Genomic DNA, 72,089 nt, shown 5'->3' on the forward strand with positions numbered 1-72,089 from the left:
AAGTGCATTAACATGTTTTGAGCTAAACAGCAAGTTTAAGTTGCTCTAACATGCATGAAACCAGTACAGATGGATAGATTGGATTTTTCTGATCATTTTTCATATATAACTTGTCTCATTTGGAGTTACGGTTGATTTTATATGATTTTTAGAAGTTTTGGATATTTTCTGAATTAAATATATCATTTCTGATTTATTTAAAATCACAGAAAACAATTACAGCGTCAGCACTACGTCATGCTGACCTCAGCAGGTCAACAACAGCGGTCTAGGTCAAACCTGACCAGTGGGGTCCACTGGTCAATGACACAGTGCTGTTCAGTGTCAATGACAGGTGGGGCCGGGTCAACAGACACGTCAGCAAGTCAATACTGACGTGTGGGGTCGGTCAACGTGTGACGTGGCCAGGTCAAACTGACATGTGGGGCCCGTGGGGGTTACTTTAGTCTAAACGCAAACAAAACCTGGGTTAGTTAGGGCATGGGGCCCAGCTGTCATTGTCATAGGGTTAGACTAATAACATAATTAGTACTAATCTAATCCGCCACGTCAGCGTCACCGGAACCTCGCCGGCGGCGCAGCTCGGAAACATGCTACGGCCGGCGGTTTGGCTCGTTGAGGGTACCAGGGCATAGCCCTTGCGCCCGTGCATCCAGCGGAAGCAGTGGCAGGTCGTGGGGTGGCCGGAGCTCGCCGGAGTGGAGCCCACGGCGGCTGCCGGAGCTTGGGGTTGGTGCAGGTTATCGCTAGAAGCATGGGAGGGGGAGCTACTGGTGGCTACGGGCTCCTGGAGCTGCGTTGAGCATGGCAGTGTGCTCGGCTTCGAGCCATTGTGGCTCTGGCCACGACGGCGACGAGGCACGGCGGCGGCGAGCTTCGGCCGTGGTGGAAGACGGAGCTAGGGGACGGGAACGGAGGGGGCGAGCAAAGGAGAAGTAGCAGGAGCTCACTGCAGATCCGTAGGGATGTTTAGCGGGCTCGGGGACGCTCGGGAGGCGGCGAATCGACGCCAACGATCTTCGGTGGCCGACGAGGGAAACGGCGGCGGTGGCGGCGTTGCGGTGCGTCCGGGGCCTCGTGGGTCATCGAGGAGGTCGGGGACGTCGAGACGGAGCTCGCAGGCACGGCGAGGGGTCGAGGGGGAGGCGGTGGCCGCGGCAGCAGCAAGCGGCGGCGACGGCAGCGTTCGGTGGCGCCGCGGGAAGATGCAGAGGAGGGGGGAGGTCCAGCGAGAGAGGGGAGAGGTGCAGAGGTCCGGGGGTGTCGTGGCGTCTCCAGGCGCACCAGGGAAGCGGCGGGAAGCAGGAGGTGGCGCGCGTGTGCCCGCACGGCGGCCACACGCCCTGCCTACTGGCTCGGGGAGGAAGACGACAGAAGGCGCCAGGTGGGCCAGGTAATTCTTCTCTCTCTCTTATTTCTTGTTTTTCTATTATTCTGTAGACTTTAGGGCTTTATTAAAAATGCCAGGGCATTTCCAAAATCATGAAACTAATCATGGCTACTGTTTAGAATATATCCAACAGTAAACATTTTAGTTTATGATTCTTTGAGCATTTAAAATATTTTATAGCATTTAAATGCCCAAATGCAAATAGCGTATGATTTAATTCAGAGCCCAAATATGTCATGGAAAAATGTGCATCACCTCTAGTTACTGTTTACAGCATTTTGCATAAATGATGAACATTTTTGAAAGCCATTTGGATTTACTGAAAATATTTTAGGTGAACCTAGTGAATTCCTTTGATGCTAAGGGTTTAGGCAATCCCCATTTCAAGTTTCTTTCAAGATTAAACATGATGCACACATGAGGCTAGCCTAGTGCATTACCAGAAGCTAGGGATGTGACAGCCAGAAATCCTTCTTGCTACCTCTTGAGCACTGCGTTGGTTTTCCCTTGAAGAGGAAAGGGTGATGCAGCAAAGTAGCGTAAGTATTTCCCTCAGTTTTTGAGAACCAAGGTATCAATCCAGTAGGAGGCCACACACAAGTCCCTCGCACCTACACAAACAAATAAATCCTCGCAACCAACGCAATAAAGGGGTTGTCAATCCCTTCATGGTCACTTACGAGAGTGAGATCTGATAGATATGATAAGATAATATTTTTGGTATTTTTATGATAAAGATGAAAAGTAAAGAAAGCAAAATAAAGACGACGCTAGAAATAACTTGTTGACGGGAGATTAATATGATGGAAAATAGACCCGGGGGCCATAGGTTTCACTAGTGGCTTCTCTCATGAGCATAAGTATTATGGTGGGTGAACAAATTACTGTTGAGCAATTGATAGAATTGAGCATAATTATGAGAATATCTAGGTATGGTCATGTATATAGGCATCACGTCCGAGACAAGTAGACCGACTCCTGTCTGCATCTACTACTATTACTCCACACATCGACCGCTATCCAGCATGCATCTAGAGTATTAAGTTCAAAAGAACAGAGTAACGGTTTAAGTAAGATGACATGATGTAGAGGGATAAACTCATGCAATATGATATAAACCCCATCTTGTTATCCTCGATGGCAACAATACAATACGTGCCTTGCTGCCCCTACTGTCACTGGGAAAGGACACCGCAAGATTGAACCCAAAGCTAAGCACTTCTCCCATTGCAAGAAAGATCAATCTAGTAGGCCAAACCAAACTGATAATTCGAAGAGACTTGCAAAGATAACCAATCATACATAAAAGAATTCAGAGAAGATTCAAATATTGTTCATAGATAAAGTTGATCATAAACCCACAATTCATCGGTCCCAACAAACACACTGCAAAAGAAGATTACATTGAATAGATCTCCACAAGAGAGGGGGAGAACATTGTATTGAGATCCAAAAAAGAGAGAAGAAGCCATCTAGCTAATAACTATGGACCCGAAGGTCTGAGGTAAACTACTCACACATCATCGGAGAGGCTATGGTGTTGATGTAGAAGCCCACCGTGATCGATGCCCCCTCCGGCGGAGCTCCGGAAAAGGCCCCAAGATGGGATCTCATGGGTACATAAGGTTGCGGCGGTGGAATTAGGTTTTTGGCTCCGTCTCTGGTAGTTTGGGGGTACGTAGGTATATATAGGAGGAAGAAGTATATCGGTGGAGCAACATGGAGCCCATGAGGGTGGAGGGCGCGCCCAGGGGGTAGGCGCGCCCCTACCTCGTGCCCTCCTGGTTGATGTCTTGACGTAGGGTCCAAGTCCTCTGGATCACGTTCGTTCTGAAAATAACGTTCCCGAAGATATCATTCAGTTTGGACTCCGTTTGATATTCTTTTTCTGCGAAACTCTGAAATAGGCAAAAAACAGCAATTCTGGGCTGGGCCTCCGGTTAATAGGTTAGTCCCAAAAATAATATAAAAGTGTATAATAAAGCCCATTAATGACCAAATCAGAATATAATATAGCATGGAACAATAAAAAATTATAGATACATTGGAGACGTATCAGTACCGTGCTGATGAAGTACACCGGGTTCTCAATGAGGGCGGGAGCATCGATGGGGTCCCCAGCTCCCGGAGGTTGTGATGCCCCTAGAGGCGGGGTGACCTCCGGAGCTTGGTTATCCATCGAGGCCTCCGCAGGCACTGGACGCCGTCTTGTGGGGCATGACCGCCAGTGGGCATCGCCTTGGCCTCCACGGCGCCGTCTTGCGACCGCGCCGACCTGGCCAAAGGTGCGGTGTCGTGTAGTGGGCTTTCGGCCGGGCGCTCCTCCCGAACTGCCACTTAGCGCCGCGCTGGCGGAGTGAGGCGTAGCGACTAGATAGAGCACCAGAGGCTCGAGGGGGCGAGGAGCTATCATCACCGGTGGGTTGGTCAGGTATCTCTTGAGGACTTGAAACGCGTGGTCTGCCTCCTGGGTCCATTCGAACAGGCCCTTCTGTCGGCGTTCTGGGAACGGGGGTCCCAAGACTTGCCTGCCAGCGGCCCACGGCGTGGCTATGTTAGCGGGCCTGTACGGCCCATCTTCGTCAACGAGGCATTCAAGACCCTCGCGAGGGGCCAAGCCTCGCGAGGTGGACGACACAAGACCTCCTCAGGAGCGGCCTCACCAGGCTGCCTCACGAGGAGCGGAGAAATCAAGGCGGGGCAAACCTCGCGAGGCTCTCGTGACGTGATCCATGACAATCAAGATCAGGCGGGTGCCAGCGCGCGCAGCGTCCTTGTTTCCTCTTTGGTGCTAAGGAGGCAAGCGCAGGCGCGGAGTACCGAGGCATCAAGCAAAGGTTTCCATATCAGTGCAACGAGACCAAGACCAGCAGGGCGGCAGGACGGAGGTCACCGTGGAGCGCAAGACGGCGTCACCACCAGAGCCTTCCGCAGGCGAAGACCCTTTTTTGTCAGGATAAGCTGTACTAGCTGCCCCCTTTCAAATTGGCCGTTGTTGGCTCCCTTCCCACTCAATATTTGGGAAGAGGACCAGGGCCTATATAAGTAGAGCTAGCCACCACAGTAGGGGGGAAGGAGATTGGATCCTCAGCCAATCCTTAGCCACACACTGAGCCCAAGAACACCTCAACCTCAGGAGGTTGTTCTTCCCTTTGTACTGTTCTTCATCAGCCCTAGAGGCAATCCACCCACCACCACACTGGAGTAGGGTATTACACCAGAACGGTGGCCTGAACCAGTATAAATCTTGTGTCTTTGTGTTGTGAGTTCATCGAGTTCATCCGCGAGATCTTAGAGAGCTAGGGCGTAGATCGGTAGGGAGGAAATCTTCGCGCGCACCCCAGAGATCGAACCTTAAGGATTTTGCCGGAACCCGAGATCCGACATTTCGTGCGCCAGGTAGGGGTGCGCCGGAGTTTCCTTTCCGTCGTTTCGCGTCCAGTTGCTCCGTCATCTCCATGGCGGATGCTCGCCGTGCTCGTGTTGAGCGCCGGGCTGCCCTAGCCACCCGCGTCGCACAAACGGCTCCTGTCAGTGGGCCACCTCGTCGCTCTCCGTCTCCTGCCGCCAACGCCGCCACCGGCCCGGCGGGGAACGAGCAGCAAGCGTCTCGCTGCACCCCTCGGTGTGGCGGGACGGCCGCACCGCCACTCCATCGCTGACTCCGGCCAGCTCATCGTCCCACGCTCGTCGCGCTCCCATGGACGCGCGGGCCGCGCTCCTCATGGCACATGAGCTTCTGTGCTACCGCCCAGTCGATGACCTCTACGAGGACTGGCTCGACCGGATCGCTGAGCTCGTCCGTGCCGCAGGGGGCTCCCCTGCGCCGTCCCTATCTCCGCCTCATCCTCCGCCAGCTACAGGCGACGTAGCTCACGGAGCGCCTCCACCACCTCTGCCTCAAGAAGGCGCCCTGGCGCCAAGGCGCGCGGCCCCATGACGTGACCCACCGCGTCCCGCGCCCGCGCATGAAGAAAGAAGTTGTCAAGAAGTCCCTCCACCGCAAGAGAACGCTCCACCGCTCCTCGCACCGCCGTGCTAGGATCATCCGCCGCGGCATGGCCCCGCGCCGCTTGCCGTGGCAGCACGTGGGCGTCAAGACCAATCTCCACCTCCAAGACGGGCCCCGGCGACCACGGCCGGCTGTCGCGCCTTCACCCCTGAGCTGCGTAGCGTCGCTTTGCCGGGCAAGTTCAAGCCAGATCTGCCTCCTCGCTACGACAGCACCCCCGACCCCGCGGAGTTCCTGCAGCTCTACGAGTTGAGCATCGAGGCGGCCAACGGCGACGAGAAAGTCATGGCGAACTGGTTCCCTATGGCACTCAAGGACGGCGCTCGTTCGTGGCTCCTGAACCTGCCTCCCGGCTCGATCTCCTCCTGGGACGAGATGCACGACCGCTTCGTCGCCAACTTCCAGGGCACTCGTGACCGCCCGCTGGCCGCGGGTGACTTGCGCCGCGTCAAGCAACAACCAGGAGAGACCCTCCAGAAGTACATCTAGCGCTTCAACAACGTTTGTCTCAAGATCCCCAAGGTGACGGACGAGGCCATCATGTCCGCGTTCTCCGACGGCGTCCACGACGTCAAGATGAAGGAGGAGCTCGCCATCCACGAGGAGCTGTGCACAACTCAGGAGCTGTTCAACCTGGCGACCAAGTGCACAAGAGCTGAGGAGGGGCGCCTCTCCGTCCTCGAGCTGCCAGCTGCAGACCTGGAGGAGAAGAAATCCAAGGAAAAGGACGTGAAGCGCAAGGGAGCAGCCGTGCTCGCAGCGGAGTCGGACACCAAGCGAGGCAGAGACCAGCCCGAGTCGTCCGAGAGCAGCCGACCGTTCTGCGCCTTCCACAACCTAAATACCCACAACACCAGCGACTGCCAAGAGCTCAGAGCTATTCGTGAAGGACGCTTCGGTCGACGCCCTGAGCGCAACGATCGGGGCTACGGCCGAGAAGGAGGACGTGGTGGCGGGCGCTAGGACGACCGTGGCCCGCACCAGGAGTGGCGCGACAGGCCTCGTGAGGACCACTGGCAGGATCATCCTCGCGAGGGCACCTGGAAGGACCAGCCTCGTGAGGATCGTCCACAGGGCAACGCCGGTCTTCCCCCGCTGCCGCCACCACCAAGAAGGAATGACGACCACCATCAGGACGAGGGGGCTGGGGCCTTCCAGGAGCCGCGCGCTATCGCCTGCATCTTGGGCGGAGCCCAGGACCCAGCCTCGCAGTGTATCTTCAAATAGTTTGCTCGTGAAGTGAATGCAGTCCTTCCCAAGCTTGAGGCCACGCGCCCGCTCAAGTGGTCCTAGTGCACCATCACCTTCAACTCGACAGACCAGCTCAAGTGCGCGGCCACCGCTGGCACTCTCCCGATGCTTTGTTCACCAGTCATCAGCAACGTGCAAGTTACCAAGACCCTCATCGACAGCGGCGCAGGGCTCAACGTCCTGTCCGTCGATATGTTCGACAACCTCCAAGTGCCATATGACCAGCTTCAGCCTACCAAGCCTTTCTCAGGAGTGACCGACGGTTCCACCACACTGATAGGGCAGGTCCGCCTCCCTGTCACCTTCGGGCAACGCAAGAACTATCGCACCGAGCTCATCGACTTCGACGTCGCGCACATCCGTCTGCCATACAACGCCATCCTTGGGTATCCAGCCCTGGCCAAGTTCTTGGCGGTGACACACCACGGCTACAACATCCTCAATATGCCGGGAAGCGGCGGGATCATCACGGTCCCATGCGAAGAAAGAGACGCGGTGTGCTCCCTCGAGCGTGCCTTTCAAGCTGCGGCAATCAACGACCCCGACAGCAAGGGCGAGGGCCCTCCAGAGGCCATCCCTAAGAAGAAGAAGCAGCTGCGCCGTGCCGGATGTCGGATCACGGGTTCCGGCAAAACCCTCAAGGTTCGAACACTGGGGTGCGCGCGGAGATTTCCTCCCTACCGATCTACGCCCTAGCTCGCTAAGATCTCGCGGACGAACTCGACGAACTCGCAACACAAAGACACAAGATTTATACTAGTTTGGGCCACCATTGTGGTGTAATACCCTACTCCAGTGTGGTGGTGGTGGATTGCCTCTTGGGCTGATGATGAATAGTACAAGGGGAAGAACAGCCTCCTGAGGTTGGGGTGTTCTTGTGTTCGGTGTGTGGCTAAGGATTGGCTCTCGATCAGATGAGATCAAGCTCCCCCTATTGTGGTGGCTAGTTCTACTTATATAGGCCCTGGTCCTCTCCCCAAATATTGAGCGGGAAGGGAGCCAACAATGGCCAATTTTAAAGGGGACAGCTAGTACAACTTATCTTGACAAAAGCGGTCTTCACCTGCGGAAAGCTCTAGTGGTGACGCCAGTCTCGGGCTCCACGGTGACCTCTGTCCTGCCGTCCGGCTGGTCTTGGTCTTGTTGCACTGATATGGAAACCTTTGCCTGATGCCTCGGTACTCCGCACCTGCGCTGGCCTCCTTAGCACCAAAGAGGAAACAAGGACACTGCGCGCGCTGGCGCTCGCCTGATCTTGATAGTCATGGCTCATGTCATGAGAACCTCGCGAGGTTTGCCCTGCCTTGATATCTCCGCTCCTCGCGAGGCAGCCTGGTGAGGCCGCTCCTGAGGAAGTCTCGCGTCGTCCACCTCTCGAGGGTCTTGAAAGCCTTGTTGACGAAGATGGGCCGTACAGGCCTCCAGCACAGCCACGCCGTGGGCCGCAGGCAGGCAAGTCTGGGGACCCCCGTTCCCAGAACGCCGACAGTAGCCCCCGGGCCCAAGATGCGCTCGGGCTTGGCTCTACGGTGAAGCCAAAGGTCAAGCGCGGAGTGCCGCGGGCCCCAAAAGCCCGCGGCCTTGGTCGACGCGTGGCGGTTGATTGGACGTGGGTGTCTCCACTTCCCCACGCTGCCTTGGCAACTGCTCGATTTGACAAGTCCCTGTGACATGCAAGGAAAATCATCATTACCTGTGGTCGTGGGAGGCGCCGGTTGGCCTTCTTCCGCTATAAATGGGGAGGGGGGCGGAGCCCCCGTCGCCCATCTCTTCTTGGTTCACTTGCTTCTTCCTCCTTGCCCCATTGCCAACAGTAATGGCGCCGATTCGAAGGTTTTCTACTGGCGAGAAAGGAAAGGCCCCCCGCGATGATCTGGGGCCGCTTCCGCCGAAGAAGAGGCTGGTTCATCGCCGTGATGAGGTGGTGATGCAGTTGGTGATGAGGCCTTGGTGCGAGCGGCCTCCTCCATCATACCCGCTACCCCTGTATGCTCAAGCCCGGGGCTCAGGAGGAGGAAGCGACGAGCGGCATCGTCCGTGCCGTGCCCGTGGTCGCCATGCGATGGCGACGCATGCCTTAGCCCGTGGAATCCACGCCGCGGATTCCTCGCGCGAGCTTGTGCTATGGGCGCCGATTCCCCCAAGCCCTTGGATCCACTTCCCGTGGTTCTTCTCTTACGTGATGCCGCCGAGGGGGCCCCTCGAGCTCTGGCTGCAGCATGCTGACTGCAACACTCCGGAGACCGGAGCAGAGATCGAAACGGTCCCCACCGGCAAGATCTTCATGACCCGCGGCTGGGGTGAGATCGCGCGGGTTTGCCGTGCGAGAGGCGCCCTCGCGATCCACTTTGTGCATGACGGCGCCTCCACACTTTTCTTCAAGGTCTTCGACACGGAGGGCCGCCACCTGGAGTGTTGCCCTGGAGAGGAGCGCCAGGTTGACGTGCGCTCTGCTCGCGGCTACTCCAGCAGCAGCAGCCCCTGGGAGTCCATCGGTTCTCCCGAGCTCTACGAGACTCCGGAGACGAGCGACGACAGCTACGTCCCCCCGAGCTCTCGTCGCGCCCGGGGCCGGGCTGCGAAATCCAGCCGCCACCGCCGCTGATCTGGATGGGGTTGGCGCCGGCCTCCCATGGCCCACTGTTGATGATGGCGTCCACCACGAGAGGCTGTAGATAGGATTCCTCTAAGTTTTAGTCTTTTGTTCCCTGCGAAGAATCATGGAGTATCCCGTGGGGGCATGTAAAGGGTCTGCAATGTCTTTTGTGTACGTCCTCCTTGTCATGAAAATTTGCGAACGCATGTCCCGTTAAGGCTCGGTCTCCCCTTTCCATCCTCGCGATAGCTTGTTGCTCTACGCTGACAGGTCCCGGTCCCCAGGCAGGCTACAGCCATCGCTGGTATGCCAGGTCGCGTGCCGTGGTCAAGGCCAGGAGGTGTGCGGCCCGAGGTCCAGTAAGAGCCCCTGAGGCGCGATGCTCAGGAGGTCCCCTTTAGTGCTCAAGCAGCCATGGTGAGGCAAGAAAGGGAGGCGACGTGGCCGCAACGGGGCTGCGGCGTGCGTGACCCTTAGGCTTCATCAATCAGTCGATCTGAGCGCGAGACTTATCTTGGCAGTTTGGGGTTGATTCCTTGTGATGCGCTAGGCTGGCGCGCAAGCTTCCGCAGCATAGCTAGGTTGGGCCCATACGAGTCTCCCTTTTCTCGTGCTCTCCTTGGTGCTCTACGTCCTCAGGTCCCGGCCCTCGAGCGAGCTCAGCCGCCGCTGGTATGCCAGGTCGCGATGTCGTGGTCAAGGCGAGGGGGTGAGGGCTGGAGAGCCAGTAAGAGCTCATGAGTCGCGATGCTCAAGAGCCCCCCTTTTAACGTGCAAGCTAATTGCGCGAGAGAATAGGAAGCTTGCGGTGCCGCCTGCCATCACTACAAAAAAAGACACGTCCGTGACATTTTGGGCCGAACAAATTTTTTTCTGTCATACTTATGACACTTCTATGATGATAATTGTGACAAAACATGGTATCATCATAGATGTGGTGGGGTCCTACTTCTATGACAAAAAATCATGACAGAAAATGGGCTTTTCGTTCTGGGCGGGCCGGAGACGCAGCTGCATGACATTATTTGGGCCGTCCATGACGAAAAAAACCGTGGTAGAAGCGAGGGCGCGGAAAATATCGGGGAGTCCCCGATTACGGTGGGTGGTCGGGGGCCGAGAGATGCGCGTTTCTCTCGTATGTACGCGCGTGTGTGCGAGACGTTGGGCTCTAACTGAACTCGAGCGAGGCAGTGGGCTCTAACTAAACCCGAGCGATTGCACTGCAGGCTACGCGTTACTGAACCCGAGCGATCGATCGATGGCTCTTAACTGAACCCGATCGAGCGATTCCTTCGCTACTACTGCTAACTGAAGCTGATCGATGCTGCCTCTGGATGAACAGTGAGCGTTGCTAGGGGGTTTGGATGAACAGTTCCCGGTGGGGGTGGATGAACAGGACCCCGTGGCGTTGCCTCTGGATGAACAGTGAGTGTTGCTGGGGGGTTTGGATGAACAGTTCCCGGTGGGGGTGGATGAATAGGACCCCGATTGTTCGAGCCAGTTGGGGCTGGATGAATAGGACCCCGTGGAGGGCAGGATGAACAGGACCACCCCGTGGAGGGCAGGATGAACAGTAGACGGTGGAGGGCAGGATGAACAGTAGACCGTGGAGGGGTGGTTGAACAGGAGCCCGTGGAGAGTGCTGGTTGAATAGTACCGGTGGAGTAGCGCGCGGTGGAGGCTGGATGAACAGGAGCCCGTGGATGAACAGTCGCAGGTGGAGGCTGGAGGAGGTCGACGGTGGATGAACAGTAGCCCGTGGAGGCTGGAGGGGGTCGACGGTGGAGATGAACAGTATCCCGTGGAGTCCCGTTTTGCGGTACGCCACACCCCTCCCGATGAACAGGACCCCCGTTTCGACCGTAGCGCTCCAACACAAGTCCGTTTCCTCCGTTTTGCGATACGCCACACCCCTCCCGATCAACATGACCCCCGTTTCGACCGTAGGAGGTCGGTTTCCTCCGTTTTGCGGTAAGCCAGACCCCTCCCGATGAACAGGATCCCGTTTCGAACGTGGCCGGTCGAACACAAGGCCGTTTCCTCCGTTCTGTGGTACGCCAGGCCTCGTTTCCATCGGCTGTTTTGTCCAAGCCCTCCCGATGAACACGACGACGCATTTCGTTCCGACCCGGCCGGTTGGCTCCCCATGAACACGACGACGACGTTGTTTCTCCGTTCCGACCCAGCCATGTACACGAGCCCTGGCCGTACGTATGTGCGAGTAGGCGTTCGAGACCCTGCCCGTATGTACGTGCTTGGCTGTATTTTCTTTCTTGCACACTGGCCGCTATACGTACGTGTACATGCTACGTGCGCGCCTCTACTAAGACACGTGCGCGCCTCTACATCGACCAGTATGTACGTACACGTTCGCGACCAGAATGACAACACTACGTACGCTTCGATCAGGTGGGTCCCGACTGTCAGGCACTTCCTTGCCTGCGAAGATGTAGCTGGCGGGTCCCAGCAGTCAGGGGGCGAATCATTTTTTTTGCCCGGACGCACTTCCTTGCGTGCGAAGATGTAGCTGGTGGGTCCCAGCAGTCAGGGGGAAACGTTTTCTTCACAAAATACGGTGGCCCGTCCGATGGGTCCCCGCTGTCAGGTGGAGGAATAATTATTTTGTGCGTAATAAGGAGGCAGTTCCTTGCTGCGGCCATGGACCCAGCTGTCAGCCTCTCCACGTATGGTCGACGTCCGATGGAAGCCGTTCCTTGACCACGTTGACCACGCTGCGCCGAGAGCACCAGGGCAGTGGACGACGGTGAGGCCTAGGAAGGGGACGACGCGGAGCCGGGGAAGACGCGGCAGTGGATGCCCACGCGTAGAGGAGTACGAGGGTTCACTGGTTCGCTGCGGTGTGAGGCTGTCGTCGCCGCAGAATAACATGGGGTGTGGGTGAGTAGAGGGATGGCCTCGCCAGCGGTGGGAATAGTAGGGGGCGGTGAGGCCTCCGCGGCAGCACAGCTGTCCACGGGAGGTAGGAGCATGCGGCACGACCGGCGCTGCTTTGGGCGGCTGGAGCAACAAGACCAGAGGTTGAAGAAGCACTACGGCTATTGGATGGACATCGTACAGTCACTGGAGCTAGAATCATTCATATTGACTAAGTTGACAAAGCCCTCCGTCCCCGTCAACTTAGTAGGCCCACAAGTCAGCCTCCCACTGTGGTGGGTCCCAGCTGGCAGGGGGTATTCATTTTTTGTGCGCAATAAGGAGGCACTTCCTTGCGTGCGAAGATATAGTTGGTGGTCCGACCTGTCAGCGGAGGGAATGTTTTTTTCGCGAAATACAGAGGCCCTTCCGGCGGGTCCCAGATGTCAGGTGGAGGAATCATTATTTTGCACGTAATAAGGAGGCATTTCCTTGTGTGCGGCCGTGGACCCAGCTGTCAGCCTCTCCACGTACAGTCCACTTCCGATGGATGTCGTTCGTTGACCACGTTGACCACGCCGCGCCGAGAGCACCAGGGCGGTGGACGATGGCGAGGCCTACGAAGGGAACGACACGGAGCCGGGGAAGACACGACAGTGGCTGCCCACGCGGTGGAGAGTACGAGAGTTGACTGGTTTGGCTGCCGTCGCCGGAAAATAACAGGAGGTGTGGGTGAGTAGAGGGATAGACAGGCCAGGGATGCGAGTATATGATGGGGCCGTGAGGCCTGCCCGGCAGCACAGCCAGCCACGGGAGGCAGGAGCAGGCGGTTTCGACGGCGCTGGTTTGGGCGGCTGGGGTAGGAAGATCAGAGACTGAAGAAGCACGATTGCCGTTAGATTGACATCTAACGGTCTGACGCTGGTAGAGTCGATTGTTGACTAAGTTTCTTTTTTGATAAACCTTGTGTACGCATGAACTTAGTAGGCCCACAAGTCAGCCTCCAAATCTGTGGCAGACAACATAGAGACCATTTGCTATTTTTTAATAATTTGCAGCCCATTTGCTAATTCTTAAGTAATTTATAACAGCCCATTTTCTGCCCAGAACCATGGTCAAAAAGTTCAACCTTATTTTGCATATTTCGGTGGAGTCCGAACTTTTGTAATCCCGAAATGATAAACATTTTTTAAGAACTTATTGATTTGTCAAAAAATTGTTTTGTTTTTGTAAGGAAATAAGACGTGGGACAATTGAGTTGGTTTAAGGGAAAACCAGTGGTAAAAAAATCAGCGCTAGGAGGGAAAACAACAACAAAAATAAGGATGTAAATATGAAAAGTGAATTTTATGTATTTTCAATATAATGATACGTGTATATGAACTAGTAAAACTATAGGTAGAGATTAGAAAACGGATGTAGGACATGCGTTTCAAGAGGAAAATAGAACTGGGCTATGTGTTTGATTCAGTAAAAAAAGTGCATGCGGATGTTGTAAGACAAAATATAACTAACGTTGGCGGGCCAGATGCCAGTAGATACTTGCTGGATCTTTGTGCCCCGTTGTCGCCATGGGCTGGGTCTGTTAAAAAACAAAACCAAGCTTGGGTAGTCTACAGCCTAGTTGAAACTTGCTCGACCTGAAAAAACAATATACGTGCTCAATAAACGAGAGAATTCTGCAAGTACAGACTGATAACTTATAATCTTTAACTGAATCAAATGCCTATTTCATACCAAAAGATCGTTAACAACAATACCAACTTGCGGACGACAAGGTAGTTCAAGTACCAATACCAAACTAATAATCTTTTTACTCCTTGCCCTAGTGTTCGTCTGGTAGAAAATCTTGCAGAGGACCAGCTCCCGCTCCTTCTCTTGCTCCAGGTCCCCGAGGTGGTACTGGTGCATCACCCAGTTGGTCCTTTGCTGGTCGAAGTTCTTGTTGGTGTGCAGCACCAGAACCTTTTTGCTGCCCGTCTGCCGGCCGTTGGCCATCACCGGCAAGGTATTGCCAGTGTTGTGCCACATCGCGTGCATGCCGCACTCCGACTGTATCTTGCGATGCGTCCACGTGCCCCTTTTGAACGCCCTGGAATTGCGCTGGAAGAAATGCTTGCTTAGGCCACTCAGTGTGATACCTGCAGTATTGTCGAATACAGGTTTTAGTGTACGTAGTTGGCATTTTCATAACATCTTTGGCATGTTGCAGTCACTTGTTTCACTTTTTATTAACTGTAAAATTGTAATTGCTTCACCAGGTCTGCGTCTAAAAAGAAAAATAGAGCTATAAACAAAGGAATATGTTTGTGCAAGTAGATGGCCGATCGGTGTCTTACCTGGAAATTTCTCAGGATGGGTGTAGCATATGCCGTGCTCGCTGTCGATGGTTGGTATGAACAAATCGATGAGAGGGTGAGATCTCGCGCTGTCAGCACTCACTTTGGCCTCAAGGTGCTCGATCAGCTCCTGATCCATGGGATCGAACTTGATGCCAGCCGGGAGCACCGGCCAATCCTTCTTCGACTTGCATGGGTTAATTCCAGTTATATGGTACTCAATGTATGATCAATCGACTGTTTTAAGTGAATGATGAAAGATTTCGACAGATAAGTGGTACTCCAAATCTGAAGTCCAGAATACCCGAACACGCCGCCGGGATTCTTGTGTCACCTCACGCGCAGCGCGTTGTCACGTCAATTCAATGTGTGGACATGATGAATAATTTGACCGACGTATACTAGTACTGCTACTGTACTACTTACTAGTCGTATTTAGTGTCACATTTTAACCATAGGTTTAACTAACAAGTACGCACTTGAAGCCTAAGTGATATATATATATATATATATATATATATACTGCACATCATCTCCATCATCATTATCAGTACAGCCTGCGCAGGTGAGTTAGGATGCACTTGATCCCAAAAAGGTATATATCCTTCAAACCAGAGGAGTGCTTCAAACTAACAATAGTCCAACAAAAGAGGGTCGTGCTACAGCAGCAGAATACATGGCTCAGTCTACATATCAGTACGAATCAAGTTGTGCATATTTGTTGTTGGCATGAACCACATCGTCGCATGTCGGGTTTGCAAAAGCCATCCATCGCATGGAAGCTTGATGCCTTTCACACACTGAAGATTATCTCGCAACAAGCTGTGTCGACGAATCTCTGGATATGGTGATTCATGAAACCCATGGTATGATGTGTAAACACAGCCCCCCCCCTGGCGAATGGAAGTTGCATAGCACGGTAATCATCGCCGGTGATATGATCAATGATTGGTTGGATGATCGGATAATTGAGCCCGAGGAACATGGAGTGGTTGCCGAGGCTGTAAACCCGCCTCCAGTTGAATACGCCTGGCCCAACAGAGCTGGGATCTTTCTCGAACACGAAGCAGCCATAGCCATCAATGTCACGAACGCCCCAGGCATTGTACTGCATGTGGTTTGATGAAATGGTTTGGTCAATTTGGTACGTGAAAATGAGCATCAAATGACCACCGTCAGCTGAACGAGCGATAAACCACCACCCATCGGCTGGTATGATTCCAGGTCCTGGAATCATGAAGGCCAGCGCATTTGCGTCTGCTGCAACAATTCAAATTGGAGACCAAAAGGACAAAAATAAACAATCATGTTCAGAGTATGTGTGGAATTAAGATTATTATAACAGTGACACATATCATAGACAGAGAATTGCAATGCCGTGGTCATAATCATACCCCCAAGTTAAAAAAATAAGCCAATGGCTTTCATATTCTAGCAATATATCATGGTTCAAACATCATGTAACAATGAGAGGAAAACAGATATGACAGGGCCTACTCATATTCTACCATAGCACTTACTACAGTTATCATATCAACTCTAAGCAATAACATGCATTGTTATAAAAATCCTGGAAATGAGAGTAATGTTGGGGACATAGTAATTTCAAAAAAATTCCTACGCACACACAGGATCATGGTGATGCATAGCAACGAGAGGGGAGAGTGTTGTCCACGTACCCTTGTAGACTGAAAGCGAAAGCGTTAGCACAACGCGGTTGATGTAGTCGTACGTCTTCACGATCCGACCGATCAAGTACCGAACGCGCGACACCTCCGAGTTCAGCACACGTTCAGCTCGATGACGTCCCTCGAACTCCGATCCAGCCGAGCTTTGAGAGAGAGTTCCGTCAGCACAACGGTGTGGTGACGGTGATGATGTTCTACCGACGCAGGGCTTCTCCTAAGCACCGCTATGATATTATCGAGGTGGATTATGGTGGAGGGGGGCACCGCACACGGCTAAGAGATCAATGATCAATTGTTGTGTCTCTGGGGTGCCCCCTGCCCCCGTATATAAAGGAGCAAGGGGAGGAGGCGGCTGGCCAGGGAGAGGCGCGCCAAGGGGTAGTCCTACTCCCACCGGGAGTAGGATTCCCCCCATTCCAAGTAGTAGGAGTAGGAGTCAAGGAAAGGGGAGAGAAGAGAAGGAAGGAGGGGGCGCAGCCCCTCCCCTAGTCCAATTCGGACTAGGCCTTGGGGGGCGTGTAACCTCTCCTCTCTCTTTCCCCTAAAGCCCAATAAGGCCATATACTCCCCGGCGAATTCGCGTAACTCTCCGGTACTCCGAAAAATACCCGAATCACTCGGAACCTTTCCGATGTCCGAATATAGTCGTCCAATATATCAATCTTTACGTCTCAACCATTTCGAGACTCATCGTCATGTCCCCGATCTCATCCGGGACTCCGAACTACCTTCGGTACATCAAAACACATAAACTCATAATATAACCGTCATCGAACTTTAAGCGTGCGGACCCTACGGGTTCGAGAACAATGTAGACATGACCGAGACACGTCTCTGGTCAATAACCAATAGCGGAACCTGGATGCTCATATTGGCTCCCACACATTTTATGAAGATCTTTATCGGTCAAACCGCATAACAACATACGTTGTTCCCTTTGTCATCGGTATGTTACTTGCCCGAGATTCGATCGTCGGTATCTCAATACCTAGTTCAATCTCGTTACCGACAAGTCTCTTTACTCGTTCCGTAATACATCATCCCGCAACTAACTCATTAGTTACAATGCTTGCAAGGCTTATAGTGATGTGCATTACCGAGTGGGCCCAGAGATACCTCTCCGACAATCGGAGTGACAAATCCTAATCTCGAAATACGCCAACCCAACAAGTACCTTCGGAGACACCTGTAGAGCACCTTTATAATCACCCAGTTACGTTGTGACGTTTGGTAGCACACAAAGTGTTCCTCCGGTAAACGGGAGTTGCATAATCTCATAGTCATAGGAACATGTATAAGTCATGAAGAAAGCAATAGCAGAATACTAAATGACCGTGTGCTAAGCTAAGGGAATGGGTCAAGTCAATCAAATCATTCTCCTAATGATGTGATCCCGTAAATCAAATGACAACTCATGTCTATGGCTAGGAAACATAACCATCTTTGATCAACGAGCTAGTCAAGTAGAGGCATACTAGTGACACTTTGTTTGTCTATGTATTCACACAAGTATTATGTTTCCGGTTAATACAATTCTAGCATGAATAATAAACATTTATCATGAAATAAGGAAATAAATAGTAACTTTATTATTGCCTCTAGGGCATATTTCCTTCAGTCTCCCACTTGCACTAGAGTCAATAATCTAGATCACATCGACATGTGATTTACCATCAATAGTTAACATCACCATGTGATTAACACCCATAGTTCACACTTTCATGTGACCAACACCCAAAGGGTTTACTAGAATCAATAATCTAGTTCACATCGCTATGTGATTAACACCCAAAGAGTACTATGGTGTGATCATGTTTTGCTTGTGAGAGAAGTTTAGTCAACGGGTCTGCCATATTCAGATCCGTATGTATTTTGCAAATTTCTATGTCTACAATACTCTGCACGGAGCTACTTTAGCTAATTGCTCCCACTTTCAATATGTATCCAAATGAAGACTTAGAGTCATCTAGATCAGTGTCAAAACTTGCATCGACGTAACCCTTTACGATGAACCTTTTTGTCACCTCCATAATCGAGAAATATATCCTTATTCCACTAAGGATAATTTTGACCGCTGTCTAGTGATCTACTTCTAGATCACTATTGTACTCCCTTGCAAAAATCAGTTTAGGGTATACAATAGATCTGGTACACAGCATGGCATACTTTATAGAACCTATGGCCAAGGCATAGGGAATGACTTTCATTCTCTTTCTATCTTCTGCCGTGGTCGGGCTTTGAGTCTTACTCAATTTCACACCTTGTAACACAGGCAAGAACTCTTTCTTTGAATGTTCCATTTTGAACTACTTCAAAAACTTGTCAAGGTATGTACTCATTGAAAAACTTAACAAGCGTCTTGATCTATCTCTATAGATCTTGATGCTCAATATGTAAGCAGCTTCACCGAGGTCTTTCTTTGAAAAACTCCTTTCAAACACTCCTTTATGCTTTGCAGAATAATTCTACATTATTTCCGATCAACAATATGTCATTCACATATACTTATCAGAAATGCTGTAGTGCTCCCACTCACTTTCTTGTAAATATAGGCTTCACTGCAAGTCTATATAAAACTATATCCTTTGATCAACTTATCAAAGCGTATATTCCAACTCCGAGATGCTTGCACCAGTCCATAGATGGATCGCTGGAGCTTGCATATTTTGTTAGCACCTTTAGGATGGACAAAACCTTTTGGTTGCATCATATACAACTCTTCTTTAATAAATCCATTAAGGAATGCAGTTTTGTTTATCCATTTGCCAGATTTCATAAAATGCGGCAATTGCTAACATGATTCGGACAGACTTAAGCATAGGTATGAGTGAGAAACTCTCATCGTAGTCAACACCTTGAACTTGTCGAAAAAACCTTTTGCGACAATTCTAGCTTTGTAGATAGTAACACTACTACCAGCGTCCGTATTCCTCTTGAAGATCCATTTATTCTTGATGGCCTGCCGATCATCGGGCAAGTCAACCAAAGTCCACACTTTGTTCTCATACATGGATCCCATCTCAGATTTCATGGCCTCAAGCCATTTTGCGGAATCTGGGCTCACCATCGCTTCCTCATAGTTCGTAGGTTCATCATGGTCCAGTAACATGACCTCCAGAACAGGATTACCGTACCACTCTGGTGCGGATCTTACTCTGGTTGACCTACGAGGTTCGATAGTAACTTGATCTGAAGTTTCATGATCATCATCATTAGCTTCCTCACTAATTGGTGTAGGAGTCACAGGAACAGATTTCTGTGATGAACTACTTTCCAATAAGGGAGCAGGTACAGTTACCTCATCAAGTTCTACTTTCCTCCCACTCACTTCTTTCGAGAGAAACTCCTTCTCTAGAAAGGATCCATTCTTAGCAACGAATGTCTTGCCTTCGGATCTCTGATAGAAGGTGTACCCAACTGTCTCCTTTGGGTATCCTATGAAGACACATTTCTCCGATTTGGGTTTGAGATTATCAGGATGAAACTTTTTCACATAAGCATCGCAATCCCAAACATTAAGAAACGACAACTTTGGTTTCTTGCCAAACCATAGTTCATACGGTGTCGTCTCAACAGATTTAGATGGTGCCCTTTTTAACGTGAATGCATCTGTCTCTAATGGATAACCCCAAAACGATAGTGGTAAATCGGTAAGAAACATCATAGATTGCGTTATATCCAATAAAGTATGGTTATGATGTTCGGACACACCATTATGCTGTGGTGTTCCAGGTGGCATGAGTTTGTGAAACTATTCCACATTGTTTTAATTGAAGGCCAAACTCGTAACTCAAATATTTTCCTCCACAATCAGATCGTAGAAACTTTATTTTCTTGTTACGATGATTTTCTACTTCACTCTGAAATTCTTTGAACTTTTCAAATGTTTCAGACTTATGTTTCATCAAGTAGATATACCCACATCTGCTCAAATTATCTGTGAAGGTCAGAAAATAATGATACTTGCCGCGAGCCACAATACTCATCGGACCGCATACATCAGTATGTATTATTTCCAATAAGTCAGTTGCTCACTCCATTGTTCCGGAGAACGAAGTTTTAGTCATCTTGCCCAAGAGGCATGGTTCGCAAGCATCAAGTGATTCATAATCAAGTGATTCCAAAATCCCATCAGCATGGAGTTTCTTCATGCGCTTTACACCAATATGACCTAAACGGCAGTGCCACAAATAAGTTGCACTATCATTATTAAGTTTGCATCTTTTGGCTTCAATATTATGAATATGTGTATCACTACGATCGAGATCCAACAAACCATTTTCATTGGGTGTATGACCATAGAAGGTTTTATTCATGTAACAGAACAACAATTATTCTCTAACTTAAATGAATAACCGTATTGCAATAAACATGATCAAATCATATTCATGCTTAACGCAAACACCAAATAACACTTATTTAGGTTCAAAACTAATCCGAAAGTATAGGGAGTGTGCGATGATGATCATATCAATCTTGGAACTACTTCCAACACACATCGTTACTTCACCCTTAACTAGTTTCTGTTCATCTTGCAACTCCTGTTTCGAGTTACTAATCTTAGCAACTGAACTAGTATCAAATACTGAGGGGTTGCTATAAACACTAGTAAAGTACACATCAATAACATGTATATCAAATACACCTTTGTTCACTTTGACATCCTTCTTATCCGCCAGATACTTGGGATAGTTCCGCTTCCAGTGACCAGTCCCTTTGCAGTAAAAGCACTCAGTCTCAGGCTTAGGTCCAAACTTGGGTTTCTTCACTTGAGTGGCGACTTGCTTGCCGTTCTTCTTGAAGTTCCCCTTCTTCCCTTTGCCCTTTTCTTGAAACTAGTGGTCTTTTCAACCATCAACACTTGATGTTTTTCTAGATTTCTACCTTCGTCAATTCAGCATCACGAAGAGCTTGGGAATCGTTTCCGTTATCCCTTGCATATTATAGTTCATCACGAAGTTCTACTAACTTGGTGATGGTGACTAGAGAATTCTTGTCAATCACTATCTTATCTGGAAGATTAACTCCCACTTGATTCAAGCGATTGTAGTACCCAGACAATCTGAGCACATGCTCACTGCTTGAGCTATTCTCCTCCATTTTTAGCTATAGAACTTGTTAGAGACTTCATATCTCTCAACTCGCGTATTTGCTTGAAATATTAACTTCAACTCCTGGAACATCTCATATGGTCCATGATGTTCAAAAGGTCTTTGAAGTCCCGATTCTAAGCCGTTAAGCATGGTGCACTAAACTATCAAGTAGTCATCATATTGAGCTAGCCAAACGTTCATAACGTCTGCATATGCTCCTGCAATAGGTCCGTCACCTAGCGGTGCATCAAGGACATAATTCTTCTGTGCAGCAATGAGGATAATCCTCAGATCACGGACCAAGTCCGCATCATTGCTACTAACATCTTTCAACTTAGTTTTCTCTAGGAACATATCAAAAATAAAACAGGGGAGCTAAACGCGAGCTATTGATCTACATCATAGATATGCTAATACTACCAGGACTAAGTTCATGATAAATTAAAGTTCAATTAATCATATTACTTAAGAACTCCCCCTTAGATAGACATCCCTCTAATCATCTAAGTGATCACGTGATCCAAATCAACTAAACCAGAACCGATCATCACGTGAAATGGAGTATTTTTCAATGGTGAACATCACTATGTTGATCATATCTACTATATGATTCACGCTCGACCTTTCGGTCTCAGTGTTCCGAGGCCATATCTGCATATGCTAGGCTCATCAAGTTTAACCTGAGTATTCTGAGTGTGCAAAACTGGCTTGCACCCGTTGTAGATGGACGTAGAGCTTATCACACCCGATCATCACGTGGTGTCTGGGCACGACGAACTTTGGCAACGGTGCATTCTTAGGGAGAACACTTTTATCTTGAAATTTAGTGAGAGATCATCTTATAATGCTACCATCAATCAAAGCAAGATACGATGCATAAAAGGTAAACATCACATGCAATCAATATAAGTGATATGAGATGGCCATCATCATCTTGTGCTTGTGATCTCCATCTCCGAAGCACCGTCATGATCGCCACCGTCACCGGCGCGACACCTTGATCTCCATCATAGCATCGTTGTCGTCTCGCCAATCTTATGCTTCTACGACTATCGCTACCGCTTAGTGATAAAGTAAAGCATTACAGGGCGATTGCATTGCATACAATAAAGTGACAACCATATGGCTCCTGCCAGTTGCCGATAACTCGGTTACAAAACATGATCATCTCATACAATAAAATTTAGCATCATGCTTTGACCATATCACATCACAACATGCCCTGCAAAAACAAGTTAGACGTCCTCTACTTTGTTGTTGCAAGTTTTACGTGGCTGCTACGGGCTGAGCAAGAACCGTTCTTACCTACGCATCAAAACCACAACGATAGTTTGTCAAGTTGGTGCTGTTTTAACCTTCGCAAGGACCGGGCATAGCCACACTCGGTTCAACTAAAGTTGGAGAAACTGACACCCGCCAGCCACCTGTGTGCAAAGCACGTCGGCAGAACCAGTCTTGCGTAAGCGTACGCGTAATGTCGGTCCGGGCCGCTTCATCCAACAGTACCGCCGAACCAAAGTATGACATGCTGGTAAGCAGTATGACTTATATTGCCCACAACTCACTTGTGTTCTACTCGTGCATATGACATCTATGCATAAAACCTAGCTCGGATGCCACTGTTGGGGAACGTAGTAATTTCAAAATTTTCCTACGCACACACAGGATCATGGTGATGCATAGCAACGAGAGGGGAGAGTTTTGTCCACGTACCCTCGTAGTCCGAAAGCGGAAGCGTTAGCACAACGCGGTTGATGTAGTCATACGTCTTCACGATCCGACCGATCAAGTACCGAACGCACTGCACCTCCGAGTTCAGCACACGTTCAGCTCGATGACGTCCCTCAAACTTCGATCCAGCTGAGCTTTGAGGGAGAGTTCCGTCAGCACGACGACGTGGTGACGATGATGATGTTCTACCGACCCAGGGCTTCGCCTAAGCACCGCTACGATATTATCGAGGTGGATTATGATGGAGGGGGGCACCGCACACGGCCCCCGTATATAAAGGAGCAAGGGGAGGAGGTGGCCGGCCAGGGAGAGGCGCGCCAAGGGGGAGTCCTACTCCCACCGGGAGTAGGATTCCCCCCTTCCAAGTAGTAGGAGTAGGAGTCAAGGAAAGGGGAGAGAGAAGAGAAGGAAGGAGGGGGCGCAGCCCCTCCCCCTAGTCCAATTCGGACTAGGCCTTGGGGGGCGCGCAACCTCTCCTCTCTCTTTCCCCTAAAGCCCAATAAGGCCCATATACTCCCCGGCGAATTCCCGTAACTCTCCGGTACTCCGAAAAATACCCAAATCACTCGGAACCTTTCCGAAGTCCGAATATAGTCATCCAATATATCGATCTTTACATCTCGACCATTTCGAGACTCCTCGTCATGTCCCTGATCTCATTCGGGACTCCGAACTACCTTCGGTACATCAAAACACATAAACTCATAATATAACCGTCATCGAACTTTAAGCGTGCGGACCCTACGGGTTCGAGAACAATGTAGACATGACCGAGACACGTCTCCGGTCAATAACCAATAGCGGAACCTGGATGCTCATATTGGCTCCCACATATTCTACGAAGATCATTATCGGTCAAACCGCATAACAACATACGTTGTTCCCTTTGTCATCGGTATGTTACTTGCCCGAGATTCGATCGTCGGTATCTCAATACCTAGTTTAATCTCGTTACCGGAAAGTCTCTTTACTCGTTCCGTAATACATCATCCCGCAACTAACTCATTAGTTACAATGCTTGCAAGGCTTATAGTGATGTGCATTACCGAGTGGGCCCAGAGATACCTCTCCGACAATAGGAGTGACAAATCCTAATCGCGAAATACGCCAACCCAACAAGTACCTTCGGAGACACCTGTAGAGCACCTTTATAATCACCCAGTTACATTGTGACGTTTGGTAGCACACAAAGTGTTCCTCCGGTAAACGGGAGTTGCATAATCTCATAGTCATAGGAACATGTATAAGTCATGAAGAAAGCAATAGCAGAATACTAAACGATCGTGTGCTAAGCTAACGAAATGGGTCAAGTCAATCACATCATTCTCCTAATGATGTGATCCCGTTAATCAAATGACAACTCATGTCTATGGCTAGGAAACATAACCATCTTTGATCAACGAGCTAGTCAAGTAGAGGCATACTAGTGACACTTTGTTTGTCTATGTATTCACACAAGTATTATGTTTCCGGTTAATACAATTTTAGCACGAATAATAAACATTTATCATGAAATAAGGAAATAAATAATAACTTTATTATTGCCTCTAGGGCATATTTCCTTCAAGTAACATATAGCAATCATGAGGTTATACTCATAATATCTATTCTAATAATCATTAGATACCAATTGTTCTCATATCAACTCTAACAATAACATGTGTGGTCATAAAAATCTAGGAAATGAGAGGAACATATAGCAATGATGTGGTTATAGACATACTATATATTCTAAATTTGTAACAATGAACAGGCAGTCGTATTCTTAAGGTAAAGATGAGATGAGATAGAACAATTACACGACGATAGATTCCACCAGTATAGGCAGCAAATCTGTGCGTCGACAGCATAAACGATGCCATCGTGCACTATAGCGTCAGACAGAAGTGTTGGGTGAAGAGGATCGACGATGAGCCATAACCATGTATGGCGACCGGATTCCAAATAGACTAATGCCATGTTGAACACGGCAATGAGCTTGTAATCCATGTAGTCTTCTGATGGTGTGGGCACTTCGCAGATTACAACCTTCAGGAAACAGAGGTCAAGCCAAAAGCTCGACGCGTCTCATGCGTAGTAGGCAGGAGTGTCCGGCGGGCCGCGAGGCTCGATGGCGGTGGTATCCAAAGATGGAAGGGTGATCTCTCGCTGGTGTAGATATCCACGAGACGCCACGGACTACCGGATTGGTGGATGAGGACGATCCAGTTGGCCTTCATGCCCGCCCAGTAGTAGCCGCGCATGAAGGGCAGGTGGACGGGTAGTGGTAGCATTTCGAGGGGCACCACGGCAACCTCCGTAGGATCGTCAAGTCGGTGTCTGGGCCACCTGCGAGGATCGGGCATCAGCAAGCAGGGTGTCTTGAAAACAGTCGGCCGCAGACGAGTAAACGGTACAAAGACACCGAGCATGCGGCCAGACGGACGGTGCTGAGTAGGTCCATACGATTACAGATCTGCTCCAAGAGAACATCGGGGAGGGAATTCCAATCGCGGCTCTGCGTGTCCGTCGGTTCTGCCATTGTGGTTTTCGGTGCCTGCGAGCCAGCGGGGAAGTGGATTCGGGCGGGCGAGCGAAGAAGTTTGTCCTCGTCTGGCCGAGCAGTGAGCGGGGGGATATGGTACGCGCGAGCTACCAAGGAAGATAGCGCGGGCGGGCGAGCAGTGAGCGGGGGGAAATGGTGTGCGGCCGACGATGGGGAAGAGAGGATGAAGAATAAGAGAGGAGGAAGAAGAGTGGAAGACGGGGAAGAAAGTGCATTAAATCTCAATTCTACTACTACTACCAGGATATACCGTCCTTCGGATTGTAAATAGTTACACCGATGACATGTCGGTCTACCACAAGAGGGCCCATATGTCAGTTAATGGAGGACAGAAGCGTGCTCTACTGGCAAACATGATGGCAGTACTGGGTAAGGCTGATTTAGTAACACCAACAAGCTGGTTCAGCTTATTAATTAAGTGTCCCATCTGCTGCAGCGTGTATTGTCACTTCATTGCAAAGACTAGTTGAATAGTTTTCTCTGACCTAGATGGGGAATAATGGATCGCGAAGACTTCCTTTCTACATTATCCCTATGCCTCTACGCTCACTTCACTCATTTTGCTCTGTACGTAGTCACTTGTTGAAATCTCTAGAAAGACAAATACTCCGTATTTGGGAATAGAGGGAAGATTTTACTCCATATTTGGGAACAGAGGGAGGATTTTACTCCGTATTTGGGAACAGAGGGAGTATCACCATATGGAGGGAACAGAGGAAGCTTGAAATATGAACATGTCAATGGGAGGGAGTAAGCCCCATGCATGCATGCATGCATGCAACATGCAACACTCACATGTACACATAGACGCACGCAACACTCACGCACCCATGCGGCACACAGCACACGACGCAACACACACGCTCACGCTCAAGTGCTCAACCTACTCCCTACGTCCGTGAAAGACTGTACATTTAAGATTTACACATTGACCAGCGCATAATTAACGCCCAAAAGTTATGTGTGCATGCGACCATTGAGAGAAGAAGATTAAATGAAGGTCGTTGCATGCTATAATTAAGGATAGAAATGTAGCCTATACCTAGAGCACAAGTTGGTGCATTAGTCAATCAATATCGATTTAGATTAAAGGCTAAATGCATTGGAAGTGTAGATGTACTACACTCTTTGTTTTTTAGCTGATTTCTTTGCTCTGCCAACTGACAGGTGGGACCCAGAAACTAGGTGACAATTTAACCAGTCAACAAAGTGCCACGTCGACTATGTGGCCGGTCAGTAGGGTGCAATACGGTGCTCTACGATGAGCTAGTGATCGTATAATCACCGCAAAACTATATATAGTGACCGTAAAGAGCGTATTGTTACATACGTTGACCGCCAGTGTATTTTTCTTGTTTCAAATTAAGCCATATTAACCGGAAAGGACGCAGTATGGACTAGTACTAGTACTGCTTTGATGTGTCCCGTCAACTCGCCGAACGAGGAGAAGCTTGCTTACTACGCCTCTCCCTCGCCCATGCGCGCGGTGGTTCGCAGGACGAGGAGAGGGTTTTGACTACAGCGCGCCCTCTCCCTCTCCCTCGCCCTCGCGGTGGACGTGCAGCAGTTCAATCGGTGTCAGATTGCCAGAAGCATAATGTGTACTGTAGTATCATCATTGTTGGACCTTCCGAAGAGGCGAAGAGCCAAGTGCAAGGTTCACACGAGTACGAACTGTTGAACCTCCCGAAGAGGCAAAGAGCCAAGCGCAAGGTTTTATAGGAGTTGTCGTCCTAGTAGGAGCATACTACAACTATAGCGAACGATGCTACTGTATGATGCCGCCACGTCACGTATATCCAAAGCTGTGCCACCTTTTTTTTCTCAGAGAGCGTGTTGGAGCCCGTGCAACAACCACACAAGTTGCACGTACACATAAAACATTTACTAGTAATGAATTCTAAAGGACAAATGTCAGGATGCCACTCAAGTTCATCTCCAATTGTGATAAATTTGTGCATGACTAGTCTACATATATTCACAGCGCTACCATTCACAATTTACCATACTCCACTTACACGTTATAGATGGGCTACATGTCCTCCTCCAGGTTCCAGTCCCAGGTGTTCTTCGTGGATGGCACGATCCATAGCGGTGGGGAACGGGAATCATTGTCGCACCTTTCTAGTCCGGTTCCACACGATGGAGACTCATCCAAGCTGAAGCGGCATAAATCAGGGATAGTGTGTCCCAGCATGTCGTTCATCCGGCGGTGCGCACGGAAGACACAACCATGCTTCATGAACGGCAGGCCTTCCATGTCGTGCACGGAAGGTGGCATCCGCTTCACAATGGGGTAGCTGTCCCCAATGAAAAGCGAGTACTCTCCAAGAGTGTTCCTCGGCACCCACGTAGCATCACGGGGGTCGAACTCGGCGCCGTTCATCTGCTACACGCGGCATCTCATATCTGGACACGTGGTGACATACATAGTCAAGGTCCATGCATAATAATGTTGTGCTCAAATATGGCGGTCAGTAATACTGTGCAGCAAATAGTACTACTCCGGTATAGAGGAAGTAAAATAACCGGCTTATTATATATAGCCACTGTTGGCTACATGGATGAGATAGTAAGACATGGAAAAACAAAAATGGTGGCAGCTAGTGGGTTCAAGTCTTCAAGGGCCTAGCTAGCTATACGCTTCCTCCAAGGTAAAAAGTACTACTACTAGTACGTAAGTAGAGTACTAGTACAACAATGAAAGAGAAGGCGAGAGGGTTAAAAATGGAATACCTGGGTAGATGGTGACGGTCCGATCGTGGTAGATTGTGTGACCATGTTGCACATCAGTGGTACCATGGGTAACGACTGCTAAGATAGTTGATCCCAATATGCCAAAGTCAGCTACAAGGTTCTAGGTTAGACCGAATCGCGGATGCAAATGCACATCCAGGATCGGCGATCTTATTTTGATCGCGGGATGACTGGTCCCTGCAAAATAATGGAGTACCGTTACGGATGCAAATGATGGTTTGTGCATTCCGTTTGTAATCTCCCGTATCATAGGATGGCAACCAGATGAAACAAGTCCCCTGGCTTGTCACCACGAATATGTGGCCTAGATGGCGCACGACGTCTTTGAACGTGTAGGGGTACAAATCTGCCGCCGCCAACATGCGCCAGCCTCTGCCGTTACTGCCTCTTGCATTGATGGCAATCCTTATGTCGAACACCGCGATGAGATAGTAATCGTCGTAGCCTCGTCTCTTTGTTGGTGGGTCCGCAATTGCTATCTTCTTCAATCTCATGTAGGCATCATCATACGTATTCAAGCCCAGCCGGTCCGGAAGGCCCATCCCAATGGTGGAGAAGGGGTCTACCGGAACGGCCGCACTGCTATGGATGTTGTGCAAAATGATGGTGGTATCGGGCCGGAGGTATGCAAGCCAATCTTCGTTGGCACCGACCCAGACCTATATATAAGACGGTGGGCAGCAGAGAAATTACGGGATGGAAATGGAATAACTAAGTACTACCTGATCAAACTCCATTACTGACCTGCTCACCGGACAAAATCCGACTACCTCTCAACGTCGGCAACTCTAGCGGAGTCAACGTGCAACCATGGCCAGGGAGCGGTGGACTGTTCGTAGGATTGTCCCATAGAAGAACCTTCTCCTTGAGGATGCATGGAAGACCAACAAGCATGGCCTTTTCCCAAGCCATTTTAAGCATCGTCTTGAAATAGTTGGTGCAGGAAGCACCGAGTCTTGCGGTGGTGAGGACGTCGGACCGGCGTGCGATTTCTCCCAGAGGATCGTCGTCCAAGGTCTCCCAGCCCCGACGAGGAGGAGAACCGCCTGGCGAATCCATGGGAGCAACGACGAACTGCCTTCTCTTCGGGGGGAGGGGAACTGGCGAGGAGGAGATAAGAGCGTAGTAACCGCAGGGCCTCGTCCCTTCCAACTGTAGATCATTCCTTCCAACTGTAGCGAAGGGGTGAGGCTATTATTTACTACTAGTACTAGCATTATGGGATGTTATGGGATTGCATTATACTGTAAATAATAGCACTAGTAAGAAATTTTTGGCACTAGCTAATAGTTTTTGGCGTGGATTAAGAAATTTTGGGTATGTTTTCGCTATTTTTTGTACACGTCAACTAGTGTCAAAAAATGTCTTACATTATGTGACGGAGGAGTACGTACTCGTACTGTAGCAGTACTAGTACTACTTTCTCAACTAGTAGTGCGAGGGTACTACTAGTCTATGTACTGTACTTCTAGTATAGTGCACCAGTTTTGAACTCTTGAATCTCAGGGCCAAGGAGCTACAGTTGGAAGTGGAGGGTACTACTGTTCTCTAGAACCATCGCTGTACTATCAATGCAGGGGAAGTACACCTGCGTAGTGGCCTAGTGGGTACTCTCGGTGCTCTATTCAGCCGCTCCTCTCACGTAGCTGGCCTACTCAGCCGCTCCTCTCACACACACACTAGCAGCCTGTTTATCAGCGACGGTTACTGCGGGCGCAGAACATTTGAGTTATTTGATACAGCGAGACTAGGCTTTTCGCTTCCATTTGTGGAGGTGTAATGCATCTCGTCGAACTTTGTTAGTAGTTCCTTCTTTATGATTGAGATGAAGCAAAGCTTTTGCCTCCGTTTCAAAAAAAACACGTCAAGAGGAATTTCTTTTATAGTAGAGCCGATAATGGAGTGAAGTCCATGCGTGCAACGCCACAAGCTACAGAGTAGTAGTAGAGCACTTTACGTACAGAGCCATATTGCACAGTTCCCAATGCCCCGCCAGGCTTTTCCGGCTCCTCGGGCTTAATTGGGAGGCGCTAGTTTAAATATGCTACTAGCTGGAAGCTGCAAGCGAGGTGCTAGGGCAAGCACGCGAGCCACGAGATGCTGGGAAGGAAAACCCGTTCACGTGGCTAGGCTATCCAGTGCACCTAGATTGTGGTGCCGCACGTCCGTTTGACTTCAAAACTCAAACTACCCGTAAAATATTGGCTCGCAGCGAAGTTACTATTTAAAAAAAGCCGCCGTGCGTTCGGCCGGATCAAACCCACAAAACGAGGTATACACTCCCACGACCACTAGTAGTACTCGTTGGAGTACAACGCAACCTAGAACGCTTTTGTCGTGTAGTAGACATTGTTCCTTACAAGAAATCCTAATAATGCAAGGACACTAATAATGCCAAGAAACTACTACCACTTGCATACGTGGCAGACTTAACATAAGACTACCTTATCAACCGTTGTACATGCTCTTACCAACCAGCCCTACCAAGAAACGACTACTCTACAAAGTGCCGTTATAGGCACGTTTCAACCCATGGCCCTGTTTGGATACATTTGTTGTCAATCTAACCCTGCCATCCAAACACCACTTTGGTTAGAGTTAGTTCAGGGTTAAAATCTAACCTCTGACTTAGAGTATCCAAACAGGGCCTGTGTCGCCCATTAAGTCAACGCCTTCTATTCGACCGGGCGTTATGACTTGTGGGACCTACATGTCAGTCTGCACAAAGATCCCCGAGTGACCTCCTACCTCCGGCCCATCCACCTAGTCATCCTCGGCCATGGGACGCAGCTACCGCCGCCGGCAGAAGGCGAGGTCAAAACCGCCAGCGGTGCGGAGCCCATCATGCGGCAGCCCGGATGCCAGCTCCGTCCGGTGCTCGCGGCCGCTAGCTAGCCAAGATAGCTCCGTCCAGCTGCTTGTCTGCAAGGTTTGCTAGCTAGATTGGCACGGGCTCGCGCGCGCCGCACTAAGGCCAGCCATCTGGCTCGAGCGAAGGCCAGCGCGGCGGCTTGCTCGCTCGTGAGTCATGCTCGGGCCAGCCTGCCAACCCGTGCGGAGGCCAGCGCGGCGTCCGGCCCGTCCGGCGGAGCCGCGGCCAACTCGCTCATCACCGGCGCTACCGACGAACACGCATCGGCACTGTTTGAAGTAATGTTCAGGAAAAATAATGATTTGAGGGGGAATAACAGGATAGAAGGTCAGATGTGGGTCCCTCGTGTCAACGGTCAAAGAAAATGTGTTGGTTTAAGCTGCCTCGTCAGCACGGACGTGTGGGCCAACCCTGTCATAAATGGGTTTAAACTAACCTAATCGGTAGGTAGTAGTTTTTGGCGTGGATTATGAAATTTTGGGTATGTTTTTGCTATTTTTTGTACAATAGGTTCTTCCTAGGGCTGGTTGGAAGTGGTAGTTTTTTGTTAAATACTCTACATATTGTAAGTAGGTGTGAAAGTTAAGCTTTGGAACCCAATAAGCAAGGCTAGTTACATAGTGCATATGTGTACATGATTGAAAGTAAATATCAACCATGAGTGACTAATATCTTGATGGAAAACTCAAAACTATGGAATACTAGGGAAAAATTGCATGGTTGGAAATACTAGCAATGTCCATGTGCGTTGCAACGAATCATAATTCGAATAATACTTATTCACAAACTTGATACAAAACACTCTAATTTTGATATACATATATCACTAGAGATATATTATGTTTCAATTAGAATATATTCCTTGGGCTGTTTTGGTGAGGTCAGGGAGGGATGTGGTTGGTTTTAAGATACTAATTATGGGTTTTTCTGCAGACAAGTGGGATGTTTGTGAGAAAAGGCAACAACTTACCTCATAGTCGTTAGATGTAGATCTAATGGTCACAAACGACGGATGGCAGACACACCATCATCACCAACTTAGTCTTCTGTAGGAGTACTAGCAAGATCCGTGCATTGCACGGAACATCAAGATGCATTTTTTATAAAAACACTCGTTGTGATTGACCCATGCGGGAGTAATCCCATGTGTAAAAACTAATGATATCTCAAGAAATAGGAGATAAGGTGAAGAGGAGTGGGGCGTGGTGGTGATCGGTGGTCGGACTGAGCGGAGGCATGGGGATTGATGATGCCGGCAGCGGCCACCAGGCCAGTTTGTTCCAGAGGCTTCCTTTCTTAATTGCTCAACAATGAGGTTGTTGGAGATAAGGATGAACAAGGGAAGGCCTTGTCTGCAAATGTGGAGAGGGGTGCGGGTATCTTTTAGTTTAATTTCCATCAGTCGGATATAGATCGGACGGTCTATATTGCAAGATGGCACGCATACCATCATCACCAACTCGGTTTTTTATAAGAGAAAAAATATAAGTATGGAGATACAAATGTATTATCGATACTTGTTTCCGTAAACTAGCATCTACATTCTATTCAACGCCTCAGCATGTGAGGCCTTAGCACAATGCCTTCTCGACTGTGTAAAACAAAGGTTTTCCCGTCGCTGATAAGGAGGGGGTGACGGCGGCACGCTTTTTGGCTTGCTCTAGTCCTAGTAGTCATACTAGGTGGTCTAAGCACGTGTAGATTTATTCTTTTTCACATCTCGTGTTCGTCGTACTGCCACGACTGTTGATGAATAGACGGTAAGTTATTCACGGGGAAACCCTTGTTGAGCGTGTTTGCGAGAGAGAGAGAGAGACAGCGTGCGTGTGTGATATGTCTAGAGACTGAGGCAATGATAACAGATTCTTTGTGTCTATGTGTGTGGAGGATAGAGAGAGACATGTACATGGGGCTTTGTGTTGACGTGGAGACACATATACATAATTAGAGAGTGAGTGTGCGAGATACACATGCAGACATGGGGAGAGATGAGGATCTAGATTAATGGGTGTTTGTGCGTGTCTGTGTGTGTTTGTGCGCGCGTTTGTGTGTGAGAGGGAGTGTGTGTATGTGGAGTAGAGAGACCACTAATGATGTAAACCTAGTATAAGGGGAGGGGGAATGGTGTGACATGTGTAGTAGCGGGATAGCCTGGGTGCGGGCGGGGGGAGCAGACTATTTGTAAGAGACATCGATTGTGTGTGGGAGAGGGGTGTGAGAGCGAGAGAGAGAGAGCTAGCGACGGAAAGAGAGAGAGAGAGAGAGAGAGAGAGAGAGAGCGAGAGCGAGAGAGAGAGAGAGGAAGAGAGGGGGCGAGAGAGGGGGCGTTTGTGTCCATAAATGGCGTATAGATAGGGAGACAATGTTGATGTTGTTTGAAATTGGCATATGCACTACAGGAAACAGCTACTTTGCCGTCTGCCACGGCGGACGGCAAAGGCTCGAAAGGCGGACGGCAAAGACCTTTGCCGTCACCCGCGGACGGCAAAAGGCTCCGGCAAAGAAGGCTACGGTAAACAGCTGCTTTGCCGTCTGCTTCCTGGAGGCGGACGGCAAAGGCTCTTTGCCGTCTGCGGCGGACGGCAAAGAGGGCGAATGGCAATAATTGCACTGTCAGTCCGTTAAGTGGCTAACGGCAGACCTTTGCCGTCCGCCGCAGACGGCAAAATTTCTCTGGTCTTTGCCGTCCGCCTTATGATGTCATCTACACATCACTAGATGGCAGGTTCTTTGCCGTCTGCCACTGATGGCAAAGTGCAGGTTCTTTGCCGTCCCACGGACGGCAAAGTCTTTGCCGTCTGCCACTGTAGGCAAACTGACCAAATGGGTCAGCTCCCAGGAAGCACAGTTGGCTGCCACGTGGCTTCTTTGCCGTCCGCGGCAGACGGCAAAGAGCTCTTTGCCGTCGGTGGCAGACGGCAAAGAGCCTGCATATTGGCTGTTTTTTCTGTTTTTTATTAAATCCCACAATTTGCACAGAAAATATATATGACATATATAGATATATTTCCATATCACATATCCAGCACATAAGTTTCATATCACATATCACATCAGTTTCATCCATACACATTGTTCATACATAAGCAAGTTCCATCCATACACATTGTTCCATCCATATATATATTACAATGCAAAGTATGATCAAGATAGCAAGTTCCATCATAGCAAGCTAGATACAATGCAAAGTTTCATCAAAGGAAAAGCAAGCACTCCATCATAGCAAGCTAGCTTCCATGAAGTGAATGAAATCTGCAAAATGGTAAATAAGAAAGTTAGAAATAGGTGACTAGAACAAGAAGAAGACTAGAACAAGAAGTATAAACTGGATCATTTATAAGCTAACCTAGGAGCTACTCAGGTAAATTGGGTCATTTTAGAGCTAACTTGGATAAACTGGATCATTTATAAGCTAACCTAGGTAAGATGGGTCATTTTGGAGCTAACCTAGGTGAAATGGGTCATTTTGGAGCTAACCTAGGTGAAATGGGTCATTTTAAAGCTAACGTAGGTAAAATGGATCATTTAGGAGCTAATCTACGTAAAATGGGTCTTTTTAGAGCTAATTTAGTTGAAATGGATCTTTTTGAGCTAACTTAGGTGAAATGGATCATTTAAGAGCTAATTTAGGTGAAATGGATCGTTTTTTAGCTCACTTAGGTCAAATGGACCGTTTATGAGCTAAATTAGTTGAAATGGATCGTTTATGAGATAACCTAGGTAAGATGGGTCATTTTGGAGTTAACGTAGGTGAAATGGGCCATTTTAAAGCTAACGTAGGTAAAATGGATCATTTAGGAGCTAATCTAGGTAAAATGGGTCATTTCTGAGCTAACTTGGATGAACTGCATCATTTATAAGCTAACCTAGGTAAAATGGGTCATTTTGGAGGAAAATAAGCTAACTCTAGGTCATTATGGTAAGCATATTGGAGGAAATAAAGCTAAGTCTAGGTCTTTATGCATTTGTTAAGCAAAACACTAGAGAAACTTACCGTGATCAGGGAGGTGTAGGAGCGGGGTGGCTAGTGCCGCTACCTGGAGAAGGATCGTGCGATGCGTTTATGGAGTTAAGCTGCACCAAAGATCATTTCCAATGTCTCGTTAGCATTACGACACTCAAATGTTAAGACTACCAAGTAATGTCCATTCAAACTAAACTCACCGTGCTCCCAGGAGCAATCACTGGCATCGGCGGAGCGGGCTGACCGGACTTCTCGCACACAGACTGCACATTTGGTTTTCAGAACAGAGTCATACTAGTTAGTAATGAGACTCAAATGTTAAGACTAGCAAGTAATCTGCAGAAGAAACTTACCACAAGGAGCTCGTACATGGCCCTTGCCTGCATGTCATTCCGTGCCCTCTCCTCCTCCATCATCTTTCTCGTCCTCTCCTCCATCTCCCGCTGCCTCTCCGCCGCCTCCGCCAGAAGTTTCTCCGTTCTATCTCTCTCAGTCTGTATAGCAGCCTGCAACACCACTCACATGACCATTTGTAATCATTGATGGAAGCGCACACAATGTAATGGAGAAAGATAACTGAGTACGTATCACTAACCTTGATGGCGAGTTGCACTGGCCGTTCACGAGGCCTTATCTCAGGAGCGGAGCTCGACTGGCGCGCCTTGATCTCCGGGAGAGTGCTAGGACAACGGATAAGTCCATCTCCAATGGCTATGGAGCCATGGGACCTCCCGCCACCAGATATCATCACCAGCTCTGGATCAATGGGACCCTGGCTCGGGTTAAAGTCCTCCCCTTTCCTCGCCTTCCCCTCATCTCTATATCTCACGAGCTTGTTGTGGGAGGAGATGTTGGTGAAGTTGTTTGCATCATCGAGGTCAGACTGAGAGAAAGCCTTGACTTTCTTGAAAGAGCCAGTGTGGGCCATGGCATACAGGTCGTACACCTCTGGCACCTTATCCGCCTTATTGTAGCGTGCCTGAAAGAGAGAAACAATGAAAATTAGTAATTAAAGGGCTCAAGCTAGCATGATGAATGAATTGCATGAATCATGAAGCAAACCACATACCCAGTTGCGCCCGAACTGATATAAGTTGGAGCTGCCTTGATGGTGTGGCACACCTTCCATTTGGGCATGTTTGTCCTTGGCCTGGTTGTGGAGGGCTAGCCATTCTTGTGAGCACCACTCATCGACCAACACCTCCCAACAATCCATCCGATCCACACACCATCTCGGAGGCGCCTATAAGTTAGCAAATAGAAACTTGAGCGCTACGGCTAAGAATTACTAAATGAAGGAACTTAAGTAGAAGGCCTTAAGAATTACCTTCATGTACTGCTCCTTACTCAGGAACTTATCGCGGCACGCCGGCTTGGTCTTCTTGATACCACGCAAGGCGTAGTAGTCTCGAATAGCCTGCACCCGAGCCTCGTGCCGTAAGTTCTGGAGTAGGCGCTTGCAGACGTTCTGGATAACATTTGCGCTGTCCTCCTCGTATCCCTCCTCACACCTGTAGAATGTCTGCAATCAAATGAGACAATATTGATTAGTACAATTAATAACTAGCTAGTTGAAGATTTTGAAATGTGTAAAGGAGAAATTACCCAGAACGTCCTGATCACCATGTCTGCCCTCGTGTCGCACACGACACCGTCGATAATGACATCCGGCGGGGCCGGGGCAGCCACGTAGTGCTCTCAGCTCAACCCAAGCTCTGGAAGCCAACCCTCACCAGGCAACGTGACAAACCCCGGGAAGTTTTGCCGGCAAATAACTCCAAGGACGGAGTTGGGCCGGCGGACACTATGATGGTGGTCCCAACCCCTGCAGCATGACAAGGCCAACGCATTAGTTATTTGAAGAAACGTGAATGCAGAAGGTACAAAAATATTAAATGCACTTACGTACCTCTCCCCATCAGGGAAGATCAACCACCTCTGCTCGCGGGTCGCCGGCACGGACGGGAGCCGTGTAGCACCACGCTGGTAGACGGTGCCACCCTCCTCCTCAAGATCAGTCGGCTCCCCGCCATCATCAGCATGGCCACTCGGCTCCTCGGGCTGATCCGGCCAGGTACCCCATCCGGACGTGTGCTCCTCCGGGGTCTCGTGGGCCGAACTCTCGTGGGCCGAAGGCCAGTCGACCCGAGGCTCGTGGGCCCAAGACCCGTGGACCGGAGGCTCGTGGACCGGAGTCCGTGTAGCCTCCTCCTCGGACGAGTCCACCCTAGCAGTCACGTGCTCGGGTGAAACAGCTGGGGGTGGCGGCGAGGAAGGTGCCCTAGCAGTCACCCTACCTCCTCTCCCGCGACCACGTGCCCCACCTCCTCTCTTCCTACCTCGTCCCCTGCTGGGCACCGCGGTCGACGAAGAAGGGCCCGGCGGTGTGGACATACTGTCCAGCAACGCTCGGCGGAGAGGTACGTCTGGAATCGAAGACCTCAGACCACGCGCCGACGAAGAAGGGGCCTTGGCGCGCTCCCGACCAGCGCCCACCATCTTTCAACACCTGCCATGACAAACAGTAAACGAAATTAGTACAACATAAAAAAAAGACCGACATGAATAATAATATGTGTATCACTTAAGTGTATCATCATCAAGTACAACATTAAAAAATTTAATACCTGACACTACTAATAATCTCGATCAGTATCATCAATAAATGCATAATCATCATCATCACTATAATCAATGACGGGCTCATAGGGTTCAGTGGCATCAACATGTGCAAGGCCACCTTGACGTAATCGGTCAAGCAATGACAGGTCATCCGCAGCAGTAACCTCTTCTTGTTCCGGCTCTTCTTGTTCCTCCTCTGGGGTGATGTCGGATTCACTGTCGCTGTCTACTTCAATGTTTTGGGGTGAAGTATAGCGGTTCTTGAAACGCTTTTTGGAAAGACGTGTCTCTTGGAAGAATTCTCCTTCATATGTGTCTGGGTTAATGTGAGGTTCATAATCCTCTTCCTTTGGGGGAGATAGTCTAGCACGTGGCGGCACTTCATAAACGACATCCCAACCTTTTAGATTTGGATTAGTTTGGCAGGCCCACGGTAGATAGAATACTTGGGTCGCCTGTTGAGCCGTAATATAGACATCAGGAACATCTAAATGGGTGCTTTGGTTGATTTCAACTAGCCCTATATGTTCATGAGTCCTTCTAGTCTCCTTCGGCTGAAACCAATAACATTTGAAGACTACGACATTCGGTGGGTTTTCACCATAGAATAGAAGTTCATAAATTGCTTCAACTCTCCCATAATACTCGGTACCTCCTTCGCCGATAGCAGATACACAACAATTTGTAGACTTTCGGTCGGCCATAGATAGCTCTTTGCCATAGGTACGAAAGCGATACCCGTTGATGTCGTATTTGTCAAATGAACGGACCTTATAGTCAAAACCATTAGCCACTTGTCTCAATTCGGCGTCCATAGACTCTGAATTAGCCTACAAGTTTAATATGAAAGGATTGTTGCATTACGCACAAATTAGCGAATGAAACCGGGATAGCCGCCTACAAATTAGCCTACAAGTCTAATAGAAATTACCGTTTGTTTGAACCAAGAGATGAAACCGGGATAGCCGCCTCCTTGCTTTGCGAGAAGCTCATACTCTTCGACAGAATCCTTTTGGATCACCGCTCCATACGAGAATAAGGCGACGTATCGACTGTATGAAATATCCAGGAATAAGAGCAGTTCAAAGGAAATAGAAGTTGCGAAACTATGTACCGAGAACTTACTCGATGTACGGCCGCACTTCTATCAGGTTGTTGAAGATATACAACGAAATGGTCCGCCATTGTTCGTTATCCAAAGATACTGGATTTGAAACACTGGCTGGTGCGAGATTCCCTTTGAATAGGCTGAGGTTGGATCCACCCTTTTTAGGGTCGTCAGCATTGTACCGAGGCTTCGGATTATGCAAATGACGATTTTTGGCTTCGTAGTGTGCTGTCACGAAGTTTGCCGCCTCCTCAGTGATGAATGCCTCAGCCATCGATGCTTCAATTCTACGTTTATTTTTACATTTTTGTCGAAGCGTCTTCTGCATCCTCTCAGTTGGGTAGCACCAACGATTTTGCACGGCCCCCCCAATCTTGCCTCGGTCGGGAGATGCAAAATCAAATGTTGCATTGGATTAAAGAAGCCCGGTGGAAAGATCTTCTCTAACTTGCAGATCAACTCCGGCGCCAACTCTTCCATTTCTTCTAGCACGCCAGGCGATAGTTCTTTCGCACAAAGAACACGGAAGAAATAGCTGAGTTCTGCCAGTACTAGCCATTCATCCTCAGGGATGAAGCCACGCAACATCACCGGCATTACCCGCTCAATCCATATGTGCCAATCATGACTCTTGAGACAAATATCTTCAATTTATCAAGACTGGCTCCCCTCTGTAGATTCGCTGCATACCCATCGGGGAACATCAACTGCATTTTCACCCACAAGATAATTTCCCTCATAGCTGGCCTTCCAAGATTGAACCATGCCTTTGGCTTCGTCCAGTTCTGCTTTCCTTTCGGTTCTTTCATGTTTTGTAACGGCCTATCACATAGCGCCTCCAGATCGACTCTAGCCTTAGTATTATCCTTTGACTTCCCATCTATGCCGAACAATGTACCAAAAAGTGCCTCGGCGATATTCTTCTCAGTGTGCATCACGTCGATGTTGTGTGGGCAAAGGAGGTCTTTGAAGTAAGGCAGATCCCATAAGCATGTTTTGTGAGTCCAGGCGTGCTTAGAATTATACCCCTTGAAGTACCCTGGACGCTCTGGATCTGGCTCGAGAGCGTTTAACTGATCCAGGGTCTGTTGGCCTGTCAATGCATGTGGTGCAGAGTTTTTGACAACTCTACCTCTGATGAAGTTCTTCTTGTCTTTCCTGAACTTATGGCGAGGATTCAGGAACTGTCTATGCATGTCGAAGCAAGAAAACTTGCGACCGGCCTGAAGCCAACAAAACTCAAGAGCTCCCTTGCATGTGGGGCACGGGAACCTTCCATGCACACACCAGCCAACGAATAGCGCATACGCCGGCAAGTCATGCGTCGAGTACATGTACCAGACACGCATTATGAAGTTCCGTTTGCTATAGGCATCGTATGTCTTGAACCCATTATCCCAGGCTTCTTGCAATTCGTCCTTAAGCGGTTGCATGTACACATTCATATTTTTCCCCGGATAGTTGGGCCCTGGAATTATCAACGTCAGGAAAATGTTCTTTCTTTGCATAATCTGTCCGGGGGGGAGATTGAGTGGAAAGACAAATACGGGCCAACAACTGTATTGGGCTGCCGTCATACCAAACACACTGAACCCATCCGTGCTGATGCCGACTCGAGGATGCCTCGGATCTGCCGCTTTGTCACCATGTAATTCATCAAACTTTTTCCACGCAACACCATCCGATGTGTGTACAATCATCAGATTCCCATCTGCATCTAGTTCGGTTCTTTTGCCCGTTTTGTGCCATGTCATCTGTCTGGCCGTCTCTTCGACCATGAAAAGACGTTGAAGTCTTGGTACGATTGGCATATACCGAAGAACACTAACGGGGATTTTGGTCTGTGTCTTCTCACCCATACCGTTGTCTACCACAACATACCTGGAAGACTTGCAAATGGGACAATAGTTCAAGTCCGCATAGTCAAGCCTAAACAAGACACATCCTTTCTCACAGGCATGTATCTTATCATAGGGCATCTTCAGTGCACGGAGGATTTTGTCCGACTGGTACAGGTTTGCAGGCATTACATGGCCTTTGGGTAGAAAGCGTCCAAATACTGTCATCATTGCATCGTAGCATTCTCTGCCCAAGTTGAACTGAGCCTTCAGAGCCATTACTTGTGAGATGGCATCCAACTGACAAAGCTCAGTGTGCTCATGGAGCGGACGTTTTGAAGACTCCAACATTTCATTGAAGGCCTTTGCAGATTCCTCCATCTCCTCGTCCGAATCCCGAGCATCATCAAAGTCTTGCACCATGTTTTCCATCCCGGTACCATGCTCGTCGGTGCGACGACGATCCACCTCAGCTCGGTCACGTTGGGCAGACTCACCATGAAATGTCCACACCGTATAATCGGGCGTAAAACCACTCTTCTGCAGGTGTTTGCCCATTTCAGCCTCTGTCCTCTTTTCCCAATTGCCGCACCGTAAACAGGGGCACCAGGTTTTCCTCTGGCCATTTGCAAATGCGGCTCGCACAAACCCCTTGGTTTTTGTGAACCATTCAGTGCTCCATTTGTTCTGACCAGTGTGACCGGTGTACATCCACGCACGATCACTCATCTTGACTTTCAGAGCTACTAGACACACAACAAATATATATATATATATAATTCACCATGTATGTATTCATCAGTTGATCTACTTTGTCAATTTTATTACGTCCATGCAACCTACACTCTAATAGGTAATGATAGGTCCTAATCCCACCCGAGTATGTTTAGATTGGGTTCATTTTCCCATGCTATGCCCCGGATCCTACGCAAAATTTCGGCAGCACCTCCCCGCTGTTCTCCTGATACACGTCTCTGCAATAAACAGAGAGGATGTGTACCCGGAGAACAACAGGGGAGGCACTGACGAAATTTATGCGTCGGATCCGGAGCAAAGCATATGGGAAAACGAACCCAATCTAAACATACTCGGGCTGTCCATGGATAGCGTTGGACAATTTGAAAGAATCAAGGTTATAAATATGCAAATGCATGCATATTTATAACTATGACGCTTTAGAATGGGAGACACATATTGGTTACGCATACTAATGATTCAAGACACATATATATCTAGCTATCAAGTTTCATCGGAATAGATCAAATAATTAATGGGGGAGGAGGACATGTCATTTGTGCTCACCCACGAACGAAGGGGCAGAGCTCGTCAAACGCACGGCGAGGTCGTCGAACACCAAACCTCGCAGCGATGAAACAACTGCACATTTAAAACTACCTGATCAACACAATTATATATGATGTTTTTCATAACAAAATCGAAAGATATATGACCTAACTAATAATTCACAAATATATGACCCCGTCGGCTTCTGGAAGGCCAAAGAACACCTTTTCGGGAGGTGTCGGGGGTCGGGGGTCGTGTCGGTCTCGGGGTGCCGTGTCGGGGTCGGGGTGTCGGGTCGGGGTGCCGGGTCGGGGTCGGGGTGCCGTGTCGGTGTCGGGGTCGGGGTGTCGGGTCAGGCTCGGGGTCGGGGTGTCGGGGTCGGGGTCGGGGTCGGGGTCGGGGTCTCGGGGTCGGGGTGCCGTGTCGGTGTCGGGGTCGGGGTGTTGGCTAGGCTCGGGGTCGGGGTGTCGGGGTCGGGGTCGGGGTCGGGGTCGGGGTCTCGGGGTCGGGGTGTCGAGGGTGTCGTGTCGGGGGTCGGGGTGTCGTGTCGGTCTCGGGGTGCCGTGTCGGGGTCGGGGTGTCGTGTCGGTCTCGGGGTGCCGTGTCGGGGTCGGGGTCTCGGGGCCGGGGTGTCGGGTCGGGGTGCCGTGTCGGTGTCGGGGTCGGGGTGTCGGGTCAGGCTCGGGGTCGGGGTCGGGGTCGGGGTCTCGGGGTCGGGGTGTCGGGGTGTCGGGGGTGTCGTGTCGGGGGTCGGGGTGTCGTGTCGGTGTCGGGGTGCCGTGTCGGGGTCGGGGTGCTGTTTCGGGGTCGGGGCTTCGGGGTGTCGTGTCGGGGTCAGGGGGTTAGGGGGTCGGGGGGTCGGGGTGTCGTGTCGGGGTCAGGGGGTTAGGGGGTCGGGTGTCGGGGTGGAGTCGGGGTCTTCTTCTTCTTCTTCTCCTCCTCCTCCTCCTCCTCCTCTTCTTCTTCTTCTTCTTCTTCCCCCTTCTACTTAACCTAAACCTAAACTAAAAACCTAAACTAATTAAAACTAAACTATTTAAACTAATTAAACCTAAACTAATTAAACTAAATAACCTACACTAATTAATTCTAAACTGAAAAAACTTAAACTAAAAAACCTTATCTAAACAGAAAAAAACAAAAAAACAGAAAAAAAAATGGGATCGAGGGGCTCACCGTGGGGGGCGGCGACGGGTCGGGGAGGGGCCGGCGACGGGGGGCCGGGGCGGGGCGGTGGAGGAGGCGGGGCGGCGGGGGCCCGGGCGGCGGGGGGCTGGGGCGGGGCGGTGGAGGAGGCGGGGCGGCGGGGGGCCGGGGCGGGGCGGTGGAGGAGGCGGCGGGGGGCCGGGGCGGCGGGGGGCCGGGGCGGCTGTGGGCCGGGGCGGCGGTGGGGCGCGGGGCGGCGGGGGGCCGGGGCGGGGGGGCGACGGGGCGGTGGGGCGGCGGGGCGACGGGGCGGCGGGGCGGCGGCGGCGGCGGCGGGGTCGGAGGAGAAGGGCGCGCGAGGATGAAGTGAGTAACGGGCGGGGGGGTACTTGCCGTTAGTCAAGTGCCCTCTTTGCCGTCCGCCAGCCTTTGCCGTCCGCCTTTTTGCCTCTTTGCCGTCTGCTAGCGGACGGCAAAGAGGTGGGCCGTTAACATTTTTTCAAATGAGCGGGGGGTGGGGGCCACCACACTCTTTGCCGTCTGCCAGCGGACGGCAAAGATTCTTTGCCGTCTGCTGGCAGACGGCAAAGAGCTGGCAGATGGCAAAGAGCTTCTTTGCCGTCAGCCTTTTCTTTGCCGTCTGCTTATGCGTAGCTGATGGCAAAGAGCTGCTTTGCCGTCAGCTAGCAGACGGCAAAGAGCTGGCAGATGGCAAATTAGCTGATTCCAGTAGTGATGTACAGAGATGCAAGGGAAGCGAGTCATCGTGTGTGTGATAGGGACTTCATGAGAGATCTAGAATAGATGGTGTAGAGAACAATGTGCGAGATCGAGAACGATGATACATTAGGGAGCTATGGAAAGAGTCACGACATATATGTATACAGGGAGGAGCTGGGGCGGGTCCGCATGTGGGAGAGATAGAAAGAGGAGAGTGGTGCACAAGGAGACAAAGTGTGCTTGTTTTGCAGTGGGGGTGGTGTGTGAGGTGAGTGTGCGAGAACCACATAACTAGGGAGATAGACGTTTGGGGGTGACGTTTTGGGTGTATGGGAAAGATACACTCTACATAGTGTGTGTGCTTGGGAAAGAGAGATGCCGGGAGACCTAGCTAGAGAGTGGGGGAAGAGATGTGTGTATGCCAAAGAGATAAAGTGATAGAGACCTATATTGGGGTCCGGACTTTAGAAGAGAGAGGGGTGTTAATTTGCTCATGTGTTGGTGTTTGGGGGAGAGAACGACATCTATGTGTGTGTGTGGGGGGGGGGGGGGGCGACGAGGGGGGGTTTGCTTCAGATAAAGAGTGAGGTGTCTGTATTTGAGAGACTTTAGCGTAATTGAGATATACATGGTCAATAGTATGTGCACTCAAGGTTGACCAATTTGTTTCACAGTTTGGACTATGAGATAACGATACTTTTGAACATGCGTGATATACTTTGATGTACCAGAATTACAAACCTAAGATTGGAATTTTGGAATTCGACTCCATCATTAGCTTTTGTAATTCATTTAAACGGAGGTACATTTTTAAGCCGGGATTTCGTGATTTCAAATTCATATATCAAACCTAGAGATATACACATACGGGCATGTTCAAACTTTATAATCATCCACTTTATTCATACACATACACATTTTTGCTTTTGTCATCATATTTAGGATAAACACATTTGGAATTTCATTTGAATTGGACCATATGACGGTATTTGCTTGTAGTAGCTCAATGATCCATATTTGAATTGAATGGACAATCTTAGTTTCGAGTTGGAGACATTGATTTTCAAAACTTGCACCTTTTTTTGTGTGCAAAACAAACAAATTCTCGGCCATGATATCATAGTCAGCCGTACAAGAGAAGAATATAATTTCAGGCGCCAAAAGCTTTCAAACTTCCCGCTCACATCGAAATATCTCGCGCCCGAAAGTTTAGCCCTGCGATATTCCTATTTTACCCCTGCCACATGAACGGAAAAGGGCTGCTTTGGTAACTCCATTGTTTTCCCCTCTTTGCCCCCAACATTCTTCCACAGAGCCCCTCCCCGACCCCCCCAACCACGGAAAGCCGCCGAATCTAGTCCTCCGCCGCAGCGGTGGACCTCACACCCCGACGGATCTACCTCCGCACCTTGGAACCCCCAACTGCCAACTCACCACTTCACCGGAGCCGCTTCAGCGACTGGCTTGTACACCGCTCCAGATCTCCTTGACCGCCATCATGGTCCACCGCACCGGATCTGCTTAACTGGCGCCCTCGTCCACCATAGTGTAGGCCCTTCACTGACTCCCTCGTCCGTCCCTTCGCCGGCCCTTCATACAAGCCCTCGTCTGCCGCAACAGATCCGCCTCACCGAAAGCACTGTACAACGCGCCCGCCGAAGCCTTCGTCCACTGCACCGGACCCACTCTCCACTGGCCCTGCTTTACCGGTGCCACAGCCTCATCAGGTTATTTCGATCTGTACTCCTTCGGTTTTTCTCTTTATAGTGCAACTGTTCACTTACCACAGATGAGCTTTCTTGTATGTCGATAGGCGCTGCAACCGTAGCACCGGAGCCGCTTCAGCGACGGCGATAGCCGGCCCAAACTCAACCGCAACACGAGCACCATCGACGATCCTTAGCTATCAAGTATGCCAACGATACCCATACGCCGCCGAGAATCAGGTACTATTATCCAACGGCCGGCGCCTACGTTCACTTTCTTAGCATAAGCACCGCACCTTTGAATTTCTTCAGGGCATCATTCAGTTTTTCATGAGACGCGTTATTCTGCTTGCACCTGTAGGGCCATACTTCTGGCAGTGAACATGTTACATGTGCTAAACTACATACCAATGCACATATAGTTAATATGCTTTAGTTTTGTCCTAAGTATTACTGTACTTCCTAGATATCACTGCCTACTATTTTACTTCTTGCATGCTATATTTATGATAATGGTGTTGTTCTGATGCCACCTGTTGGTTCCATCAGACTGCTTCATGTTCTCTATGCTTAATTACACATCAGCAAACTTGCATGTGGTTCCGCTGGTTTGTGTTCGTTTTACCCTACATTTTCTGATGCAAGCTATTACATCACTGCTACGAGCCTCTGTTCATTACTTTTTTGTGTGTTCTTGATCTTCCCAAGATGCATGACTAATTTGATGCTTCTAGTAATTATGGAGCTGCCAACCCCATCAAGCAAAATATTTGTTCTTTTGGGGCTGGCACCTCGAACAAGCATAAAAATAGAGGGAAGCAGATATATTGTCGTGTATGCACACACCCTTCTTTCATTAGTTTAGATGAACCATTGATGATCAATTCGAACCAGTGCATGCGATTAAAATTAATTTTACCTAAATAGAGGGTGCAGAATAAACTACAGCAAGTAGATTTGCAACCACGGGATGCTGACGATATCTTCAAAGAACATTGCAACAACAGCGAGGCTTCACAACAACATATGGTAAGCCAGTGTGTTTTAGTACATGTGAAATGTAATGCGTGTGGGCTGCTTTCTTGGCTTGTGCCCTCAACCTGTAATCCTACAGAATAACAAATAGTTCAGTTGTCTGCTTTGTTGTATTGCTTGATTCGAATGCTTGTTTGTTACTTGTTACGCTATACCTGAGTTGGCCAATATGTCAGCAGTGCCTGCTGTACTATCGTAAAGAAATGCGTGCCTAGTTCATTTGAGTCCTTAACTTTCGTCTGAACTTCATCACAAGACTGACTTCGTAGTTTATATGAGGCCACACTGTTAAGTGCTTTCTCAGATTATTTCAACTGCTTAGATGCCTTGGCAACTTAGCGGTGGTACACTCCCTTTCAACTAGGGATGTCAACTGGGTCCCGTTTAATCCCGATTAAAGTCCACTAGCGGTATGATAGTTCAAAAGAGTTTTTGTTTTTTGAGGAAAATGAACCAGGGAGCTAGCAAAAACTAATTAGATGGGACTGGCGGATGTTCTTTATTTGCCACTTACATCCCTAGTTTCATCTTACCATTTTAATTTCTTTTCGGCTGATGCTGCTTCGAACCATTTAAATATAGCTTGCCATGCTCGGCAATAATTCGTATGTCGTTTACCATGTAAGCTTACTGCCTGGATCATGCGATAACTATCTCTTACTTATGTCCAGCGGAAACCTTTCAGGATGCCGTTCACACTAGGACACAATGTACAACCCCAGAATCTATTTGTGGAAGCAGTGCGCCATCCATGTTACCAGATGGTAGCAGTTCAGAGGCAACACCGCTGGAGAGCAGTCTGAGCACAGATATTATAGTTCTTGAGGCTCTACTAGAGGCAGAAAGAGATGGTGTGGCTGCCATGAATGAGGTAATCTCGATCTTGAAGCTGGAAATTATGCAATTAGCTGCACGCATTATGCAAGCAACCCAAGGATTGGAGGAAGTAAGAATGTTGCATTTGAAGACGGAGGAGGTCCTGCTGCTTCTGCTATCTGAAACCCAGGGTAATCCCAGTTCTTCTTTAGATAGCAGTTGAAATTGTCATTAGATTATTGTACTTGCATGTTGTGTCATGTCTCTGAATGGATTATGTTGTAAGAACCCCTATGTTGTCCATGTGTTGTAATGATCCGAATCTTTTAGGCGAGGTAATCCTCAGTACTTGTATGATTGACATAAGGTGAACTGTTTTTCGTGTGAGCATATTGTATTGGATGAAATAACTGTTTGACTCAAAGTGTATCCAACCTATTGAATTCGAAGATCACGGCATTTCTAAATCATAATCATATATAAAGGTGGAATAAATCTTTGTTGTGGTTTTGAAGAAATAAATAACAAAACGTAGAATTATCTGTGGATATTCGTAATCGAATAAAAACTGGATTTGGATTTAGTTGCCAGGGCCCAGGGCAAACGTGAATGCTAATTCTCCCAAGTTTTGAACGAAGCGGCTAAACACCCACTATCATTTGTGGGCTGCCCGAAGCAAGTGTTTGCGAGATGGAAATTACTGTCTACCCCTGACACTTGACATCCTTATCGACCGGATTTACACTGCTGTCGATAGGGGTAGACTAGTAACTTCAATCAGACGTGACACGACGGCCTCTGAGCCCATTCAGACACGGTGGGCGCCAAACGTGGGTGGCAAAACACATTTGATTCAAGCTCGTCCGAAAGACATGTGTCTCTCCCTCCATTTCCCCATTCATCCACGGTGGGCGGCAAAACAAACTCTCCTCATCCGAAATCGATGTAGGCTAATATTTTAAATAGGGGCAGATGTGTAACTTCCCTCAGACGTGACACAACCGCCCTACCTGTCAGCCCCGTTCATACACCGTGGGCGCCAACCGTGGGCGGCAAAACACCCTCTCCTCGCCCGAAATCGTTACCGGCAAATATTTGGGAGATGCGAGATTACCGACCTATCCCCAACCGACGTGATGTCCGAAATTTTAAACGGGGGATAAGTTCGTAACTTTCCCACATTTCAGACAAGCGCGTCCCAAAGTTTGAGATCCCCCCCCCCCTCCATTTCCCCAATCATACACCGTTGGCGCCACGACAACCTCCCCACTGCGGCCAGCCTCCTCCGTCCGCCACCCCATCCTCCACCTTGCCGGAGCCGCTACCCCTACCCCGTCGTCCACTGCAAGAGATGGACGTCTCTCATCCATGGCGCCGGACCAGGATCCTTTCATTGCGTCGTCTCGCTTCATCGGCGCCGTCGTCCACTTTGCCGTTGCCGCTCCTACGACCGCCTCGTCCACAGCAACATGATTTATCCCCCAACCCGGCCGTCTGCCATCTAAAGTCTTCTTCCATGCCGCCGACAGCCATCACACCTACAACACCCTCAATGTATCAGCAGGGGCCTACACGGCATCGCAAGAGAGGTGGTACTCTTCCATATGTGCTTAAGTTATTCATCTCACCCGGAAAAATAGATCTTAAATTGTTTACTGTACTTTTCTTGTCCGTACCAAATCGTAGTGGCTAGTTGAATGCAAACATTGGTTGCGAAGTAGCTTTGTCCGGTTTGCACCTTCAGATCCGCCATGTCACGGTCACTATACTCATAAGGCTTATGGTTTCGCCCCTTTATATTCACTACCATCATCGTAGGTGTTTCCCTGCTTTATGTCGTGCTAGCACTGCTCCTCAAGACCTCAACCCATCAAGCGAAACAACATGCCACTCATAATCCCAAAGCTTACGTGTTGAAATATGAATCTGATATGATGCTCATATTACTAAAACAGAGAACGTTTAATTGGTCACCTAATGTTCCTATATTCGTTTCGAAAAGCATGTGCGCCACCCACTGGTCCAGCTAGTTCCACTTTCCTGATTTTACTCTTGATGCTTAGGGTTTTCCCCTTTTATCTACTCTACTATGATCTGCGTAGGTGCTTTCTGTCATACTAGCATTACTCCACCCTTCAAGCTAAACAACACAACACTCAAAATTCCAAAGCTTAGTTGTTCAAATATGATTGTGATATGATACTGATATTAGTTAACAGACACATTTAATTGGTTAGCTAAAGGTCCCACTTGAGTTTCCAAATGCATGTCGCGACATATAGAGAGACAGCAGAATTGCATTTCTTTGTCACTTGTTGACTGTACTTTCTTGTTCATACCAAATCTTAGTTGTTATTTCAAAGCAAATATCGGTTGCTAACTACCCTTTGCGCGGTTTGCAGCTTCAGATCTGCCATCCCACTGCCACGGTCAACACTATACTCATCATGCTTACGGTTTCCCCATTTTATGATGACCACGATCAGCCTACGTGGTTCGTGTCGTAATAGCACTGCTCCACCCATCGAGCTAAACAAGCTTAGTTGTACAAATTCAAATATGATATTATGCTGATATTAGTAAAACTGAGAGATGTTTAATTGGTCAGCTAAATGTTCCTACTTTAGTTTCGAAATGCATGTGAGCCACATATGGAGAGACCGGAAGGAATAGTATTTCTCTGTGCGCTCTGGTTCATCATGGGTGGCCAACCGACATTGTATAGAAAGACTTGTAATATCTTCAATCTGCTTGCTCTTCTGCTCTTCTTTAAGATGATCCTCTTCTCTTGCGGTCGACTGGTCAGGTCGAGTTATTCTCCCTTAGTATATTTTGAATCTGTCAGGTCAGGTCGACTTGTTCTTCTTTACTATATGTTGAAGCTGTCATCTGCGAAGTATCATCACTTCTGGAGCTCTCATATTTTGAGTAGTAGGCCACATTATATTAATGCACACACCAAATTACAGCATGCATGGCACCTCTTAGAAGATTGCAGAGATAGCACAAAGGGGTTTACAGGGAGGAAGTATTGGATTAGAATCACTTCTGCATTACAAAGATAATCTCACTTGTTTTTATGTTTTCATGCATGTCAGGTATTGAACATTATCAAAATGAATATGAGAATGGGCGCACGAGAGGAATATTGCGGAACGATCCACTGGCTAACAAACTTGGCATGGTGGAGGATGGCCTATCTTATTCACCCATCAAGGTGCATGCTCTAACTTGGCAAGGTTGTATTGGTCGCACATATTTTGCATCTGACCTCTTGCATTACTTCTACTTTGTTACACCATCTGCTTAGTTTAAGCATCATATATGAGTATATGCCATACCTATCCATTTTCTGTACCTATTCCATGTGTCGTCATGCTATGTTTTTCGAGTCAAATGTTGTTCTTTCGTAATAGATGTCCAAAAGGAAGAGGGTGATTGCAGATCCTCAAGGAGTACAAACTAGGTATTTGGAAAAGGTAGTGATACCTGTTAAATCAGATAGATCAGCAGCCACAGAAAACACAGGCCCAACTGTAACAGACTTTACCCCTACTCCAGTGGCCAAACCCCTATTAGAACTGCTGACAGCCCAGCGTCAGATACTGTCTATGATATCAATTCAAAATTTGAACTCCTAAATTTTTGCATGTGCCTTACCTTCTCTCTTGTATGAAAACTAATTTCAGATGAATCTCCTTGCTCAAAGGATCATAGGATCTCACGACAATACTGGGCTCTGCATTGCTCTTGTCAGTACCTCTTGCCCTTTGTCAGCATACTTACACTCATTGCTGTTTGATTATGTAGCATCACTGTAAATGTTCGCTTCTTTATCCTTCCTTTGCTTGAAATTATAAGATCTATATTTACTCTTAGATAAATGTAGAATTAACACAATGGTTATGAAGTTTTGGATTGCTCATGTAAGTACCTGTTGTCATGTACTCCCTCTGTATCGAATTAATTGTTGATCAATTGGATGTATTTAGAACTTAATAGTGCTAGATACATCCATTTGAGCGACAACTAATAACGGACGGTGGTGGTATTACTATACATGCATCGCGAGATAGTTGATTGTCTAGCATTACTCTGCATCTTATCTGCCCTGCCCTCCACTTTCTCCAAATTATCATATCTACATTTACTCTTACCAAAATGTTGAATAAAGCCAATGCCACTGCACACGTTGATGTCTGCATTCCTCTTGTCAGTACCTTTTGCCTTGTAACGCTGTACTTAATTAATTGCTATTTGATTATGTATCATCAGTCTGCACCTGAGCTTCATTATCCTCTATTTCTTCCAATATTATTTGATCTATATTTACTCTTTGCAAAATGTAGAATAATGGCAACGCTTATAAAGAATTTTCTTTGGGGAATTTATTGAATTATCTTTCCATCAACATGGAGAAGGGCTTTGTCCAGCCCGTGTTAACATGTAATGTAAGTTCATCCTTCTCAAGCCTTCAAACTTTGTTCTAGTATAGATTTGGATAGGCATCATTTCCTCCACTGCTGTTTACATCTGATTGGATGTTTGCAACAACTACCAGTTTTAAATTGTAGTTGTAAAAACATGTTCCTTATGCAGAACAGATCCATTTATTTGCTTATATAATTGTGAAACCTGTTACGTGTCTCCTTGTTTCTCTTTCAGAGTCGTATCTCTTATGCCAGGCAGAACTTTAGGAAAGATAGTGAGCCAAACCATCTTGAGGACAGCGAGATGACCCCAAGGTCCTGTCTTGATGAAGACAGTGAGTTGAAGCTACTCACCAGCAGGTGTGAGACAACCTCTGTGCAGTCGCTGCCTCAATCAGTTCGACTTCTTCAGTCTCAACTTAAAGCGGATAGGCTTGCTTCAGCTCAGCTCCGACTTGAAGTCAAAGATGTAATGAAGATGTCAGGGGACTGCCTTGCGCACTATGGTGCCATACAGCTAGGGTTGAAGCATCTATCTTTCACACAACTGAGGTCTCATCAGCTTGTTCGGCTGCTTGCGGGGGCCCGAGCTTGCCAGGTCTAGTGCCTTCTGAAGTGCTCTCAGTTTTGTATATTCTTTTGTCGGCGCGTTTATATGCACTGGTGGCGACCTTTGATGCCCAGTGTATGTAATCCGCGGTCATGTTGTGCTTTATTATTTCCGGGTAGCGAACTTTGATTCCTAATATGCCGTAATTTCTTTATTGTATAGTCTAGGTTTATTCTTTGGCCGGTATGCTGTAATTTAGGCCGGAAGGTTCAGTGGATCTCAGTGTTGTCGGTCTTCAAGCCGGCTCGTTACTCATATGGGCCAAAATGTGGGCCTATAATCGGCTTGGGCCATTAGCAGGTCTAAACCTATAGTAGTTTCCCGCCTTTAACAGGCCATGGGCTACATATTTACTGTAGTGACACTAGGCTTCCCCGGCCGTAGAAACAATGGGCCTTCTACGGGTCATAGAAATAATGGGCCTTCTACGGGTCGTATCATCAATGGACCTTAGACGGGCCGTATGATCGATTGGCCAAACATGGGCCAAAAACAGACCGCATTATGGCCGTAAACGGGCTAGAGTTGGAGCCGTCCATTCATGGGCCGACCATAACGGGCCATCGTTAATAGGCCGTATTTGATGACGCTATGAAAACAGCCCAACGTATTAACGGGTCACAAACGGGCCGACTATAACCACGGGCTGAATTTGGCCCACAAGCAGAAAATGGCAGTAATGGGCCATAAGTAAACAAATGCTGAAAATGAGCCCAAGAATAAATATGCCCTGAGAAGGCCGAAAGATAACATGGGCTACAAACGGCCCATGGATTAATGGGCCGTTAATGGGTATAAAGTGATACACTGTTCATTACGGGCCAGTTTCACCAAGGGTCGTTAATGGGCCAAGAGTTACAAAGGGCCTCATCTGGGCCGAAAGACGTCATGGGCCATACATGGGCCGGAACTTAAAATGGGCTGGAACCATATTGGACGGCCCAAATGATGCTACTGGGCCTAATTCGGATAGGTCATAACGGGCCCTGGGTTAGCGGGCTATAAATGGGCTATATGCGAACAGGCCGTTAACAGGCTTTCCGTGGGCCGGCCCGCCACCTTTTGACCAAGTCAAATGGGCCGTCCTTTTCACAGGAATGGGCCTCTGTTGGGCCGTGCCATGTGTCGACGTATCATAGGCGCCTTCTGTCCAATGAGTGGATGACATCTGTCCCAACGGTGAGCCGACACGTGTTTCCTCCAGCCAATGATGAGTTTACACGTGGAAAATCCCCATTGGTCGGGGCTGTTAGCGGGTTATCGGATCCAAAACCGAACCCGATAGCTTAACGGCGTTCCATTATGGTAGATGCCACATGTTGGTCACCCTTGACGAAAGCACTTCTGTGACGCGCGATTTATCGTCATGGAAGTGGACACTTCCGTGATGATAATTTTGGTAATGTCATGGAACACTTCTACGACAGCACAGGTATGACTATCTTGATTCTGTCATAAAATTGTCATGGATGTACATGCATGACAAAAAATGCGACCTACTGTGACCAACACGTATCATCACGGAAGTGTATTTTTTTTGTAGTGCATCCTCCTCACGAGATCCCTGCGAACCAGCACAAGGAAGAAACACGGTTTTGCCGCTTCGGTTGCCATCCTGTCACTGGTTGCTCCACGAAGGAATGAGCACTGAGGGCATGGTGAGGTGACGTGCGCGGAGCGTGCCGCGAGCCAGAGCTCGACCGCTCAGGTTTGTCGATGTGGCAGGGACGGGCCCATGCACCAGCGTCGTGCCTGTGTGAGTAGCCCCCGAGGGAGGTGATAGTCGAGCAGGCGATAGTCATGGACAGGTTAAGCATGAAAGGCAGATCAGCTTGGGTAAATGCGGAAAGATACATGCCACTTGGGTCAGGCCCGAGCAGCTTGGGGATGATGCAGCCCGAGGGGCGCCCCCAGCAAGGTAAGCTAAAGACATAAGCAAAGGGATACATGCCACAGGGACGGACCCACGCGGCCTGGGAATGATGCAGCCCGAGGGGCGCTCCCAGCTAAATGAACTTGGAAAATGTCACCTGGTTCTGTTGATGAAGAGATGTTGGGGTAGCTGAAGGTACACGGTGGGGAGGCTGCTCCTCACGAGCCGCCAGGGCCCTGAGCCTCGGGAGGCTCTGCGGGCCCTGGCGGTTCCCTGAGGACCGTCTCCATCTCTGCCAGGACGGCGTGGTGCCTGGCCTCCTGAGCCGCCAGGATCCGCCGCAGGTTGCGCTGGTACACGAATGACACGCTCGGCAAGCCAAAAGGCATGCGAACGTAGCTGTGCGGTGGACCCTCGCACCGGCCCACGCGCGAAGGCCAGAAAAGCTCCTGAGAGGCGGCCCTGTTGAGCCCTGGTATGTCGACGCAGACGCGCAGCCCCGCACCCTCACCTAGATGGGGAGTTGTGCCTCGTGAGCGGCGGTCGCCCCGCATGGCCCGTGCGTCTTGTAGTTCCCGAGTGGTCTTGGTGATGAACTCCTGAGCGGTGGGCGCTCCTTGCCCTGTGTTTTCCTGAGGGAAACGTGCCGCGAAGCACGCCTCCAAGTGGTGCCCGAGCGCCTCCCTCGCGATGTTGGCAAGCTCTGAGGCCCTCCAGGAGAGAGCCCCCGAGCCCTGCCCGAGGAGGGCGCTGGGCGCGCCTTCCTATGCGATGGAGGGAGGCGCCCCTGGAGCGGGCGCTGATCCTGACGAGGTTCCAGCCGCGAAGCCACCCTCCTGAGGTCCGGCACGGCGCAGCTGCTTCTTCTTCTTGGGGATGGCTTCCAGAGGGCCATCGCCCTGGCTGTCGGGGTAGTCAATTGCTGCAGCTTGAAAGGCAAGCTCGAGGGAGCATACCGCGTCTCTTTCTTCGCATGGGACTGTGATGATTCCACCGCTTCCCGGCATCTTGAGGACGTTGTAGCCGTGGTGTGTCACCGCCATGAACTTGGCCAGGGCTGGATACCCGAGGATGGCGTTGTATGGCAGACGAATATGCGCGACGCGAAGTCGATGAGCTCGGTGCGGTAGTTCTTGCGTTCTCCGAAGGTGACGGGGAGGCGGACTTGCCCTATCGGCGTGGTGGAGCCGTCGGTCACTCCTGAGAAAGGCTTGGTAGGCTGAAGCTGCTCATATGGCACTTGTAGGTTATCGAACGTGTCGACGGATAGGACGTTGCAGCCTGCGCCGCCGTCACTGAGGGTCTTGGTAACTTGCACATTGCTGATGACTGGTGAACAAAGCATTGGGAGAGCGCCAGTGGTGGCTGCGCACTTGAGCTGATCTGCCGAGTTGAAGGTGATGGCACACTGGACCACCCGAGCGGGCGTGTGGCCTCAAGCTTGGGGAGGACTGCATTCACTTCATGAGCAAACTGTTTGAAGATACGCTGCGAGGCTGGGGCCTGAGCTCCGCCCAAGATGCAGGCGATTTCACGCGGCTCCTGGAAGCCCCCAGCCCCCTCGTCCTGATGGTGGTCGTCATTCCTTCTTTGCGGTGGCAGCAGCGGGGGAAGACCGGCGTTGCCCTGAGGATGATCCTCACGAGGCTGGTCTCTCCGGGCGCCCTCGCGAGGATGACCTGCCAGCGGTCCTCGCGAGGCCTGTCGCGCCACTCCTGGCGCGGGCCACGGTTGTCCCAGCATCCGCCACCACGTCCTCCCCATCAGCCCTAGCCCCGGTCGCTGTGCTCGGGGCGTTGACCAAAGCGTCCTTCTCGAATGGCTCTGAGCTCTTGACAGTCGCTGGTGTTGTGGGTGTTCAGGTTGTGGAAGGCGCAGAATGGTCGGCTGCTCTTGGATGACTCGAGCTAATCTCTGCCTCGCTTGGTGTCCGGCTCCGCTGCGAGCACGGCTGCCTCCTTGCGCTTCACGTCCTTGGCCTTGGCTTTATTCTCCTCCGGGCCCGCAGCTGGCAGCTCGAGGAGGGATAGGCGCCCCTCCTCAGCTCTTGCGCACTTGGTCGCCAGGTTGAACAGCTCCTGAGATGTGCACAACTCCTCATGGATAGCGAGCTCCTCCTTCATCTTGATGTCGTGGACGCCGTCAGAGAACGCAGAGATGATGGCTTCGTCCGTCACCTTGGGGATCTTGAGGCGAGTGTTGTTGAAGCGCTGGATGTACTTCTGGAGGGTCTCACCTGGTTGTTGCTTGATGCGGTGCAGGTCACCCACGGCCGGCGGGCGGTCGCGAGTGCCCTGGAAGTTGGTGACGAAGCGGTCGCGCATCTCGTCCCAGGAGTAGATCGAGCCTTGAGGCAGGTTCAGGAGCCACGGATGGGCATCGTCTTTGAGTGCCATAGGGAACCAGTTCGCCATGACTTTCTCGCCGCCGTTGGCCGCCTCGATGCTCAGCTCATAGAGCTGCAAGAACTCCGCGGGGTCGAGGGTGCCGTCGTAGCGAGGAGGCAGTTCTGGCTTGAACTTGCCCGGCCAGGTGACCCTACGCAGCTCGGGGGTGAAGGCACGGCAGCCGGCCATGGTCGCTAGGGCCCGTCTTGGGGGTGGAGCTTGGTCTTGGTGCCCACGCGCCACTACGGCAAGTGGCGCGGGGGCCTGCCGTGGCAGACGATCCTGGCGCGGAGGTGAGAGGAGTGGCGGAGCGTTCTCTTGCGGTCGAGGGACTTCATGACATCTTCCTTCTTCACGTGCGGGCGCCGGATGCGGCGAATCGCGTCGCGGAGCTGCACGCCTTGGCGCAAAGACGCCATCTTGAGGCGGAGGTGGCGGTGGTGCTGCATGAGCAGCGTCGCCTGAAGCTGGCGGAGGGCCTGGCGGAGAGAGGGACGGCACAGTAGAGCCCCCTGCGGCGCGGACAAGCTCGGCGATGCGGTCGAGCCAGTCCTCGTAAAGGTCGTCGACCAGGCGGTAGCGCAGGAGGTCGTGTGCCATGAGGAGTGCGGCCCGTGCGTCCATGGGAGCGCGACGAGCGTGGGACGACGAACCAGCGGGAGTCAACGATGGAGTGGCGGCGCAGCCGTCCTGCCGCATCGAGGGGTGGAACAAGGACACCTGCTGCTCGTTCCCCGCCGGGCCGGTGGCGGCGTTGGCGGCAGGAGACGGAGGGCGACGAGGTGGCCCACCGACGGGAGCCATCCGAGCGACGCGGGTGGCCAGGGCAGCCCGGCGCTCAGCACGAGCACGGCGAGCGCCCGCCATGGAGACAACGGAGCAACTGGACGTGAAGCGACGGAAAGGAAGCTCCGGCGCACCCCTACCTGGCACGCCAAATGTCGGATCACGGGTTCCGGCAAAACCCTCAAGGTTCGAACACTGGGGTGCGCGCGGAGATTTCCTCCCTACCGATCTACGCCCTAGCTCGCTAAGATCTCGCGGACGAACTCGACGAACTCGCAACACAAAGACACAAGATTTATACTGGTTTGGGCCACCGTTGTGGTGTAATACCCTACTCCAGTGTGGTGGTGGTGGATTGCCTCTTGGGCTGATGATGAACAGTACAAGGGGAAGAACAGCCTCCTGAGGTTGGGGTGTTCTTGTGTTCGGTGTGTGGCTAAGGATTGGCTCTCGATCAGATGAGATCAAGCTCCCCCTATTGTGGTCGCTAGTTCTACTTATATAGGCCCTGGTCCTCTCTCCAAATATTGAGCGGAAAGGGAGCCAACAACGGCCAATTTGAAAGGGGACAGCTAGTACAACTTATCCTGACAAAAGCGGTCTTCGCCTGCGGAAAGCTCTGGTGGTGACGCCGTCTCGGGCTCCACGGTGACCTCCGTCCTGCCGTCCGGCTGGTCTTGGTCTTGTTGCACTGATAGGGAAACCTTTGCCTGATGCCTCGGTACTCCGCGCCTGCGCTGGCCTCCTTAGCACCAAAGAGGAAACAAGGACGTTGCGCGCGCTGGCGCCCGCCTGATCTTGATCGTCATGGATCACGTCACGAGAACCTCGTGAGGTTTGCCCTGCCTTGATATCTACGCTCCTCGCGAGGCAGCCTGGTGAGGCCGCTCCTGAGGAAGTCTCGCGTCGTCCGCCTCGCGAGGGTCTTGAAAGCCTTGTTGACGAAGATGGGCCATACAGGCCTGGAGCACAGCCACGTCGTGGGCCGCAGGCAGGCAAGTCTGGGGACCCCCGTTCCCAGAACGCCGACACCGGACCTTAGGAGGATGGCATCGCAGTTGGAACCACGTCAGGATCAGCACCCGCTCCAGGGGCGCCTTCCTCCATCACATAGGAAGGCGCTCCCAGCGCCCTCCTCGGGCAGGGCTCGGAGGCTCTCTTCTTGAGGGCCTCAGACCTTGCCAACATCACGAGGGAGGCACTCAGGCACCACTTGGAGGCGTGCTTCATGACACGTTTCCCTCAGGAGAACACAGGGCAAGGAGCGCCCACCGCTCAGGAGTTCATCACCAAGGCCACTCAGGAACTGCAAGACACAAGGGCCATGTGCGGCGACCGCCGCTCACGAGGCGCAGCTCCCCACCCAGGCGAGGATGCCGGGCTGCGTGTCAGCATCGACGTCCCAGGGCTCAATAGGGCCGCTTCTCAGGAGCTTTTCTGGCCTTCTCGCGTGGGCCGTTGCGAGGGTCCACCACACAGCTACGTTCGCATGCCTTTTGGCTTGCCGAGCGTGTCGTTCATCTATCAGCGCAACCTGCGGTGCACCTTGGCGACTCAGGAGGCCCGGCACCGCGCCGTCCTGGCGGAGATGGAGACGGTCCTCAAGGAACCACCTGAGCCCATAGAGCCTCCTGAGGCTCAGGGCCCCGGTGGCTCGTGAGGAGCAACCCTTTCGCCGCGTACCTTCAGCTGCCCCGACGTCCCTTCATCAACAGAACCAGGTGACATTTTCCAAGTGTATTCAGCTGGGAGCGCCCCTCTGACTGCATCATTCCCAGGCCGCGTGGGTCCGTCCCTGTGGCATGTACCCCTTTTGCTTATGTCTTTAGCTTACCTTGTTGGGGGCGCCCCTCGGCTGCATCATCCCCAAGCCGCTCGGGCCTGACCCAGTGGCATGTATCTTTCTGCATTCACCCAAGCTGACCCGCTCTCCATGCTTAACCTATCCATGACTGTCGCCTGCTCGACTGTCACCTCCCACGGGGGCTACTCACACTGGCACGGCGCTTGTGCATGGGTCTGTCCCTGCAACGTCGACAAATCTGAGCGGCCGAGCTCTGGCTCGCGGCACGCCCCGCGCACGTCACCTCACCAGGCCCTCAGTGCCGCCTCCTCCTCGCGAAGCAACCGGGCGGACTGACAACCATAATGGCAAACCGTGCTTCAACTTGTGCTGGTTCGCAGGGATCTCACGAGGAAGACAGCAGGCAGCACCGCGAGCTCCCTCTCCTCCCGAGCAATCCGCTTGCGCGTTAAAAGGGGGGCTCCTGAGCATCGTGACTCAGGAGCTCTTACTAGCTCTCCAGCCCTCACCCCCTGGCCTTGACCACGGCATCGCGACCTGGCATACCAGTGGCGGCTGAGCTCGCTCGAGGGCCGGGACCTGAGGACGTAGAGCACTTAGGAGAACATGGGAGGAGGGAGATTCGTATGGGCCCGACCTAGCTACGCTGCGGAATCTCGCGCACCAGCCTGGCACATCACAAGGAATCGACCCCAAACCACCAAGATAAGTCTCGCGCTCAGATTGGCTAATTTTTGGAGCCTAAGGGGCACGCTCGCCGCAGACCTGTTGCGGCCACGTCGCCTCCCTTTATTGCCTTACCATGGCTGCTTGAGTGCTAAAGGGGACCTCCTGAGCATCGCGCCTCAGGGGCTCTCACTGGACCTCGGGCCGCTCACCTCCTGGCCTTGACCACGGCACGCGACCTGGCATACCAGCGACGGCTGTAGCCTGCCAGGGGACCGGGACCTGTCAGCGTAGAGCAACAAGCTATCGCGAGGTTGGAAAGGGGAGACCGAGCCTTAATAGGACATGCATTCGCAGATTTTCATAATAAGGAAGATATACACAAAAGACATCACAGACCCTTACACGCCCCCATGGGGCACTTCTTGGTTCCTCGCAGGGAACAGGAGATGAGAACATAGGGGAATCCTATCTACACCCTCCTGCGGCTGACGCCATCATCAACAGTGGGCCACGGGAGGCCGGCGCCAACCCCATCCAGATCAACGGCGGCGGCGGCTGGACGCCGCAGCCCTGCTCCGAGCACGGCGAGATCTCGGGGGGACATAGCTGTTGTCGCTCGTCTCCGGAGTCTCGTAGAGCTCGGGAGAACCGCTGGACTCCCAGGGGCTGCTGCTGCTGGAGTAGCCACGAGCGGATCGCGCGTCATCCTGGCGCTCCCTTCCATGGCAACACTCCAGGCGGCGGCCCTCCGCGTCGAAGACCTTGAAGAAAAGCGTGGAGACGCCGTCATACTCAAAGTGGATCGCGAGGGCGCTCTTCGCACGACAAACCTGCGCGACCTCGCCCCAGCCGCGGGTCATGAAGATCTTGCCGGTGGAGACTGCTTCGACCTCTGCTCCGGTCGCCGCAGCATCGCTGTCAGCATGCTGCAGCCAGAGCTCGAGGGGCCCCCTCGGCGGCATCACGTCTGAGAAGAACCGCGGGAAGCGGATCCAAGAGCTTGGAGGCATCGGAGCCCATAGCATGAGCTCGTGCGGGGAATCCGTGGCGTGGATTCCAGGAGCAATAGCGCGTGTCGCCATCGCACGGCGACCGCGGACGCGGCGCAGGCGGGGCCGCTCGTCGCTCCTTCCTCCTGAGCCCTCGGCTCGGGCGTACAAGGGTACGGGTACCTTGTAGGAGGCCGCGCGCACCAAGGCCTCGTCACCACCTGTATCGCCGCTTCATCACGACGATGAACCGACCTCTTCTTCGACGGGAGCGGCCCCGGATCATCACAGGGGGCCTTGCCCTTCTCCGCGGCGGAGAACCTACGGATCGGCGCCATTGCAGCTAGCGCTGGAGGAAGGAGGAAGAAGCACACGAACAAGGAAGAGATGGGCGACGGGGGCTCTCCTCCCCTCCCCATTTATAGCGGAAGAAGGCCAACCGGCACCTCCCACGATCGCAGGTAATGATGGTTTTCCTTGCATGTCGCAGGGACTTGTCAAGTCAAGCAGTTGCCGAGGCAGCGTGGGGAAGCGGAGACGCCCATGTCCAATCAACCGCCACGTGTCGACCAAGGCCGCAGGCTTTTGGGGCCCGCTGCACTCCGCACTTGACCTTTGGCTTCACCTCGAAGCCAAGCCCGAGCGCGCCTTGGGCCCGGGGGTTACTGTCGGCGTTCTGGGAACGGGAGTCCACGGCGTGGCTATGTTAGCGGGCCTGTACGGCCCATCTTTGTCAACGAGGCATTCAAGACCCTCGCGAGGGCCCAAGCCTCGTAACGCGGATGACGCAAGACCTCCTCAGGAGCGGCCTCACCAGGCTGCCTCGCGAGGAGTGGAGAAATCAAGGTGGGGCAAACCTCGCGAGGCTCTTGTGACATGAGCCATGACGATCAAGATCAGGCAGGCGCCAGGCGGGCACCAGCGCGCACAGCGTCCTTGTTTCCTCTTTGGTGCTAAGGAGGCAAGCGCAGGCGCGGAGTACCGAGGCATCAAGAAAAGGTTTCCATATCAGTGCAACGAGACCAAGACCAGCAGGGCGGCATGACGGAGGTCACCGTGGAGCCCAAGACGGCATCACCACCAGAGCCTTTCGCAGGCGAAGACCGCTTTTGTCAGGATAAGCTGTACTAGTTGTGCCCTTTCAAATTGGCCGTTGTTGGCTCCCTTCCTGCTCAATATTTGGGAAGAGGACCAGGGCCTATATAAGTAGAGCTAGCCACCACAGTAGGGGGAAGGAGATTGGATCCTCAGCCACACACTGAGCCGAAGAACACCTCAACCTCAGGAGGCGGTTCTTCCCTTTGTATTGTTCTTCATCAGCCCTAGAGGAAATCCATCCACCACCACACTGGAGTAGGGTATTACACCACAACGGTGGCCCGAACCGGTATAAATCTTGTGTCTTTGTGTTGTGAGTTCGTCGAGTTCATCCGCGAGATCTTAGCAAGCTAGGGTGTAGATCGGTAGGGAGGAAATCTTCGCGCGCACCCCAGAGTTCGAACCTTAATGGTTTTGCCGGAATCCGAGATCCGGCACCTTCTTCTTCATCAGCTTGAAGAACGGCAGGGCACGCTCCCCCAGCTTGGAGAAGAAGCGTCCCAGCATCACGCACCCGGCGAGCTTGTGCATTTCCTTGAGAGTTTGCGGTGGGCTCATGTCTTCTATTGCCTTGACCTTCTCGGGGTTAGCCTCGATCCCCTTGTGGGACATGAGGAAACCCAGTAGCTTGCCAGAGGGGACACCGAACACGCACTTCTTCGGGTTAAGCCGCAAATCCACTTGGCGCAGGCTGGTGAAGGTTTCCTCCAGGTCCTGAATTAGGGTTCTTGCCTCCCAAGATTTTACCGCGATGTTGTCGACGTAGGTTTTAGCGTTTCTCCCGAGCTGGCCCAGGGCGATGTGCATCAGCCGCTGGAAGGTCGCCCCAATGTTGCGTAGTCCAAACGGCATGCATGTGTAGTAGTACACCCCACAAGGGGTCAAGAAGGTCGTCTTCTCTACGTCCTGCACTGCCATCTTGATCTGGTGGTAACCTGAGAAGGCATCCAGGAAGCACAGAAGTTGCATTCGGCGGTGGAATCAATTATCTGGTCGATGCGTGGGAGCGGGAACGGATCTTGAGGGCAGGCCTTGTTGAGGTTGGTGAAGTCGACGCACATGCTCTCCTTCCCACCTTTGTTGGGCACGATAACTGGGTTTGCCAGCAACTCCGGATACTGTACTTCGTGAATGACGCCCGCTTCTTGCAGCTTGCGGGCCTCCTGGACGATGAAAGCTTGCTTCTCTGTAGATTGCCGTCGTGCCTTCTGTTTCACTGGGCGCACATTGGGGCAAACCCTCAGGTGATGCTCTATAACCCCCCTGGGGACCCCTACCAGCTGCATGGGTTCCCAGGCGAATACTTCCTTGTTCGCCCGCAAGAAGTCCACCAATTCCCTTTCTTGATCTGGAGCGAGGTCGGCTCCTATGGTGAAAGTCGCCCCTGAGGCCCCATCCTTGTTGACTGGCACCTGCTTCGTCTTGGCCCGATCTTGAGTGAACAACTGCTTCTTCTTGGCTGGCGCAGCTTCCTTAGCCCCTGGAGTGGCCTTACCAGCCGGACAGGTTGTAGTTGCAGTCCTGAAGGTGAGCTTAAGGGCTGTCAAGGCCTCCTTGGTGTCTACAGCTACGGTGAGGACACCTTTGCTCCCGGGCATCTTCATGAGGTTATAAGCAGGATGGGTGGCCGCCATGAACTAGGGCAAGGCCGGGTAGCCGAGGATGGCGTTGTACGGGAGGCCGATGCGGGCGATGTCAAAGTCGATGAGCTCGGTGCGGTAGTTGTCGCTGGTGCCGAAAGTCACGGGGAGGCGGATCTGCCCTAGGGGGCTGTTGGAACCGCTACCGACTCCGAAGAAGGGCTTGGTAGGACAAAGCCGTTCGTGCGGTACGTGAAGCAAGCCAAAAGCCTGCACGGAGAGCACATTAAGGCTAGACCCGCCGTCGATGATGGTCTTGGTGTCGACTACGTTGCATATGGTGGGCGTGCAGAGCATTGGGAGTGCGCCCGAGCTTGCGGTGGTTGCTGGGTTGTCGCTTGAGTCGAAGGTGACGTCGGCCTTGGGTGCCGCCCATCCTGGAGGGCCCCCCTGCTGCACGGAGGCCGCGCCGATCTGGCAGAAGAACTGCTTGACATGGCGGTCGGGGGGCGGTGCCTGCGAGCCGCCGAGGATGGCCGCGATGGCGGCAGGTGCGGGTGCGAAGTGCACAACAAAAAGGCCGCGCAGCTCCTCCCAAGAGGCCATAGAGGATTCCGACAGGTTGAATAGCAAGGCACGTGGCGCCCCAGCGAGGGCCATGGGGAACCAGTTGGCCATGACCTTGTCGTCGCCTCCTGCCTCCAGAACGGCGTCCTCATACGCCAGGAGGAAGGCCGATGGGTCTGTCTCACTGTCATAGCGGGGTGGCATCTCCGGCCTGAACTTGTGCGGCCACCGCACCCGCTGCAAGGCGGGGGCGAGGACCCTGAGTACCATGGTGTCGCCGCGGGCACCCATCGGTCCAGCTGGAGGAGTGGCGCCGGCCATGGGGGTCGAACGGAGAGGTGGTGCTGCGAGAAAAGCGAAGCTTCGGCGCACCCCCTACCTGGCGCGCCAAATGTCAGATTGTGGGTTCCGGCAAAACCCTTGAGGTTCGAACACTGGGGTGCGCACGAAGATCTCTCTCCCCCTAGACCACTCTCGCAACGATCTCAAGGCCTAGCCCGCTGAACCCAAGGAACAAGGGACACATGGGTTATACTCGTTCAGGCCACCGATGTGGTGTAATACCCTACTCCAGTGTGGTGTGGTGGATTGCCTTGTAGGCTGAGGATGAACAAGTACAAGGGAAGAACAACCTCCTGAGGAGAGGCGTTCTCGAGCTCGCTGAGCTTGTGTGGTTGGGGATTATCCGAATGATCTGTCCCTTCCTATGATGGTGGTTAGTCCTATTTATAGAGGTCCTGGTCCTCTTCCCAAATGTTCAGGCGGGAAGGGATCCCACAACGGCCAATTTGAAGGGACAAAAGGTGGTCTTCGCCTGCCAAAGGCTCTGGTGGTGACGCCGTCGTGGGCTCCGCGATGACTTCCGTCCTGCCGTCCTACTGGTCTTGGTCTCGTTGCACCGATATGGAAACCTTTGCCTGATGCCTCGGGACTCCTCGTCTGCACCTGCCCCTTTAACACCAAAGAGGCAACCGGTACTCTATGCGCGCTGGCGCCCGCCTGGCCTTGGTCGTCATGGCTCACGTCAGGGAAACCTCGCGAGGTGCCCCTCGCCTTGATCTCTCCGCTACTCGCGAGCCAGCCTAGTGAGGCTGCCCCTGAGGAGGTCTTGTGTCATCTGCCTCGCGAGGCTTGGCCCCTCGCGAGGGTCTTGAGTGTTTGCTGATGAAGATGGGCCGCACCGGGCCATTAGTGGAGCCACGCTGTGGGCCGCAGGCAGGCAAGTCTGGGGACCCCCGTTCCCAGGACGCCGACATACTCTGCCTAGCATCAGAAGCTCTGGACGCAGCAACCATGTCCGCTGGCTGCTCGTCCACGTGCTCTTCAGCAGGAAACAACCAGATATGCGCCAAGTCGCCACTCGTACCATTGCATGTGGGTCTCATCACACCCCCACCAGCACACACACCGCAGCCGGTTGCTCATCGCAACCCGGTGCTGTTGGTGTGGTGCCACTACTGGAAATCACGCAGAGTCATCCATCGCGTCTCAACCACAATCCCCAATCCTGGCCGAGTCTTCTACAAATGCCCGAATCATGGGATAATAATATGTTTAAGTGTTGTTCTGCTGCTTTCAGTTGCTGATTTTTTTAATAGTTTGGTTGATGATCTTCCAATTTGATTCATGCAGAAAAGGGAAGATTCATTGATTTGTATTTCTGGGAAGTTGCTGATATGGGGGAACGTAACTACGCTGATTATTTGGTTAGCCGAGGAATCCCAATACCAGTAGGTTGGGGTGTTTGACAAGTAACTGAAGGAATGGCAGAAGAGGAAGATGTGGAGCAGAAGGTTAAAGATGCAGTTCCTCTGATCATGGCCAAGCAACAACTGCTGAACGGCCTTGACAGCAATGAGGAGATGAAAGAGCTTGTGAAGATAATGGGAAAAATCGATGTGCTCTGTAGGATGATTTTCTCTTTATTTGCATTGTATGTAGCACTCGTGATGTATTCAGTGGCTATGACATGAGCACTTTGCTGAAACTCGTAATGAATGAAACCTGTGTAGCCGGCTGGGCATAGTGTTGTGAACATCTAATGATTTCTATTAACAGAAATCGGGGGGGTACCCCCTTTTGCTCATAAATAAATAAATAGCATAGGCCCTTTTGGTAATAAATAAATAAATTAGCAAAGGCCCTGTCGGGTCAGCTTTGTTCCCATTCGAAGACGTCGAGCAAATTGCAGTCCAACAGCAAACTATGTCATCAAATTCAAGTTTCACAGCCAAATATGAGTACAACTAAACAACAATGTCATCATGTTTTAGTCATCATACAATCACCAAACACAAATGAACATACATAACAAGTGATGTTCTCACAGCAAAATACTAAACAACACGTTCATCAAGTTTCAGTTGTCATAGCAAACACAATTTCACATAGTAGATAAAAAACGTCTTCTGACAGGCAAATACGTCAAAAGCAATCTAACCATCATCCGCAGCAGCAGCATCAACATCTTCGCCATGTGTATCAGTCTGAATCATAATTCCCAGAGTGTCATCTTCTTCTTCATCCTCAATGTCCTCGAATGTTGGCTTTTCTTCTTGATCAACTCTTGTATGTCCACAACACGACAGGCAATCTTTTCGCCAGCGTCATTGACGTGATGGTTCTCAAATATATTAGGAACATCTATGGAATCTTGTACATCAGGTGCAGTGTAAGCATCATCTTGTTGTGCAACATCATTAAGGCCATGTTTGGTTCGGCTATGGATTTCTAAAAGCAGCTGTGAAAAATCTGTTGTGGAAAAATAGCTGTGGAAAATATGATGTGAAAAAGATGTAGGTCATTTGGCAAACCAGCTGATATAGCTTTTTCAGATTTTGGCCCGCAGCGGAATCAGATTTTGGAAAGCACGTTCTGGGTTGCTTCCGCTTTTGGTTCAGATTTTGGCAGCGGATTTCTGGAATCGGATTCTGCTGGGTTCGCCCTTTGGTTCAGATTCTGCTGTGCGGCAGCGGAATCCGTCGATAAAAGCTGAATCAAACAGGGCCTAAATGAATTCCTCTGCTCAAACCTTTGCAATACTCTCCAGTCATCGCTACGTGCAAATCTGTCTTCCAAGAAAAATATATGTGTTGCTTGATTTGCCAAAATAGAAGGCTCGTTGGTCTGGTAAGCCGCCTTGACATTGATGGATTTGAAATAAACATCGGCTCTGGGTTTTGCGATCCTTGAAAACATGTTATACCAACGACAGCACAACAGAACCACACACCGATGATCCTCGAAACTGGAGATATACTGCAACCGAACAATGTCTGTTATGTTAGCATCCATTTCAGTTGTCTCTCTGTCGTATGTATCCGTGCTCATGATGGTACTATTTTGTGTCTTCATGCCTTCGTCGCGTGCAAGGGTGTTGTAGCGCACATCTGCAACAATGCAAATTCAGAATGTCTTACCCGAGTATCAGGACCCATTGCTAGTGCGTAAAGGGCATCATCAATTGCCTGCCCATCCTCTCGCATCTTCTTAACCTATGGTTATAAAATAGACAAGCTGAACATCTTATGTACTCAATATATTAAGAAAACCTAACAGTGCAATTCAAAAGCTTACATGGCTCTTGAACCATTTCAGAAATCCTGCCATAACCAGTTTGTCAATGTTTCTTGGATTTTGCGGCAGTAACTCCTTTTTATAGATGTTGCACAACATAGTGATCGCGTCAAACATCTAAGTATATAAGAATGTGCTGCAAGTTTAGTAGATTATGATGTATAAGCTGACGTACTTAGCACTTACTTGATATAAGGTAGTATCTCAGGATAGTTATTCAACACATACCAAACCATTTTGTCCAAATCTTTAGGTTTGTCCTCTTGTCGACTCTTCCCTGTAACTCGAACAGAATAATCGAAAACATTGAGCCCGGGATTGTCTTCACCCACCTCTTTGCTAAGCTGATCAGCTGTTTCAATGTATTTTGAGCAGAATGTCAACGCTTATGTAGCAATGTAGGCCTCTGCAATGGAACCCTCGGGTCTAGCTCTGTTCCTAACATAGCCCTTGAAAATGCCTAGCCGCCTTTCAATAGGGTACATCCAGCCATACTGTACTGGACCTCTAAGTAGTGCCTCATCAGGTAGATGAACAGCCAAATGCACCATCACATCAAAGAAGGCTGGAGGATATATCTTCTCAAGGTCGCATAGGATAGTTGGTATCTTGTCTCTAAGACGCTCCAAAGCATCTACCCTGATATTTTTACTGCAGAGTTCCCTGAAGAATTGTCCCAACTCTGCAACTGCTCTGTATAAGTCAGGGCGGCCCAATCCTCTAAGGATAACAGGTAAAACCCTTTGAAGTAGGACGTGGCAGTCATGAGTTTTCAACCCTTGTACCTTGTTTCCATCTGCACTGACTCTCCTTTCAGGGTTGGAAGCAAATCCATGTGGGAATCTCACACGTGACAGGACCTCGCAGAATTCTTTTCTTTTTACCTTGTCCAAGACGTACACAGCTGGTGCCATATCCCGTGGTTTACCCTCATCTTCCACCTGCAAATCCTTTCTGATACCCAGGTGTGTCAAATCAATCCTAGATTTTAAGCTATCTTTCATCTTGCCTTCAATATTAAGAAGTGTGCCGATAATGCTATCACATATATTTTTCTCAATGTGCATCACATCAAGATTATGCCGCAGATCCAAATCTTTCCAATGCTCCAAGTCCCACAAAGTGGACCTGCGGGTAAACAATGATCTCTCTTCTGCCCTGCCACGCTTCCTTTTCCCGCTACCATTACCAGGATGGTTTCCTGGTGTAATATGCCTGACCTTCTCTAATTCCACTTGCAACTCATCGGCGCTGAGCCTCTTTGGCGCATCGCGGTTTTCATGCTTTGCATTGAACACATGTCTTTGGTATTTTTTAGGACGCGGCTTGTCCTTGGCAAGGAAACGGCGGTGTCTAATGTAACAAATCTTGCTAAGTATTGCGTATGACAGCGGATTCCTGTCACAGCGAACACATGCATTGTAACCATGTGTCGTTCGCCTTGACATAGTGCCCAAAGCCAGATAATCATGGATGCACCAAATTATAACAGGAAGCGGAAAGAAATCAGCTGGTGGGCTGCTATATAGGTCTTGAGTGAGAACACCCCTCGATAGCTGTTGAAGTTCCTCCACAAGAGGCTCCATGAATAAATCAAAATCCTTTCCAGGACTTTTTGGACCTAGGATGAGTAAGGCCATCATGTAGTTTGATTCTTTGGTGCAGACATTTGGAGGCATGTTGTAAGGGATAACAAGCACTGGCCACATGCTATATGTGGCGCTCTGGTGGCCAAATGGGTTAAATCCATCTGAAGCTAAGCCAAGTCTAATGTTTCTTGGGTCAGCAGCAAACTTTTTGTGTTTGTGATTGAAGCTTTTCCACTCACTACCATGTGATGGATGGCTCATTACATTCTGATCTCTGTACTCCTGGTTCCTAGAATGTCACACTACATCCTCTCTTGTTTCAGCATCATGAAACAACCTCTGCAATCTTGGTGTAATTGGAAAAAGTCTCAGAACATTATAAGGAATCCTCTTCACAGCATCGCCATCTTTCCATCTTGATGATTTGCATTTCGGGCATTCACTTAAGTTGGCATAATCCTTCCGGAACGGAACAGAACACAATTATTCATTTCGGGCATTCACTTAAGTTGGAAATATGCCCTAGAGGCAATAATAAAATGGTTATTATTATATTTCCTTGTTCATGATAATTGTCTATTGTTCATGCTATAATTGTATTAACCGGAAACCGTAATACATGTGTGAATACATAGATCGTAATATGTCCCTAGTAAGCCTCTAGTTGACTAGCTCGTTGATCAATAGATGGTCATGGTTTCCTGACCATGGACATTGGATGTCGTTGATAACGGGATCACATCATTAGGAGAATGATGTGATGGACAAGACCCAATCCTAAGCATAGCACAAGATCGTGTAGTTCATTTTGCTAGAGCTTTTCTAATGTCAAGTATCGTTTCCTTAGACCATGAGATTGTGCAAATCTCGGATACCGAAGGAGTGGTTTGGGTGTATCAAACGTCAGAACGTAACTGGGTGACAATGAAGGTGCACTACAGGTATCTCCGAAAGTGTCTGTTGGGTTGGCACGAATCGAGACTGGGATTTGTCACTCCATATGACGGAGAGGCATCTTTGGGCCCACTCGGTAATGCGTCATCATAATGAGCTCAGTGTGACTAAGGAGTTAGTCACGGGATCATGCGTTACGGAACGAGTAAAGAGACTTGCCGGTAATGAAATTGAACAAGGTATAGGGGTACCGACGATCGAATCTCGGGCAAGTAACATACCGATAGACAAAGGGAATTGTATACGGGATTGATTGAATCCCCGACATCATGGTTCATCCGATGAGATCATCGTGGAACATGTGGGAGCCAATATGGGTATTCAGATCCCGCTATTGGTTATTGGCCGGAGAGGTGTCTCGGTCTTGTCTGCATGGTTCCCGAACCCGTAGGGTCTACACACTTAAGGTTCGGTGCTGCTAGAGTTGTTATGGGAAATATTATGTGGTTACCGAAGGTTGTTCGGAGTCCCGGAGGAGATCCCGGGCATGACGAGGAACTCCGGAATGGTCTGGAGGTGAAGATCGATATATTGGACGAAGGGTATTGGAGTCCGTAATTGTTCTGGGAGTACCGGGTGACGACCAACGTGACCGAAAGGTGTTTCGGAGGCCCCGGCAAGCGTTGGGGGGCCTTATGGGCCAAGGGGAGGGGGCACATCAGCCGACTAAGGGGCTGTGCGCCCCTCCCACCCCATCTCACGTAAGGTGGAGAGGTGGGGGCGCCTCCCCTAGGGCAGCCACCCATCCCGGCTTGGGGGGCATGTTTCCAAGGGGTGGGGGCGCCCAAACCCATCTAGGGTTTCCCCTGTGGCCGCCACCCCTCCCCTAGGGATCCCTAGGGCGCCTCCTCCACCCCCTTCCTCCTATATATAGTGAGGGAGAGAGAGGGCAGCCGCACCCCTTCCCCTGGCGCAACCCTCTCCTCCTCCAACACCGCCTCCTCCTCCATAGTGCTTGGCGAAGCCCTGCCGGAGAACCACGAGCTCCATCGCCACCACGCCGTCGTGTTGCTGGAGTTCTCCCTCAACTTCTCCTCTCCCCTTGCTCGATCAAGAAGGAGGAGACGTCCCGGGCTGTACGTGTGTTGAACGCGGAGGCGCCGTCCGTTCGGCGCTAGATCGGATCTTCCGCGATTTGAATCGCCGCAAGTATGACTCCATCAACCGCGTTCTTGTAACGCTTCCGCTTAGCGATCTTCAAGGGTATGAAGATGCACTCCTTCTCTCTCGTTTCTAGCATCTCCTAGATTGATCTTGGTGACACGTAGGAAATTTTTGAATTATTACTACGTTCCCCAATAGTGGTATCAGAGCTAGGTCTATGCGTAGATTCTATGCACGAGTAGAACACAAGTAGTTGTGGGCGATGATTTGTTCAATTTGCTTACCGTTACTAGTCTTATCTTGATTCGGCGGCATTGTGGGATGAAGCGGCTCGGACCGACCTTACACGTACTCTTACGTGAGACAGGTTCCACCGACTGACTTGCACTTGATGCATACGGTGGCTACCGGGTGTCTGTCTCTCCCACTTTAGTCAGATCAGATTCGATGAAGAGGGTCCTTATGAAGGGTAAATAGCAATTTGCATATCACCGTCGTGGCTTTTGCGTAGGTAAGAAACGTTCTTGCTAGAAACCCATAGCAGCCACGTAAAACATGCAACAACAATTAGAGGACGTCTAACTTGTTTTTGCAGGGTATGCTATGTGATGTGATATGGCCAAAAGGATGTGATGATTGATATATGTGATGTATGAGATTGATCATGTTCTTGTAATAGGAATCAC

This window comes from Triticum aestivum, chromosome 1D, assembly GCF_018294505.1.
Source record: "Triticum aestivum cultivar Chinese Spring chromosome 1D, IWGSC CS RefSeq v2.1, whole genome shotgun sequence".
Classification (NCBI taxonomy): domain Eukaryota; kingdom Viridiplantae; phylum Streptophyta; class Magnoliopsida; order Poales; family Poaceae; genus Triticum; species Triticum aestivum.